Raw genomic sequence first — 72,089 nt, 5'->3', positions numbered from 1 at the left:
ACACCTGTCGGATCTTAGGGCTAGTTATGCGTAACTGATTCTTTGAATCAGTCGCATAGTTAGGACGGCCGTAACACAGAGATACGACGGCGTATCAGGAGATACGCCGTCGTATCTCTTTTGTGAATCTGGCCCATTATCCCATATTAAAAAGAGAATGCATATGGATTGATTTACTAAAGATGAATAGGATGCTTATTTTGCAAGGGCATTTTCCCCTAGCTTAGCAAATGAGGTAAAGCTCTATTGACTTTCATCACCCATTTATTTGCAAGCAAAAAAAAATGTTTCTTTCTTGCATGTGATTGGGTATTCTTTGCAAAGTGACCTTTCACCATATTCACCAAGGTAAGAGAACATTCCCTTACAAATTGAAATTTCCTCACCAAGCGATTAGTATGGTCTTCAGTAGAGTTGAGCGGACACCTGGATGTTCGGGTTCGGACCCAAACCCGGACTTTAAAAGAAAAGTTTGGGTTCGGGACCGAACCCGAACGCGGACTTTGACCCGAACCCGAACCCCATTGAAGTCAATGGGGACCTGGACTTTTGACTACAAAAATGTCTCTAAAAAACTAAGGGAAAGGGCTGGAGGGCTGCAAATGGCAGCAAAATGTTGGGAAGAGCATGGCAAGTACTCTGAAGATAAATGTGGATAGGGAAATAACTCAAAATGGCATAAAAAAAAAAAAATTGCAAAATGTCGGGAAGAGCATGGCAAGTACTCTGAAAATAAATGTGGATAGGGAAATAACTCAAAATAACATAAAATAACATAAAAAAAATAAAAATAAAAAATAAAATCATTTTGACCTAGGAGGACGAGGTCCATATGTATTAGGAGGTTGAGGTGGCGGTGTAGGTGGAAGTGGCGGTGGAGGAGGAGGAGGAGGTAGCCAACACAGCAGGTTTTGGTTTTTAATATATGTATTTTTTTAAATTAGGGTAAACCCCAAAAGAGTGAGAAAGATCTAGGGTTGCTACCTCATCCCTTTAAACCAGAACACAGAGTAATTACACAGGTTCTGGGGCTAATTTACTGTCGATAAGGCACCAAGTGAGTTTAATTAGCAGCAACTTAATCAGCCAGAGAACCTGTGTAATTAATATGTTGTTGCTTTTAAAGGGATGAGATGGCGATCCTAGAAATATCCGGAAAAAAACAATGGCTGGGTAAGGCCGGCCCGGTGTCTATTCTGCACAAGGTACGGACAAGTCCTGTGGGATCCATGCCTGGTTCATTTTTATGAACGTGAGCTTGTCCACATTGGCTCTGGACAGGCGGCTGCGCTTGTCTGTGATAACGCCCCCTGCCGTGCTAAATACATGTTCAGACAATACACTGGCCGCAGGGCAGGCCAGCACCTCCAAGGCGTAAAGGGCAAGCTCAGGCCATGTGCCCAATTTGGAGACCCAGAAGTTTAAGGGGGCATAGCCGTCATTCAGTACGTGTAGACATGTGCACACATACTGCTCCACCATGTTGCTGAAATGCTGCCTCCTGCTAAAACGTTCCATATCAGCTGGTGGTGCTGTTTGCTGTGGCGTGCTGACAAAGCTTTTCCACATTTCGGCCATGCTAACCCTGCCTTCTGAGGTGCTGGCGGTGCCCCTGCTGCGTTGGCGACCTCTTCCTCCTCCTCTGCCTTCGCCTTCTGCTTCCACTGTGCCCCTGCTGCCAGGTGGGAATTACACCAGCAGCGCGTCTACCAGCGTGCGCTTGTACTCGCGCATCTTGTGTTCACGCTACAGTGAGGGGATTAAGGACGGTACTGTCACGGAAGCATGAATCAGACGTACAACAACAGATAAATGAAATAGGAAGGCTTTATTGAAAACCAAACAGCAAGGTTAAAGTCCAAACGGATGATCGAACAGTGCAGAGTCCTCCACCGGAGCCAGGGATCAGGAGCCAGAAGGATAGTCCGAACAAAGCCAGGGATCAGGAGCCAGAAGGGTAGTCCGAATGAAGCCAGGAATCAGGAGCCAGAAGGATAGTCCGTGGAAGCCGGGTCGGTAACCAAAAGCAGCAGCACAATCTCAGGAGCATGTGAATACAAGAAGACCAAGCAGGGAAATGAAGCAACAGACCTCCTATATATATGCAAGGCATCCAGCTCCTCCCAGTGGGAGGGAGGAGCCGCAGGGTGTGGTAAGTTATAAGAAGCCCAGGAACCAATATGGCCGCCAGCACATGTCAGATGAAAGAAGCCTGCAGAGAGGTAAGACCATGACAGTACCTCCCCCTCAAGGGCCCCTCCTCCGCGGCGCAAAAAACAGTTTCTGAGGGAAGCGCACGTGGAAGGCTCGGAGCAAGGCAGGAGCATGTATATCTGTGGAGGGAACCCAGGAACGTTCCTCTGGACCATAACCACGCCAGTGGACCAAAAACTGCACCCGACCGCGGACCAAGCGTGAGTCCAGGATATCGCTCACCTCATATTCTTCATGATCGCCCACCTGGACCGGACGAGGCCGAGGAACCGAGGAGGTGAAGCGATTGCACACCAGTGGTTTCAACAGGGAGACGTGAAACACATTGGAGACCCACATACCAGGTGGGAGCGCAAGGGCATAGGCAACCGGGTTTACCCTGCGAAGCACTCGGAAGGGACCAACAAAGCGAGGAGCCAGCTTGGGAGTGGGCACTCAAAGGTTGAGGTTGCGAGTGGACAACCATACGCGGTCTCCGACCTGGTAGGAAGGAGCAGGCGCCCGTCTGCGATCAGCCTGGAGTTTCTGGCACTGCGCAGAGACCTCAAGGGACCTTTGGATCTGTACCCAAGAAGCACGTAGAGCGGAAAGGTGATCCTCCACAGCCGGAATATCCTGGGGAGAGAATGACTCCGGTAACACGGCAGGTTGGAACCCATAATTGGCCATGAAGGGAGACGTCCCAGAGGAAGAGTTCACCGCCGTGTTCCTGGCAAACTCAGCCCATGGCAGAAGGTCAACCCAATTGTCCTGATGATCGGAGACATAGCAACGAAGGAATTGCTCCAGGGCCTGATTGGACCGTTCTGCGGCCCCATTGGACTGAGGGTGGTAGGCCGAGGAGAAGGAGAGTTGAATCCCCAACTGGGAGCAAAAGGCGCGCCAGAACCTGGACACAAACTGACTTCCACGATCCGACACTATCACCTTCGGCTAACCGTGCAACCGGAAGACCTCCCTGGCGAAAACCTTGGCCAACTCTTGTGCAGAGGGTAATTTCTTGAGAGGAACACAGTGGCACATTTTGGAAAACCGATCCACAATCATGAGAATGACCGTATGGCCTCGGGATGCAGGAAGGTCCACAATGAAGTCCATCCCAAGGTGTGACCATGGGCTCTCCCCAGTGGCGATGGGTTGCAGAAGGCCCAACGGAAGGTGCCGAGGGGACTTACTCTGGGCACAAACAGAGCATGCCGCTACATATGCAGCAATGTCAGAACGTAGAGAAGGCCACCAGAACAAACGTGAAACAGCCCAGGACAGCTGATTCTTTCCAGGATACCCCGCGGTCTTGGAGTTAGGTTCGCAACAACCGAGTGCGCAACTCCTCAGGCACAAAACATCTGCCATTGGGTCTCCCAGAGGGAGCACCAGATTGAGCCACCAAAATCTGCTCTCCAAGGGGAGAGGTCAGGCTGGTGCGAATGGCGGCCAGGATCTGATTAGGAGGTATGACCAAAGTCGGTATCGATTCCTCCCTGGTCAGCTCGGAGTATTGACGTGATAAGGCATCCGCCCTGACGTTCTTGGAACCGGGTAGGTAGGAGACCACATAATTAAAACGTGACAGGAACAGAGCCCATCTGGCCTGACGGGGAGTCAATCTCTTGGCCTCAGAAAGGTAAGTCAGATTCTTGTGGTCCGTCAGGATGAGAACCGGAACCACCGAACCCTCGAGCAAATGCCTCCACACTTTGAGAGCCTGCACGATGGCCAACAACTCTCTGTCACCAATCTGGTAGTTGCATTCCGCGGGAGACAGTTTCCGGGAGTAAAACCCACAGGGAAGCAGAGGGCCCTCTGGTGTCCGACGCTGAGACAGAAGGGCGCCTACTCCCATCTCAGACGCGTCCACCTCGAGAACAAAGGGCAACCCATGGTTGGGATGAGACAGTATTGGAGCCGACACAAAGGCAGATTTTAGAGCCTCAAAAGCCCGGATGGCCTCGGCCGGCCAGACCTGGGAATTACAACCCTTCCTGGTCAGATCCGTGAGAGGCTTGGCCAGCATGGAGAAGTCCCTGATGAACTTCCGATAATAATTGGCGAAGCCCAAAAAGCGCTGCAGGGAACAAAGACCACTGGGCTGGGGCCACTGTAAGACAGCCGAAACCTTCTCAGGGTCCATGGAGAACCCCTCCGCGGAAATGATGTAACCTAAGAAGGTTACCTGGGACCGGTGAAATTCGCATTTCTCAAGCTTACCGAACAGCTTATTCTCTCGTAACCGTTGCAACACTCGCTTGACATCCAGAATGTGGGCCTCCATGGATTCAGAATATACCAAGATGTCATCCAAATAGACCACCACACACTGCTGCAACAGGTCACGGAAAACATCGTTGATGAATTCCTGAAAGACTGCGGGCGCCTTGCACAACCCAAAGGGCATAACCAAGGATTCATAATGACCAGTCCTGGTGTTGAACGCGGTCTTCCACTCGTCACCAGCCTTGATCCTTACCAGGTTATATGCCGCCCTCAGGTCGAGTTTGGTTAAGACCGTGGCCCCTTTCAGGCGATCAAACAACTCGGAAATCAAGGGTATCGGGTATGCGTTCTTGATCGTGATGCGATTAAGGCCCCTATAGTCGATGCAAGGCCTCAACTCTCCGCCCTTCTTTTTCACAAAGAAAAATCCAGCCCCTGCCGGGGACGAGGATTTGCGAATGTGACCACGGGAAAGCGTCTCCTTCACGTACTCCTCCATGGCCTCATTCTCCGCAACCGACAGTGGATAGACCCTGCCACGAGGAGGAACGGCACCAGGTTGTAAATCTATGGCACAATCGTAAGGGCGATGCGGGGTAGGAACCCAGCGCGCACCTTATCGAATACATCCCGGTACCCCTCGTATTCAGGAGGCAACACAGAGTCTGAGGAGGTACACAACAACTTGACAGGCCCATGGATGCAACTAGCCCCACACTGTGGTGACCACGAGAGGATCTCGGCCGATCTCCAATCGAAAGTCGGATTATGCTTCTGGAGCCAGCGGTACCCCAAGACCACCGAGTAGTGTGGAGACGAAATGACCTGAAGGCAGGCCGACTCCCTGTGAACGGCCCCAATGGCTATCCCCACTGGAAGGGTCTCATGAGTCACGTGCGACGGCTGGAGGGGTCTGCCGTCTATCGCCTCAAGAACCAGCGGGGAAACTTGAGCCTGCAGAGGAATGGAGTTGGCGGCAGCGTACTTACTATCAGTAAAAAATCTACCAGCACCAGAGTCCACCAACGCCTGGGTCGTCACCGAGCCCCCGACCCAGGAGAGAACAACGGTGATCAGTGGTTTATCAGCACGGGAAACCGGGGATGAAGAGACTCCACCCAAGATCTGCCCCCGACAGGATCTCAGGTGCGGGCGTTTCCCGGACGGTTCGGACATGCCAACCGAAAATGCCCACCGAGACCACAGTACATGCATCGGCCCTCGCGTCTCCGGAATGCCCTCTCCCCCTCGGATAGGCGAGCAAACCCCAGCTGCATGGGTTCACCCCCAGGCAAGTCAACTCCAGGAGGCGTGGGAGGAGAGGGAGGCACGGGTGGGACAGCAAACGTAGGCGCCAATCTGTTAGGAGACCTCCGCAGGCTCTCCTTAAAGGAAGGTCTCTCCCTGAGTCTGGTGTCAATCAAGATCAGGAAAGAAATAAGAGCCTCGAGCTCCACTGGTAGGTCCTTAGCCGCAACCTCATCCTTCAAGGCATCCGAGAGACCATGGGAAAAAGCAGCGACCAGAGCCTCATTATTCCAGCCCACCTCTGCTGCCAGGGTACGAAACTCAATGGCGTATTCGGCTACCGATCGTGAACCCTGTCTGACGGACATAAGGAGCTTCGCAGCAGAGGCAGAGCGAGCCGGTACATCGAATACCTTCCGAAGAGAAGCAACAAAACCGGAAAACTCGGCAACCACCGGATTGTTGTTCTCCCATAAGGGGTTTGCCCAGGCCAAGGCCCTGTCCGAGAGCAGCGAGATCAAGAAGCCCACCTTTGATCTCTCAGTGGGAAAGGCATGTGGCAGCAACTCGAAATAAATGCCCACTTGGTTAAGGAAACCTCGGCACTGAGTTGGCTCTCCCCCAAAGCGCTGCGGAAGGGGGGCAGAACCGGTCATACCCCGAGACACCACAGGCGCAACAACAGGTGTCGGGGTAGACTCTGGCGCAACAACCGGAGCGGCAGTAGAAGCGGACCCAGGAGCGACAACCGGCCTATCGGCAATGGGAGCGAGATGAGCCGTGCGTGCAAGCAGGGTTTGCAACGCCTGAGCGAACTGACCCAGCAGGTGATCCTGCTGATCCAGTCTGGCAACCAGCATGGGTAGCGAAGGTGGCCCTGTACCGTCAGAATTCATGGCTTGGTCCTAATGTCACGGAAGCATGAATCAGACGTACAACAACAGATAAATGAAATAGGAAGGCTTTATTGAAAACCAAACAGCAAGGTTAAAGTCCAAACGGATGATCGAACAGTGCAGAGTCCTCCACCGGAGCCAGGGATCAGGAGCCAGAAGGATAGTCTGAACAAAGCCAGGGATCAGGAGCCAGAAGGGTAGTCCGAACGAAGCCAGGGATCGGGAGCCAGAAGGATAGTCCGTGGAAGCCGGGTCGGTAACCAAAAGCAGCAGCACAATCTCAGGAGCATGTGAATACAAGAGGACCAAGCAGGGAAATTAAGCAACAGACCTCCTATATATATGCAAGGCATCCAGCTCCTCCCAGTGGGAAGGAGGAGCCGCAGGGTGTGGTAAGTTATAAGAAGCCCAGGAACCAATATGGCCGCCAGCACATGTCAGATGAAAGAAGCCTGCAGAGAGGTAAGACCATGACAGGTACATTGTCCTTGTAACGGGGATCCAGCAGCGTGGCCACCCAGTAATCAGCACCTGTTATAATGTGCGAAACACGCCGGTCGTTGCGGAGACACTGCAGCATGTAATTGTTCATGTGTATCATCTGTGTCCTCTGTATCCCCCCAGCCACGCACCAGTAATGGCCATGAGCTGGTCTGGATGCCATCCTGCTGTGAACATGGTTCCTCCTCCTCATCCTCCACCGCGTCATCCTGCAGAACTGTGCCCTTGCTGAACAATTGTGTACCTGGCCTTTGTTGGTGCACGAACCCACCCTCGGAGCCACTTGTGAATGACTGCCCTGAAAGCCTTGGAAATGATCCCGATTCCTCCTCCTCCTCCTGTGCCACATCCTCTTCCATCATCGCCCATAGCCCATTTCAAGGAGGCATAGAACTGGGATAGTCACGCTGAGAGCGGCGTCATCGGCACTGGCCATGTTGGTGGAGTACTCAAAACAGCGCAACAAGGCACACAGGTCTCGCAGGGAGGCCCAGTTATTGGTGGTAAAGTGGTTCTGTTCCGCAGAGCGACTCACGCGTGTGTGCTGCAGCTGAAACTCCACTATGACCTGCTGCTGCTCGCACAGTCTGGCCAGCATGTGCAAGGTGGAGTTCCACCTTGTGGGCACATCACATATGAGGCGGTGAGCGGGAAGTCCGAAGTTACGCTGCAGCGCTGCCAGGCGAGCAGCAGAAGGGTGAGAACGCCGAAAGTGCGCACAGACGGCCCGCACTTTCTGCAGCAGCTGTGGCATATCAGGGTAAGTTTTCAGGAAACTATGCACCACCAAATTCAGCACATGCGCCAGGCAAGGGATGTGCGTCAAACCGGCTAGGCCCAGAGCTGCTACGAGATTTCGCCCGTTATCGCACACCACCAGGCCCGGCTTGAGGCTCACTGACGCCAACCACTCATCGGTCTGTTGTTCCATGTCCCTCCACAACTCCTGCGCGGTGTGTGGTTTTTCCCCCAAACAGGAAAGTTTTAAAACTGCCTGCTGGCTTTTACCCATGGCTGTGCTGAAGTTGGTGGTGAATTTGTTACGCTGACTGGATGAGGAGGCGGTAGAGGATGAGGAAGCGGAGTAGAAGGAGTTAGGAACAGGAGGCAAACTGAAGCGCCCTGCAATCCTCGGTGGTGGAAGGACATGCGCCAAACTGCTATCCGCCTCAGGCCCAGCAGCCACTACATTTACCCAGTGCGCTGTTAGGGAGATATAACGTCCCTGACCGTGCTTACTGGTCCACGTATCTGTAGTTAGGTGGACCTTGGCACAGATGGCGTTGCGCAGTGCACACCTGATTTTGTCCCCCACTTGGTTGTGCAGGGAAGGGATGGCTCGCCCGGAAAAGTAGTGGCGGCTGGACACGACGTACTGTGGGACAGCCAATGCCATCAGGCTTTTAAAACTCTGCGTCTCCACCAGACGGAATGACAGCATTTCAAAGGCCAGTAATTTTGAAATGCTGGCATTCAGGGCCAGGGATCGCGGGTGGGTAGAGGGGTACTTCCTCTTATGCTCCAGTGTTTGGGAGATGGAGAGCTGAATGCTTCCATGGGACATTGTGGAGATGTTTGGTGACCCAGGTGGTAGTGTTGCTTGCCGGTCCTCTAATTAAGGGGTGGCAGGTGGCACTGTCACTACAGAGGTGGATGAAGAGGCAGAGAGGCCCGAGACTGATGCAGAAGAGGAAGCAGGAGGAGCCAGAGACCTTTCTTGGTTTTTGAGGTGTCTACTCCACTGCAGCTCGTGCTTTGCACTTAGATGCCTGGTCATGCAGGTTGTGCTCAGGTTGAGAACGTTTATGCCTCGCTTCAGGCTCTGATTGCACAACGTGCAAACCACGCGTGTCTTGTCATCAGCACATTGTGTGAAGAACTGCCACGCTAGGGAACTCCTTGGACCTGGCTTTGGTGTGCTCGGTCCCTTGCTGCGTTGGGCAGTAGCAGGCGTACTGTCTAGGGAACGAACGCTCTGCTTTGGCACCCTGCTCACTCTTCTGCTGTGCTGGTGGCTCTGTGCGACCACCGCCTCTTCCTCCGAACTACACCGGTCACCTGCATGAGGTTGATTCCATGTCGAGTCGAGGACCTCATCGTCCTCCACATCATCTTCCACCCAGTCTTCACCACTGCCCTCCTTGTCGGTCTGCACAATTGCAAAAGCACCAGCAGTTGGCAACTGTGTTTCATAATCATCCAAGACGTGCTGTGATAGTCCCCCCATGTACTCATCTTGAAATATAAGTGGTTGGACATCCGTGCACTCAATCTCTTCCCCTTCTGGGGCTGGGCTAGGTGGATGGCCCTGGGAACACATGCTAACAGACTCATCAAAAAGAAGAAGAGACTGCTGCATGCTTTGGGGCTCAGACTGCTTGGCTGATTTGCAAGGGGGTGAGGTGAAAGACTGATGGTGGACATCGGCTGCAGGCGCCAACTCTGAACTTTCAGCACAAGACTGGTTGGAAAACAATGTGAAGGAACTGGAGGCACTGTCAACAACCCAAATCTACTACCGCCTGTTCTGCTCCTGGCCTCAACATTCGTAGAGCTGGATTAGGCCCGACCAAATACCGATGCAGGCTCTGTCGGCTACTCACACCTGAGAAAGGTGTTTCACTTGTGCGTGTAGCTGGCACAGATCGACCACGTCCTCTCCCTGTAACAGCAGCACCACGACTGCGGCCACGTCCCTTATTTGACGTTTTCCTCATATTTCTCAAATTTAGGGTCTTGCCCTAATTTTGAGAAATTGTAAATACAAAAATAGTGTAATATGGTGAAATAGGCAGAGATTCACCTATATATTTCTCTACCTATAGCAAGAAGCAGGAACATACCCCTAAAAAATGTACTGCACAGACAGTATATCACAGGGGACAGGTGGAGTGCTGGTGAAATAGGCAGAGATTCACCTATATATTTCTCTACCTATAGCAAGAAGCAGGAACCTACCTCTAAACAATGTACTGCACAGACAGTATATCACAGGGGACAGGTAGAGTGCTGGTGAAATAGGCAGAGGTTCACCTATATATTTCTCTACCTATAGCAAGAAGCAGGAGCCCAGCCCTAAACAATGTACTGCACAGACAGTATATCACAGGGGACAGGTAGAGTGCTGGTGAAATAGGCAGATATTCACCTATATATTTCTCTACCTATAGCAAGAAGCAGGAACCTACCTCTAAACAATGTACTGCACAGACAGTATATCACAGGGGACAGGTGCAGTGCAGTTGAAATATACAGAGTCACCTATATATTGCTGTCCCTATAGGAACATTTCTGGAACCTGTCCCTGAACTATGTACTGGACACACACAGTATATCACAGGTGCACAGGTGGTGGCAGGTGCAGTGCTGTTGAAATATACAGAGTCACCTATAGATTGCTGTCCCTATAGGAAATATCTGGAACCTGTCCCTGAACTATGTACTGGACACACACACAGTATATCACAGGTGCTCAGGTGGCGACAGGTGCAGTGCTGTTGAAATATACAGAGTCACCTATATATTGATGTCCCTATAGGAAATTTTCTGGAACCTGTCCCTGAACTATGTACTGGACACACACAGTATATCACAGGTGCACAGGTGGTGGCAGGTGCAGTTGAAATATACAGAGCCACCTATAGATTGCTGTCCCTATAGGAACATTTCTGGAACCTGTCCCTGAACTATGTACTGGACACACACAGTATATCACAGGTGCACAGGTGGTGGCAGGTGCAGTGCTGTTGAAATATACAGAGTCACCTATAGATTGCTGTCCCTATAGCTGAACAAAATTCCTAAACTATATGAAGCACAGCAGATGTCACAAGAATAATGAGTGCTTGTTTAGATTTCTGAAGCGGGATACACCTCTCTGACACTGTCCCTCAATCAACAACAGCAGCCTGTCCCTACCATCGCTACAACATAGTGACGAGCCATAAACCATAAGATGATGCAGATCTCAAAGAAAAAAAAAGTGTGCTTGTTGAGATTTCTGAAGCAGGATACACCTCTCTGACACTGTCCCTAAGCAGCAGCAGCAGCCTCTCCCTATCATAACTAAAGCACAGTGACGAGCCAGAAACCATAAGATGATGCAGATATCAAAGAAATAAAGTGTGCTTGTTGAGATTTCTGAAGCAGGATACACCTCTCTGACACTGTCCCTAAGCAGCAGCAGCCTCTCCCTATCATAACTAAAGCAGAGTGACGATCTGTGCTGTGTGCCTCGATCTAATATAGAGGCTGGTCACATGCTGGGTCACATGCTGCACTGGCCAATCACAGCCATGCCATAAGTAGGCATGGCTGTGATCAGTTCCCAGTCACAGTAGTAAAACAAATGGTGACTGGCTGCCGTGCAGCGCGCCAAAACATACCCGAACTCCGAACCCAAACTTTTTCCAATTATTCGGGTTCGGGAGCAAAAAAAAAAAAAAAATCCGTACCGAACCCGAACTTTACAGGGTTCGCTCCACCCTAGTCTTCAGTAAATCCACCCCATCATGTTTTGATATCTCTTCTATTTGAACTCCTATCTTGGAACATATAGCAATCAATAAATAGGGAGCAGGTATGCCTTGGAAGTATTTCATATCTCCTTAATAGTGGAGGCACATCCAAGAAACCCAACTTTTCTCAACACCCAAATGTGTCTCTGCATAAGTATACTGCAATTATTACTCCACCTAATGCTTAGCATTTTAGGAGCTATTCTTAAAATGCAAGCACTGGTTTGGGGGCCTTAGCGAGAATGCAGTGATTTGAGCAGAGGCTGGTCAAATGAACTTGACAGGTCACTTTATAGTGTCCTCACCTTCTCAACTTTTTCTTTCATTAATTGAAACAATTGATGTTTTGCTTGTTGAGTCCCAAATCACATGGAGAATAGTAGGGTTCCTCCAGAGCCAGCTACATAAACTCAATGCTCTGTGTAATTCTCTTTAGCAGTCTGTAAGGGTGGTATTCTTTCCGATTGTAAGAGACATTATTCCCACTGACCACCGATGAACTGTTTTTTGCAAGAGTTCCTGAGACCTGGAAATTATTCCAATGGTTCCTTTATTGCTGTGTCTCATTGGAGATATGTCTTTTCACTTTCTGCCCCAAAACAACAGACAGTTCATGGAAGTATCTCGAAAGTGAGGAAGATTCTCTCTTAGGCAGTTGTCCCAGGAAACAAATATATAGAAGTTGAATTTTCCCAAGAGGGACACGGACAGTAATAATAAAAAAAAAAGTTTAAGCCTATGGGCTGGTCTTCACTTGTCAGGGGAACAGTAAAAACAGATGGTGCAGCCACATTTTTAACCGCCCCCTAACTGCCTCCACCGTGACCACTTCCCACCCAACTGTCAGAAACCATGAATCAGACCAAGACAGAAGTTCAGTTAAATCACACTTGTTAAATAATAATAAAAAGATAAACAGAGTAAGCATAGTCAAAACGTAGCAAGAGCTCAGGAACTGGATCGGATAGTCAGCCAAGCCAAATGTCATAGAGCCAGAGAAGAACATAGTAAAACAGCAAGCAGGATCAGGAGCCAGAAGAGATGTCAGCCAAGCATATCTTCAACAGGAACACAGGAGATAGTCTCTGATGTTGACCAAGGTGAAGGCAGAGAGGCAACTGAACTGGAAGGCTTAAGTAGGCAGGACTGATGAGCAGAATCATCAACAGGTGAGTCACTGTGGAGAGATAGGAGCTGGCAATTAGCCGACAGCTGAGTAGTTAGCTCTGAGAAGGAAGGGCTGAGCCCAGCCCTGACACCAGCCTATTGTCATATTATGGCTGGGTAGGACCTTCATTATTCCAGGAGGACATCATATGACATCCTCCCAGGATGCTCTGAGGCTAGATCTGTCACTGGCTGTCACTGGACACAGCCAATGACAAATCACTGTACTAGGCTGCTGCTGCAGCAGATCACATGACAATTGTGAATAATGGATGGCTTCCTTTCATGCTATTGTGTCCAATTGTGTTGCTAGCTGTGATTGGTCAAAGTGATCACATGGTACAGACAGTGCCAATCACAGCCCATTTGTACCATGTGATTAGCTGTGGTCAATCAAAGCTAATTACAAAAATACACACTAAGTTAACCACTTGCCGACCAGCCACTGCATATATACACGGCAGCAGGTCGGCTCGATAAAATCCCCTTACGGTGGTCCATACATGTGAAACTGTGGGTGCACGCGGTACACAGAGGCGGAATGGGGATCTGCCTATGTAAATGAGTGAGAAACTTATATAGCGCAACACATGCAAACTAAATCGCCTCTTGGCGCTTAGATAGGGCGATCATGGAGATCTGCTGTTTCCAGTGATCGGAAACAGCAAACTATGTGGTGTTCCAGTGAGCCCAGCCCCCACACAGTTAAAACACACCCAGGGAACACAGTTAACCCCTTAATCATCCCCTAGTGTTAACCGATTCCCTGCCAGTGTCATTTATACATTGATTAGTGCATTTTTTTAGCATTGCTCACTGTAATAATGTCACTATTCCCCAAAGTGTCACTTAGGGTCAGATTTGTCCGCCACAATGTCACAGTCCCGCTAAAAATCGCAGATCGCTGCCATTACCAGTAAAAACATAAAAATATTAAAGTCCATAAATCTTTCCCATAGTTTGTAGAAGCGATAACTTTTGCACAAACCAATCAATATATGCTTTTTGCAATTTTACCCGTTTACATACATACCACCATCATATATGATGCCACACTAGTTATATGATGATGCTGTACTGCACTGGTGACAGTATTTAAAAAATACAACTTCAAAAACCTGCCATGTATACTAGATACCTTGGACTCTCTACTTTACAAAAAGGGGTCATTTGGAGGATATTTGTACCGTCCTGGTGTGTTGCGGGCCTCAAGAAATGAGATAGGCCATTCAGGATTGATCCAATGTTCATATTTTATATACACATGTATATATATATATATATATATATATATATATATATATAAACACTGATCTGCATTTGGCCTAAAATTATGAAGAGCGATTATGTATTTGCAAAATTGTATATAGGTCTTTTTTGTTTATTTAGAAAAAAAATGAAAAACTCAGTGGTGATTAAATACCACCCAAAAAAATCTCTATTTGTGTGAAAAAAAAATGATAAAAATATCATATGGGTACGGTGTCACATGACCGCACAATCGTCATTCAAAATGTGTTGGCGCTCAAAGCTGAAAATTGGCCTGGACAGGAAGGGGGTGAAAGCGTTCAATCTTGAACTGGTTAAGTGGCAAAAGGCAGCTAGACATGCTGTATAGATACAGCACTTTGCTTCATGCCGCTGCACAAATTCTCCCCCCAGTTGCGTTCAGCGGGCAGAACTTTAGACAAACATGACCAATTTAAGAGAATGGGACCATGCATCATCCACTGTGCTGAGTGGTGGTGTGGCATTCACAGGGTTAAAAATGTGGTGAGGAGGCAAAATATCGCCTCTTTGCCACCAAGAGGTTCAAGGTTCACTGCTCACGGGGGCGACAAGCAATGATGAGAACTTTGACTTGAATATAAAGAAGCAACTCTAATGCTACACAGAGTTGAGGATGAACTGTCCAAATTCAATGCAGTCCCTGGGGTGGATTCAGGTAGGGGCGCGCACTACTACGGAGGTGCAGTGTACCGTTTTTACGCTGCGCCTCCGTAAATTACCTGCGCTACGCTTCATTCACGAAGCAGTAGCTCCGTAATTTGCGTGGGCGCTCCGTAAAAATGGCCGGCGTAAGCGCGCGTAATTTAAACGATCCCGTAGGGGCGTGGATCATTTAAATTAGGCGCGTTCCCGCGCCGAACGTAGTGCACATGCTCCGTCGGGAAACTTTCCCGACGTGCATTGCGGAAAATGACGTCGCAAGGACGTCATTTGCTTTAACGTGAATGTAAATGGCGTCCAGCGCCATTCACGATTCACTTACGCAAACGACGTAATTTTCAAACATCGCGACGCGGGAACGACGGGTATACTTAGCATTGGCTGCCCCTGCTAATAGCAGGAGCAGCCTTACGTGGAACCCGACGAACGCAAACAACGTAAAATGCGTACGCAGGGCGCGCGTACGGTTGTGAATCGGTGTGAGTATGCAATTTGCATACTCTACGCTGACCACTACGGGAACGCCACCTAGCAGCCATCGTAAGAATGCAGCCTACGATACGACGGCATAAGAGCCTTATGCCAGTCATATCTTAGGCTGCAGTCGGCGTAACAAGCTTTCTGAATAAAGAAAAGTCGTTACGCCGGCGCAACTAAGCAATTGCGCTGCGTAACTATGGATACGCAGATGCAATTGCTTACTGAATCCACCCCCCTGGCTTCAAGCCTTTTTATACCCAACAGCATAGCACAGGATAAGTAATAGTTGTGCGGGCAATTCAACAGATACGTGCATTGGCCCTTTAATCTGGCTTGTTATGCTGAGCTGTTGTTGCTAGATCATAAAAAACAACTGTAGAAGGTTGTAAAACCTCCCCAACATCATACAAGGTATTCAAACCAGGGTTAGATAAAGGACACAAGTTTAAAACACAGGTCCATAGAATACAAAGTAAAAAATATTAATAAAGTACTCGCAGCTTCTACAACAGTACAGGCTCCGTGTGGCATGGTTGTAAACAGATCCGTCATAGGCCGTGTAACACCATACATGATAGCTCACATCATACCAAATGGCCGATGAGGGACACTTGAGACTACTGTAAGCAAACACAGATTTTCTTTTGTTGCAGCAGATGCTAGGACATTGCTTTTATAAAACAGAAAGCAAGCTGATCTGTCAATGCTGTTGTAATCCTGTAACAAACCTAACCAAGCACAATTTGTATCTGTAATGAATGTACCATGCAGCATGCAAGATCCTTGTCTCCTTCTGCTCTTCATCTGCCGCCTTCTGGAACTAGTGCATGCAAGGCTTGTGGACCTGAACTCAAAAAGTGAAGATTTGTTATATTTTAGGAACATTTAGAATTGTTAATCATGCTCAAGCATTAACCTCAGTGGCGGCTGGTGCTCAACATTTTTGGGGGGGCGCAAAGGAAAAAATAAAAAAGAAAGAAATTGCAGCCTCACTGTGCCCATATAAATGCAGTCACTGTGTCATCAATTGTCACCACTGTGCCATGCCATCAAACGCAGCCACTGTGCCATGCCATCAAACACAGCCACTGTGCCATCAATTGTCACCACTGTGCCATGCCATCAATTCGCACCACTGTGCCATGCCATCAAATGTAGTCACTGTGCCATGCCATCAAATGCAGTCACTGTGCCATGCCATCAAACGCAGCCACTGTGCCATGCCATCAAACGCAGCCACTGTGCCATGCCATCAAACACAGCCACTGTGCCATCAATTGTCACCACTGTGCCATGCCATCAAACGCAGCCACTGTGCCCCTCAATTGTCGCCACTGTGCCAATTGTCACCACTGTGCCCTTTTATTGTCGCCACTGTGCCCATTGTTGCCACTGTGCATGTCACTGTGCCCTTTAATTGTTGCCACTGTGCCCATTGTCACCACTGTGCCCTTTGTCACCACTGTGCCCTTTGTCGCCACTGTGCCCATTGATGCCACTGTGCCCATTGATGCCACTGTGCCCTTTGTCACCACTGTGCCCATTGATGCCACTGTGCCCTTTGTCACCGCTGTGCCCTGTAAAATGCACTTACCTTACTCCTTCTACGTCCCTCGATGTCTTCTCCCGCCTTGGTGACGCTTCAGCCAATCAGGTTACCGATATCCAGAATCGGGGAACCTGATTGGCTGAGACGGCCGTCAGTCTTATCCAAGGAATGCACCCCCCGTACATTCCGAGGATGAGACATCCGGGAGCTGAGGGCTGTACTCGGAAAAAGCCTATCAGAGCCACTGGCTCTGATAGGCACTTCCGCACAGCCAACCAGCTGCCGTTATTCAGGTGGCCGGCGCTCAAGTTCCGACCATCTCTGAATAGACCAGCGGCAGCTGGCAACAATAAAATACATTCATGCAATGCATGAATGTATGTTATTAGACTCAGTGGCGGGCGAGAGCCAGAGGGGGCGGCGCTCCAGCGCCCTCTATGGATGAACCGCTTTTTTCTTTTATTCCTCTAGAAAGATAGAAGTGCACTCCAGCCTCATAGCTGTATATCTGCACTGTAAGATCTAAAGCAGTGTTGCCTCTGACTGCTAGTCTCAGGAGATTTGTACTGAGATTTGGTGATGTCACTTCTGTGTTAACAGTTCTTCTTGCTGGAGGCTCCGACATGAGGAAGCAAAGCCTTGCTTCCACCAAGATGGCCACCTCCAAGTAGAGACAGTGAAGAACAAGGCATAGTAATTCAGTAGTAGGGAAAAAACAGACACAAGGGAGACCAGGCCACATATTTGTGACTAGTCCTTTTTTTTTTTTTTTTAGGCAAAGCTTCCACAATACAGTCACTTTGTAAAAGGGATGAGCTTGTGTTTGGTCTATTCCGGGATGTCAGCTGTCATTCCTGGGCCAATGAGCTGCAGCAGGGAAGGAGGTGGGATTCCCTGAAATGTAGTCATATTCACTAAACTAGATATGTTCAGCTCATCTCTACTGTTTAGCTACTGCTATCGGATATGAACATGTAGCTCTCACCCCCGGGGGGGTCGCTGAGACTATGCCCAGGTCTATAAATGATATTGGGTCTGAGATCAAAAGTAAAATTTCTGTCTTTGCAGATGACACCAAGCTATGCAGTGGAATAACGTCCTTGCAGGATGTCGCCAATTTACAAGCCGACCTCAATGCTCTGTCTAATTGGGCGACTAAGTGGCAGATGAGGTTTAATGTAGATAAATGTAAAGTTATGCACTTGGGAGCTAAGAATATGCATGCATCATACATACTAGGGGGAGTACAACTGGGGGGATCTGTAGTGGAGAAGGATCTGGGGGTTTTAGTTGATCATAAGCTCAATAATGGCATGCAATGCCAAGCTGCGGTTTCCAAAGCGAGCAAAGTCCTTTCTTGTATTAAGAGAGGTATGGACTTCAGAGACAGAGATATAATTTTGCCCCTGTGCAAATCATTAGTAAGACCTCATCTGGAATATGCAGTTCAGTTTTGGGCACCAGTTCTCAAAAAGGACATCGGAGAACTGGAGAAAGTGCAGAGAAGGGCAACCAAACTGATAAGAGGCATGGAGGAGCTCAGCTATGAGGAAAGATTAGAAGAACTACATTCTTGAGAAGAGGAGAATAAGGGGGGATATGATCAACATGTACAAATATATAAGAGGTCCATACAGTGAACTTGGTGTTGAGTTATTCACTTTACGGTCAACACTGAGGACAAGGGGGCACTCTTTACGTCTAGAGGAAAAGAGATTTCACCTCCAAATACGGAAAGGTTTTTTCACAGTAAGAGCTGTGAAAATGTGGAACAGACTCCCTCCAGAGGTGGTTCGGGCCAGCTCAGTAGATTGCTTTAAGAAAGGCCTGGATTCTTTCCTAAATGTACAGAATATAACTGAGTACTAAGATTTGTAGGTAAAGTTGATCCAGGGTAAATCCGATTGCCTCTCGGGGGATCAGGAAGGAATTTTTTCCCCTGCTGTAGCAAATTGGATCATGCTCTGCTGGGGTTTTTTGCCTTCCTCTGGATCAACTGTGGGTATGGAGTTGGGTGTATAGGATTTTACTGTGTTTTTTTTTTGTGGTTGAACTGGATGGACTTGTGTCTTTTTTCAACCTGACTAACTATGTAACTATGTCTCTCTTGCTCATACAAAGGTTTCCAGTCAAAAGCACGGCTCCATGTACACCAACAGTACAGACTCAATCTAGGTGATATAATTTTAGAATTTATTGCTTGAAATGGTAGAGGGGTTCAGGGAGGCAAAGTTTTAGCACAAACCCTTACAGCTGCAGATGCACAAAGTTGACTGTCACCCACCTTCCACAAGTAGATCCTCAGTGAGGGGGAAAACGACCAGGACCAGTACCTTCAGGACAGTGCCCTCCGACAAAGATCCTTCAGTAATTTTTTTCCAGTCCCTTCACTCAGCACTTACCAAGGCCAAAACTGCAATCCCGGACTCAATATTTCTGCCTCCCAGGGGCAAGAGCACCAGGAGAACTGGAACCCTCCCTGAAGGTAATAGAACACTCTGGAAATGCCTCACAAACATTTATCACCTCTCAGCCATCTTCTGGATGCCTCCTTCCAGGAATTTGCCAGGGCATGTTAAATATTCATACTGGCGATTTGACTCTCTTTGCCCTATATTCTGGCCATTTGACTCTCCTCGCCCTATATTCTGGAAAGGTCTCTCAGAAGCAGGTAGGAGAAATCAAATACCCAGCTAGTAAGCCCCGACCAGAACAAACAAAAGATCACTGCTCCACTGACTGCAGTGAGACCAAAAACTAAATTTAGCTTAATAACCTAAACAGAAGAAGGTGCTACCTACACATGAAAAGATCTAAGTTTCGTGTCATTCTAAAGTCACGTATAAATTATATCAAGAATACCGGTCTATAGACCACTAGACACAATGGCCCAGATTCAAGAAGCACTTGCGCCCGCGCAACCATAGGTTGCGCGGCGCAAGGGCTTACTTGCTCCGGTGTAACGAGTGCTCCTGATTCAGGAACCTCGTTACACCGACTGCAGCCTAGGATGTGACAGATATAAGCCTCCTTATGCCTTCACATTCCAGGCTGCATTCTTGCGTTGGCCGCTAGGGGGCGCGGCCTTTGTGATCGGCGTATAGTATGCAAATTGCATACTACCACCGATTCACAAAAGTTGCGCGGGCCCTGCGCACGCAAGGTACGGAGTTTCCGTATGGCCACTTTAGCATAAGGCTGCTCCTGCTAATAGCAGGCGCAACCAATGCTAAAGTATAGCTGCGCTTCCCGCTCGCGACGTTCAAATTTTACGTCGTTTACGTAAGTGAACCGTGAATGGCGCTGGACGCCATTCACGTTCACTTAGAAGCAAATGACGTCCTTGTGACGTCATTTGCCGCAATGCACGTCGGGAAAGTTTCCCGACGGAGCATGCGCTGTTCGCTCGGCGCGGGAGCGCGCCTAATTTAAATGATTCCCGCCCCCGGCGGGATCATTTACATTAGGCGCCCTTACGCAGGGCTATTTAGCATATCGCCCGCGCAATTTACGGAGCAACTGCTCCGTGAATCGCGGGCAAAGCGCAATATTTGTGTGGGCGCAGAGAAAAATTTTTGCTCTTTGCCCACGCAAATATTGCGCGATTCTACCTGAATCTGGGCCAATGACTGTTCAGCCAGGTGCTGGGCTACAGCAATATGGAAATAAGACAATGCCTTTTATTCTTCTCTCCCTCTACTGAGATACTGATTTTATTCTGCACCTAATTCCTCTGGCCAACAGGGGGAGTGCTAAAGCCAAACAAGTCCATAAACATATTTGAAGAGTGCTGAGAGTCCTGGGAGTTGTAGTTTAAGACAGCAGCTATATAAATCGGGTCAATTTACTCCTTACAATACAGATCCCAATAGGAAATGTGCTGTAGGAAGAGTGAGAGATTAAAAATATATTTTTTAACTGCTCTGGAATGTTCTCTTGGCACCAAGGAATTTAGAGAGAGAGAGAGAGCACCTCTGAATATTCACCTGTCAGTGGGAGACCATTCAATGGGAGATCCAAGCCTGAGACTGGGAGTGAGGACACCCAATGGGCAGCACAGAACCTGCACAGTTTCCGCAAGGAGACTGAAGCATCCACTCCCCTTCTGCTTCCCATCATTGATCACTGAAGGCCTTCGAGGAGAGTCCAAGGCCCCCCTCCATCTACAGCAAAAGGTCACCACAGCATCCCAGGGATTGGTGAGAGGGTTATTTGCCCATTGCTGATAATACTAGCTGGGACTGAACCACTATGAGCAGGACACCAAGTGTACCCAATACATACTGCACTCTATACCGCATTTATTTCAAACCTAGACTGCACCTATTCCAAACCTTTACCACATCTAAATCAGATATAAACTTGCACATGAGCCGAGATTATACCATGCCTCCACTGTACCTATACTACATGCAAGTTAACTGGGAGACTGTTAAGTGCACCAATGCTCTTAAAAGGGCCCCAATGATAGCAGGCAGAAGAAAATCTCAACAGGACTGCCCCATCAGTAATATAATATTAATTTGCAAGTTCTTTTTGTTTCCCTGCTCCCCCCCCCCCCCCCCTTTTAACATAAATGCACTCTGGCAGTATAGTTCCAGCACTCGATAGATTGAACTATTATACTGCTCACTACTGTACTTGAGGTGGAATTGCTACTGTTTATGCTGATAAGTGAATATATGTGAATGGATACAAGAATGAATAATGTTATAGTCCAGTAAACTAAACACTATATTGTTGCGTGAAGCAAAGAAGTGTCATAAAAACCGAAAAAAAATCTAGTAAAAACACCAGTGAAGATGTTATGAAAATATTGTGGTAAACCCAATGGTTGAAACATCCAATTGAAGACAGTCTCTTCCAAAAACTGTGTAGTGTTGAGCAGAATATGCCATATTCGATTTTGCGATATATCTCGAATATATAGTCGAATATTCAAGATATATTCGCTAAATTCGAATATTCGTGATATTTTATCTAAATGAAATGATTGCGAATTTTCGCTATTGCGAATGCGAAAATAATTGCGAATTTTCGATAACTGCGGTAGGAGCACTCTGATTGGCTCAGAATATTCTTGATATTTTTTCGAAATTTCGCAAAATGCGAATGCGATATTTATTGCGCAATTTCGACAAATGCTGTAGGAGCACTCTGATTGGCTCAGAATATTTGTGATATTTTATCGAAATTTCGCAATATTGCGATTGCGATATTTATTGCGGAATTTCGCCAACTGTTTTAGGAGCGCTCTGATTGGCTCATTCTGAAATTGAATATTCAAGATATTTTATCGAAATTTCACAAATTGCGAATGAGAAATTGATTGCGGAATTTCGAGAACTGCTGTAGGAGCACTCTGAAATCGAATATTTGTGTTATTTTAGCGAAAAAACAATATTGCGATTGCGAAATTCTCGATCGCGCATGCGCAATCGCGCGAACAACACGCGACCAACACGCGATCACTCCCTGGATCCTTGCCAGTTTACTTTCGCATAGCAATTTTGTGCTGCCCAGCTTGGAAGTGAAAATGGTCGGGAGCAATTTTACACTCAGTGAGGAAAAGATGCTGATTAGTGTAAGTATTTTCACCACTGTTATTTCATTATCTTTAAAGCGGGGGTTCACCCTTAGAGGGCACTTTTTCCCCTTAGATTCCTGCTCGTTTTCTCTAGGGGAATCGGCTATTTGTTTTAAAATATGTGCAGTACTTACCCGTTTACGAGATGCATCCTCTCCGTCGCTTCCGGGTATGGGCTGCGGGAATGGGCGTTCCTTCTTGATTGACAGTCTTCCGAGAGGCTTCCGACGGTCGCATCCATCGCGTCACGATTTTCCGAAAGAAGCCGAACGTCGGTGCGCAGGCGCAGTATAGAGCCGCACCGACGTTCGGCTTCTTTCGGCTACGAGTGACATCGCGTCCGTCGGAAGCCTCTCGGAAGACTGTCAATCAAGAAGGAACGCCCGCTCCCGAAGACCCATACCCGGAAGCGACGGAAGAAGATGCATCTCGAAAACGGGTAAGTACTGCTCATATTTTAATACAAATAGCCGATTCCCCTAGACCGAACGAGCAGGAATCTAAGGGGAGAAATTTTTTTTTTTATAAATGGGTGAACTCCTGCTTTAACTGCATTTTAGACTAGTTTAAAAGTTAGTATATAAGATCAGATATTAGTATTTCCCAAACAATTTGTCTCCTGCTGTTACAAAACTACAACTCCCAGCATGCCTGGACAGCTGCAGACACCCTGGTTGGTAAATGTGTATTTAGGCACTTTCCTTGCTATTTAGCATAATGAATTTAACATGTTGTGGACATAGGACGTATGTGAACGTCCTGACTTCAGGGTCCTTAACCTCTTTTTACCACCGGGCTAATTTTTCAGATTCGGTGTTTACGAGACTAAAACAGTTTTTTTTGCTAGAAAATTACTTAAAACCCCCAAACATTATATATATATTTTTTCTAACACCCTAGAGAATAAAATGGTAGTCATTGCAAGACTTTTTGTCACACCGTATTTGCGCAGCGGTCTTACAAGCGCACTTTTTTTGGAAAAAAATCACTTTTTAGAATTAGAAAATAAGACAACAATAAATTTTGCCCAATTTGTTTATATATTGTGAAAGATAATGTTACGCCGAGTAAAATGATACCCAACATGTCACGCTTAATAATGCGAGAATGCTCCCAATTGTTGAATACCATAGATTTCGTCATATATCCATAAGGCTTTAAACAAAAGTATTATAATATACTTTGTTCTTCATCTTGCAGAAGTTCCTGGAAACAGGCTATGACGAGCTGCGGAGACAAGCTGAAAAAAAGGCCGTGGTCAGCTCCATAATTGAGGAATTACGCGACCAACTCGGCGGCCCACCTGATCGTATGGCGATCCTCAAAAAATGGTCAGACCTGAAGAGGCGCCATATGGACCGGGTCAGGCGTATCCGGGATAAATATCATCCAGGTAAGTTATTGGTGACAGTTATGTTTTTTTTTTCTAAAGTGTATTTTGTGTGTGTACTCGAGAGACTGGGAATGCTTATTAAAGCATTCCCACTAAGTATCACACAGGCAGGATTTACAAGCAGTAGTGGTAATAGTACTAGATAGCATCAAAACACTTGGGGAAAACTTTACAGCATCAGTAGTGGCCATAGTAGTCAATAGTGTAAAAAAAATTGTGACATAGGTGTCTTGACTGAGCAGCAATAGTAGTAGTAGACATTGACAATACAGTGTCAAATCACTTGGGCAAGAGGTGCCATGATGAACAGCAGCAGCAGCAGCAGTAGTGGTAATAGTAGTATAGAGTGGCAAATAACTAGTGACATAGGTGTCTTGATTGAGCAGCAGCAGCAGTAGTAATAGTAGTAGACATTGACAATACAGTGTCAAATCACTTGGGCAGGAGGTGCCATGATGAACAGCAGTGGTAATAGGAGTATAGAGTGGCAAATAACTTCTGACATAGGTGTCTTGACTGAGCAGCAGCAGTAGTAGTAGTAGTAGTAGATACAGAGTCATATCACTTGGGCAGGAGGTGCCATGATGAACAGCAGTGGTAATAGGAGTATAGCGTGGCAAATAACTTCTGACATAGGTGTCTTGACTGAGCAGCAGTAGTAGTAGTAGTAGATACAGAGTCATATCACTTGGCCAGGAGGTGCCATGATGAACAGCAGTGGTAATAGTAGTATATAGAGTGGGAAATGACTTCTGACATACATGTCTTGACTGAGCAGCAGCAGTAGTAGTAGTAGTAGATACAGAGTCATATCACTTGGCCAGGAGGTGCCATGATGAACAGCAGTGGTAATAGGAGTATAGAGTGGCAAATAACTTCTGACATAGGTGTCTTGACTGAGCAGTAGTAGTAGTAGTAGTAGTAGATACAGAGTCATATCACTTGGGCAGGAGGTGCCATGATGAACAGCAGTGGTAATAGTAGTATATAGAGTGGGAAATTACTTCTGACATAGTTGTCTTGACTGATCCAGAGGAGTCATAGGAGAAAGTCATGTGGTCAGATGAGACCATAATATAACTTTTTGGTCATAATTCCACTAACCGTGTTCGGAGGAAGAAGAATGATGAGTACCATGCCAAGAACGCCATCCCTACTGTGAAGCATGGGGGTGGTAGCATCATGCTTTGGGGGTGTTTTTCTGCACATGGGACAGGGTGACTGCACTGTATTAAGGAGAGGATGACCGGGGCCATGTATTGCGAGATTTTGGGCAACAACCTCCTTCCCTGAGTTAGAGCTTTGAAGATGGGTCGAGGCTGGGTCTTCCAACATGACAATGACCCAAAGCACACAGCCAGGATAACCAAGGAGTGGCTCTGTAAGGAGCATATCAAGGTTCTGGCGTGGCCTAGCCAGTCTCCAGACCTAAACCCAATAGAGAATCTTTGGAGGGAGCTCAAACTCCGTGTTTCTCAGCGAGAGCCCAGAAACCTGACTGATGTAGAGAAGATCTGTGTGGAGGAGTGGGCCAAAATCCCTCCTCCAGTGTGTGCAAAGCTGGTGAAAAACTACAAGAAAGGTTTGACCGCTGTAATTGCAAACAAAGCCTACTGTACCAAATATTAACATTGAATTTCTCAGGTGTTCAAATAGTTATATTCAGCACTGTAAATACATCAGGTCCGGGGCTCCATCAGGGAATGCATGACAAGGGACCCTTCAGCGCCCTGAACCGACGGCGGGTGCCAGAAAGTCACCACCGATCCAGGACTCATTCATCTTTATGAATGTGAGTCTGTCCACGGAGTCTGTGGACAGACGGGTCCTCTTGTCCGTGACCACCCCACCTGCCGCACTGAATGTCCGCTCAGATAGTACGCTGGAGGGGGGGCAAGACAATAACTCCAGCGCATACTGAGCGAGCTCGCGGCAGGTGTCCAATCTGGCAACCCAGTACTCCATGGGGTCGTCGGTGATCATACTCTCAGAAGCACCGACGGACGCCATGTAATTTGCCACCATGTGGGCCAGCCGCTGGTGGTGACTGCTGCTGCTGGTACTGGGTCGCTCCGATTGGAAGAACATCCTCATCTCATCCATTAGGTCCCCTGCTCAGCTGCTGCTGGGTGCAGCCACCTGCTGGGTGAGATGAGGGGGGACAACTGGAGGCCGGGGAGTTGCCTGCTCCAACCAGCTGACAATGCCTGCCTGCAGTTCCTCCATCCGGTACTGCCTCCGGCTGGCTGGGATGAACTGCTCCAGTTTCCCCTTGCACCTGGGATCCAAAAGGGTGGCCATCCAAAAATCATCCCTCTCCTTGATGGTCTTAATCCGGGGGTCCCTCCTGAGGCATCTCAGCATGTGGGCAGCCATGGGGAAGAGCACAGCCCGCTGTGACTCCTCACTGCTGCCCAGGTGAATGAGGTCAGACTCTTCATCCCTGAGGCGCTGCTGCTCACGCTCAGAGATGCCCAACCCCCGGACTATCGGTGCCCCCAACACCGGCTCTCCCTCCTGACCAGGCCCTGACTCCAGGACGACACCAGCAACCTCCTCATCATCATCATCCTCCTCCTCCTCGTCCTGGCCCTGGTCTCGGTGGAGCATTGCTGCCTCCTCCTCCTGCTCCACCAAGGCACTCTCCCCAGCTTTGAGCAGGCGATCTAGTGTCCTCTCCAGCACGAACACTATAGGGAGCACGTCATTGAGGCCGACATGCTCCCTGCTCACCATCTTGGTCGCCTGCTCGAAGGAGGACAACACATGGCAGACCTGGTGTATCTGCCCCCACTCCGCACAGGTGATGAAAGGGAGTTTTAGTGAAGTCCTCTCAGTGCCTAGCTCCAGCAGGTACTCCCTCACCGCCCTTCACTGCTCCCACAACCTCTTCAGCATGTGGAGGGTGGAGTTCCACCGCGTCACACTGTCCACAATCAGCCTGTGAAGGGGCAGCCTGTTGACCCGCTGCAAATTGGACAGGGACGCGGTAGCGGTTGGGGAGCGCCTGAAGTGGCTGGCAATCCTATGCACCCTTAGCACAATGTCACTCAACCCGGGATAGGTGCGCAGGAACTTCTGCACCACAAGGTTGAGGACATGTGCCAGACAGGGCACGTGGGTCAGACTGCCAGCATTGAGGGCGGCGAGTAGGTTGCTGCCGTTATCACAGACAACCATACCTGCCTGGAGCCTTCGGGGTGTCAGCCACTTCTGGACCTGAGCCTGAAGTGCGGTCAGCACTTCAGTGCCAGTGTGTCTCCGGTCCCCTAAACTAACAAGCTGGAGCACGGCCTGACAGCGCACGTGCCCCACACTTGAGTAGCTACGGGGGCGCTTGCTCGGAGGCTCAGCAGCTGCGGAGACAGTGGCTTGAGGGAGACCAGCAGTTCTCCCCTGGACACCCCGGGGCGGCACCACAAAATCGGTTGCCGCCGATCCCTCCCCGGCGCCTCGGAGGGAAACCCAATGGGCCGTGAAACTTATGTAGCGCCCCTGCCCATGCCTGCTGGTCCAGCCATCCATTGTCAGATGAACCCTGTCGCTGACAGCGTGATCCAGCGACAGGGTTACATTCTGCACAATGTGCTGGTGTAGGGCAGGGACACCAGTCCTGGCAAAGAAATGGCGGCTGGGGACACGCCATTGGGGTTGGGCCTGCTCCAACATCTGCCTGAAGGGGTTGCTGTCAACTATGTTGAAGGGCAGCAGATGTTGGGCAATAACCCTTGCCAGGAGCCCATTGAGGGAACGCACACGTCGGTCTCCAGGGGGGAAGGGAGTGGTGCGTTCAAAGGCGTCTGAAATCGGCGCCTGGCGCCGGACGGCAGTGCAGGACACAGACGCGGAGGGTGCTGTGAAAGTAGAGGTCTGGATGCCGGTACCAGTAGCTCTACTAGAGGGAGCGGGGGGGGCATGACCTGCTGGGAAGAGATGAAGCTGTGGCAGGGGCTGCTGTACCCTGCTCACTTGTGGTGGTGGCGCTGCTACCACCACCACGCTTCATCTCGTCATACACCCGCCAGTGGTCGATTCGCAGGTGCTGGTTCAGGGCTGTGGTACCCACCCGAGCCAAACACTTCCCTCTCTTCACCCTGACTTTACAGATCTGCCAGATGGCCACGGTAGGGTTGTCTGCTACCAGGGTGAAGTAGTCCCAGACAGGTGACTTCAGCACCGCCCTCCTGTCAGATGGGGTGACGATGACTTGCACCTGCTGGGACTCGGTGCGCACAGGTGGAGCTGCCTGCTGCTGCTGCTGCTGCTGACACCTCCTGCTGCCATCACCAGTGGAGACCCTGACGCTGGTCTCCCTGGTGGTGACCTGGCGCACCGTTTCCCCAGGGTGCCTACCTTCCCCGTCGTCACTGACGCAGTGAGCCGACGAGTCAGATGGCACCCATGATGGGTCACCCTCCTCTTCGCCCCCAGAGATGTCAGACCAAGGGCTGAGATGTTGTGGTCTGAGGGAACCAGCTGACATGGAGCCTCTAGCCTGGCTCCGCTGTCCCCTCACCCACGCCTGGGTCTGACTAGGTGCTGTTGTTGCCTGCACCAAAACAGCAGCACCACTTTGAAGGGATGTCTTTGGGATACTGCCAGCAGGTATCCCATCCTCCTCATCCATCCCTTCAAAAAGGTCCTGACCATCAGGACAGAGCTGGAGGTCTGCCTGATGCATGGCCTCCCCCAAGAGATCCCTCTCACTGTCGCTGTCGAACAGTAAGATGCTGGACTCTTGGGGGCTGGGGGGGGTACTGAAGGCACTGGTGTAGTGGTGGTACTACTGAGAGTCGGGACAGATGACTCAGTGGCACTGCTGCGCCCCATATAGTCCACCACTACTGGAGCCTGAGATGGCAATATCGGGCGGCTGCCCGATGGAAAGAACTCCCGGATCAGTCGGACTCCCCTTCCACCCGATCCTGTAGCACTAGTAGGGGAGCGAGAGGTACCCCGTGCTGGCAGTGACCCAGCACTGGGAGTAACTCCCCTACCCCTGCTGCCACGGCCACGGCCACGGATGCCGCTCATAATTGCTGATGTGGGGGGGGGGGGGTAAACTTTATTGGGGCGGGATATGTGAGGAAGGTTTTTTTTTGTATTTTTAACAGACAGGCACGCAGACAAAGACGTAGACAGACGGCTACTAAACTATAATAAAACTAGTACACCAAAGACAAGGACTACAAAAAAAAAAAAAAAAAAGTACTAAACAAACACTAACTGCTTACACAAACTTAAAGACTATAAACTAAAGCTATTTTTTTTTTTTTTTTTTACACTAACTGACAAGGACTACAACTATAAAAAAAATGCACTAAACAAACACTAAATAATAAAACATTTTTTTTTTTTTTTTTTTGACAAGACAGACACTAAACACACACTAAACTAAGCTAGCTGAAAGAAATGTACACTAACAGTATGTACACTCACTACACAGAAATCTATCTAACACTAAGCTAAACTACCTGAACAACACAACACAAAACATAGCTTTTAAAAAAGCTCTTGGGTCTTTTGCTTTGAAAAAAGCAGTTTATAATCAGTAGAATATGCACTGAAATCACTAGCAAAGTAGCAATGAAGCACAATGCTGATGCTGCAAGATCAATCAGGAACACAGACACAGGAACACAGAAACAGTCCACACTCTCTAGCCACCTTCTGAATCTGCAATGAAATGGTGCTGGGAGTGACCTTATATAATGGCCGTGGCACAAAAACGAAAAGAACTCTGGACAGCCGCACTCCAAAATGACTTAAAATAAAGTTGGTCTTTTAATATAAAAAGTACATACAGGCACTGCAAACAACGGATACAGAATGGCCGACGCGTTTCACGCTGCAATTCAGCGCTTAGTCATGGCCGTGCAGGCAGGTTCCTATTGGTTGCAAACCTATGACAACTGTGGTAGGAGAACTCTGATTGGCTCTGATGCAAAAGAAGGGCGGAGAAAATAATCGCGCAATATTCCTATTGCCGAATATTCGCATTGCGAATATTCGGCAATATAAAAAGATCGCTTCAGCTACTCGGCCCAAGGTCTCTAATCATACCAGCGATGCTTTTAGACGTCGATGGAGATCTCTAGGATGTGATCTGTTCTAAAAATAAAATTGGAAAATTTGAATATTCGGAATTGCGAATATTCACCGCGAAATTCGAAATATATCGCGAATACTCGAATATGCTATATTCGAGACGAATATTCGCAATACGAATATTCGTGAGCAACACTAAAACTGTGATTGCTTTACAGACAAAATGGTTAAACAAAATCCACCACGAGAGAAGTGCCTGCTTACCGGATCTCTGTGACCCCTTGTTACAGAGGGTCAAAGACAGCTTTAAAACAGTTGCGGCTTGCTCTACTCCAACCAAATCCGAATGATAATAAATCAATCCAAATCACCCACAGACTCGATGGACTCCAATGGCAGGGATCATACCAAAAAAACAACAAAAACAGCTCCCATAGTGTAAAACCGTATAGGATTTATTGAGAAAAGGATAAAAATACACACTTACATCAGATCAAGTGTAAGGCCCCGTACACACGGACGGATAATCCGTTGAAAACGGTCCGCCGGACCGTTTTAAGCGGACATGTCCCCCCGGAGATTTCTGTCTGATGGTTGTACACACCATCAGACAGAAATCCGAGCGTAAACCAAATGCGGGGCGTGGCCGCGCCATCGCCGCGACGATGACGCGGCGACAAGGGCGGCCTTGCAGTTCAAAGCTTCCACGCATGCGTCGAATCAGTACGACGCATGCGAGGGATGGCGGTCGGACGGACGTTTCCGGTGAGTCTGTACAGACGACCGAACATGTCCGACGGACAGGTTTCCAGCGGATAGATTTCTTAGCATGCTAAGAAATTTTGATCCGCTGGAAACTGGCCGATCCGCCGGACAAATGTCCGGTCGGGCCTACACACGACCGGATCTATCCGCTGAAACTGGTCCGTCAGACTAGTTTCAGCGGATCGATCCGGTCGCGTGTACGGGGCCTCAAACAGCCTTAAACCTGCGGTGCCGGCCGGTCGCCTGCAGGTAAACCTGTTCCTGTTAGTAGATGAATGGGGAGTGATGTTTCCGCGCCGTTCCACCCTACGCCGTTTCGCAATAACTTGCGTCTTCCAGGGGCATGGGCGGCGCATCATGTCACACCCTTTATACATACACAAATAAAATTACCCCAACCTCAAACACGCGTGCGCGCATGAGCATCAGTGCACACCTCTGCGTGCATGGCGGTGTGCGTTCCAAGCCTCCCGCACACACCATAGGCAAAGGAACACACGCGTGCACACAGCGCCGCTAACCAAGCCTCATTTTCAACCACTCCATAGGGACCAGCATACAGGCAAGCTGATACCATGAGCCAAGTCTCACTTTGAATTGCTGTCCCCAGAGTGGGAAACCCTTAAAAAAGGGTACCAACTACAACATATAGCCTAAAAAATCGCCACAAGGGCTGTAATAATTAATATAAAAATTATGTTAATAAAAACAATAAAATATTGAAATGTTAAAATACTAAAAATATTCCAAATCCAGTTAATTTTAGAAAAATGAATTAAAACTGGATTTCAATTCTAGTCATGGAAGCGAATAAATTATAATGTCGTGAGCAGAGACTCAAAGTGACAATTATTGGCCCATGATAACAGATAATTTCAATAAAATAAAACATTTCTGAGACTGAGTGCTTATCAAAACCTCTCCTAATATTGCCCACATGTTCGTTTAAACGAACCCGAAGTGCCCTTTTAGTCCTCCCAATATATTGCAATCCACAAGGACATTGGATCAAATAAATGACACCCTCAGTCGAGCACTTAATAAACGGCTCCACCTCATAAGACCGCGACGTGCTTGTGGATTTAAACTCACAGATTTTCCTGTCTTTACATTAAAAGAGCATATTTGACAGTTTTTACATCTGTGATAACCAGTGGAGCAAACTTCAAACCCTTGTCAAGCAGTTTTTTCTCTGAATCGGTCAAAATGTGTTTGCTCAAATTAAAACCCCCCACTCCTATATCCTTTTTCTCTTTGGCCGACTGGGCTGGCCTCCCCCTCTAGTTCCTCTTTTTGTTCTCTGGGGCCGCTGAATCCCTGGCTGTCCCTGTGTCATGGACAACCTTCCAGTGTCAGGAGAATCCGTTCCCGGCGCGTGCGCGTTGGTGCGCGTTTGCCCGCGAATGCGCGCGTCAGTACGCGCTTCCGCGCATGCGCGTGCGTCAGTGGGGCGCATACGGGTGCGCACGCACGTTGACAGTGTTTGGCGCCAAGACTCCCTATATAAACAGTCTGATCCCTCACCAGCTTGCTGTCCTGTCTACAGTGTTTCCCTGGAGAACCTGCATCTGTGTACTTATTGTTTCCTGATTACCTGACCCGGCTTCCTCTGACCTCTCTTGTTTGCAACCCGCCTCTGACCCCGGCTACGTCTGACCTCCGCACCTGCTTGACCCTTGGCTCTGTCTTTGCCCGCCTGTTATACCGACCCGGCCTGAACCTTGACTACCCCTTTGGAATTTGCTCTGGCTCTAATCTGCTCATCTGTGTTTGACCCGGCTTGCCTGACCTGCTTAATTCCTGCTCCACAAGTGCCACTCCGTTGCTCCAGTCTGCTGCCAGCATCCTGCCAGGACCTCAGTGCTTCATCCTGCTCCTGCTTCCAGTGACTACCCAGTCAACTACTAGGCACTTGTGCCCCTCTGTACACTTGACCCCCTGTCTGCTCTACCAGGGGCTCCTGAGTCAGAGGCTTACGAGAGGCCGCTCCCTGCACATCGGGCTCCCATCACCAGGTACGTGACAGTACAGGACAGCCATGTCCGAGCCCACGCAGGGAGCGTCTCCCATGGAGGACTTATGTCGTCACCTGGACGGCCTCACAACCGCTGTAAGAACTCTGCAAGAAGGATATGCCCGTCTGGAAGGGCGCATTCAGACTTTGTCCGCAGCAGCCCCATCCGCATCTGGAACCTCCTCGGGCCCCTCAGTCGTGATGCTACAGCCTGAGCCCAGAGTCCCCACTCCAGAAAGATTTTCTGGGGACCGAACCAAGTACAGAGCTTTCCGTAACGCTTGCGAGCTCTTTTTTGCCCTGCAACCCAGGACCTTTTCACTCGAGTCCACAAAAGTAGGATTCGTTATCGCACTGTTGTCAGGTGAACCTCAGACTTGGGCTCATCGCCTCTTGGAACGTAAGGAGGATTGCCTCGAGTCACTGATTATCTTCTTCCAAGCAATGGACCTCATCTATGAAGACACCCAGCTGGCGGCAACCGCAGAAGCAGCATTGAGTACACTACAACAGGGACGCAGGGCAGTAGAAGACTACGTGGCAGAGTTCCGACAGTGGAGCTCCGATACCAATTGGAATGATGCTGCCCTGCGTCACCAGTTCCGTATGGGCCTATCGGAACCTTTAAAGGACGAACTAGCCCGAGTTGGCATCCCTGCCACGCTTGAAGCTCTCATCCTGTTGTCCGTACAGATTGACAGGCGATTGAGGGAACGCCGAGCTGAACGCACGACCAACACGCATCCCAGCGCATCGGCACGCCCAGTTTGGATGATGCCACGGGTACCCCGTTCTCCTTACTCAGCTCCTCCCAACCCTGTGCCAGCCTCCACCGATACTTCGGAACCAATGCAGCTAGGCCTGCTCCGCCCATCTCTGACCCCGGAAGAGCGCCAGCGGCGGCGAATTAACAACCTGTGTCTGTATTGCGGAGAATCAGGCCACTATGTGAGGACTTGTCCGGCCAAGATTCGTAAGTGCTCAACCCTCTCATCTGCTTTTTCCCCCACAGTACGTAACATTGACACTATTTCTATTTGGCACTATTGGCTATTTCCATCTCTTTACAGCTCCCAGGAAGGAACATTCAGGCTCCCGCAATTATTGACTCTGGTGCCTGTAGCGGCTTCATGGACGCTTCTTTGGCCTCCCAACATGGCATTCCACTGCGACCCAGACGCCAGAAACTTTCCGTCCATTTAGCCGATGGATCTACCATCAGATCCGGCCCTGTTACACAAGAAACCATGCCTCTCTACGCTCTCATCTCCAATAACCACTGGGAATTACTTTGCCTAGATATCATCGAGTCCCCAATGTTCCCTATCATTCTGAGCATGCCCTGGCTGAGGGCTCATAACCCACAGATTGATTGGGATTCTGGGAAGGTCCATTTCCCTTCTTCTTATTGCCGCCAGCATTGCCTTTAAGACCCGGCTGTCAACTCGTTCCCCCTGTTATGTCTGGAAAACGAAGCCGAAAACCGTCTATTAGTCCCAGAGGCCTACCACAGTTTTTTGGACGTTTTCAGTAAAAAGGGCGCTGAGACCCTACCACCACATAGGTCTTACGACTGTCCAATTGAGCTCCTTCCTGGGGCAGAGATCCCTTTCGGTAGGATCTTCCCTCTGACCGAATTGGAACTGGTGGCTTTAAAGTCTTACATAGACGAAAATTTAGAAAGAGGTTTCATACGTCCTTCCACATCCCCTGCTGGAGCTGGAATATTCTTTGTAGAGAAAAAGGACCATTCTCTACGCCCCTGCGTAGACTACCGGAATTTCAATCAAGAATAGATACCCTCTCCCGCTGGTCCCCGAATTATTTCAGAGACTTGGAGCTGCGACCATCTTCACTAAACTTGATCTCCGCGGAGCCTATAACCTAGTTCGCATAAGAGATGGCGACGAATGGAAGACCGCGTTCCGCACCCGATTCGGGCATTTTGAATACCTTGTTATGCCCTTCGGCCTGTGTAATGCCCCCGCAACCTTTCAACATTTTGTAAATGACATTTTCAGAGAGTACCTTGACCTGTTTGTCATAATTTATCTGGATGACATCTTGATCTTCTCCTCTTCCCTGTCAGACCATCAAGAACACGTTCGAAAAGTACTTGCCCGGCTCCGTCAACATAATTTATATGCCAAATCCGAGAAGTGCGAATTTGAGCGAGAAAGCATCCAATTCCTGGGTCTAATCATCTCGGCAGAAGGTATTAAAATGGATCCACAGAAGGTCACCGCTATTATGGACTGGCCCGCTCCCACCGACAAGAAAGCGATCCAGCGCTTCGTGGGATTCGCAAACTTCTACCGAAAATGTATTAAAGGTTTCTCCTCCATCATCACCCCCATTACAAATTTAACCAGGCAAGGCACTCGGTTCCAGTGGTCTCCCGAAGCCCAGACTGCCTTTTCTACTCTAAAGGGACTGTTCACTTCGGCCTCCATCTTAAAACATCCTGATCCAATCTTACCCTACATCATGGAAGTCGACGCATCGGAAGTGGCAATCGGAGCAGTGCTTTCCCAGAGACAGGGGCCCAAGGCCCTGCTACAACCAGTCGCATTCTTCTCCCGCAAGTTATCGGAAGCGGAGAGAAATTATGACGTCGGAGACAGGGAACTCCTGGCGATTAAAGCCACCCTCGAGGAGTGGCGCTACCTTCTGGAGGGTGCAGCACACCCCATCCTGATCTTTACCGATCACAGGAACTTGGAGTACCTGAAGAGTGCAAAGAGGCTGAAGCCACGCCAGGCCAGGTGGGCACTTTTTTTTACCCGATTTCTTTTCCACATTACCTACAGGCCCGGGTCAAAGAACACCAAACCTGATGCACTCTCCCGGATGTTTAATGGGCCGGAGGCTCCTTCTTCCCCTGACACCATTCTAACCACCGGAAACTTCCTTGTGCTACAAGGGGACCTCCTGTCCCAAATCAAGCAGGCTTCCTCAGAGATCTCTACACCATCAGTTCCAACCCTACAGTTAAGAGACAATCTATTATGGAACAAGGATAAGATCTTTGTACCCCAGCAACTATGGGTAGCAGTCCTCAAGTCTTGTCATGATCATGAATTAGCCGGCCATTTCAGAGTCCACAAGACATCTGAGCTTCTCCAGCGTACCTTCTGGTGGCCACAGGTATCCCGGGACTGCAGAAGCTACGTGGAATCCTGCACTACCTGCATCCAAAACAAGGGCAACAGAGCCAGAGCTTGGGGATTGCTAAAACCACTACCTGTCCCGGAAAAACCATGGAGGATGATATCCATGGACTTTATTGTTGAGCTCCCTCCATCAGAAGGTTATACCACCATCTTCGTGGTGGTGGATAGGCTCTCTAAAATGGCCCACTTCTTGCCTATGGTCGGAACACCTTCTGCCCCTGAAACAGCGAAGATCTTTGTCAAGGAGATAGTGAGGCTCCATGGCATACCCGCCAATATTGTATCTGACCGGGGGGTACAATTCACGTCAAGATTCTGGAAATCACTGTGTGGAGCTCTGAAAATTGACCTTTCTTTTTCATCTGCATACCACCCGCAGACCAACGGTCAGACTGAGCGTACCAACCAGACGCTCGAGCAGTATCTGCGCTGCTTTGCAAGTTTTTCTCAGGATGATTGGTCCTCTTTGTTGCCCCTTGCAGAATTTGCCTACAATAACTCTATCCATTCCGCTACCAAGCAGTCTCCATTTTTTGCCAATTACGGTTTTCACCCATTGTTTCTTTCCAACAACATTCCGGAATGTTCAGTACCAGCGGCCCAAGAAACCCTGGATTTCTTCACCACCAACAATAAGTTGCTCCAGGAAACAATGGAGAAAACCCAGGAATACAATAAAGAGGTGTTTGACAGGAGGAGGAGAGGAGAACTTGATCTATCGCCTGGGGACCAAGTCTGGCTGTCTACCTTGAACCTAAAAATGGCCTGCCCATCTAGGAAGTTAGGTCCCAAGTTTGTGGGTCCTTACCAGATCCTCAGGAAAATTAATGAAGTAGCCTATGAGTTAAAATGACCTGCCTCCTTCCGGATCCATCCAGTCTTTCACGTGGCTTTACTCAAACCTACAGTCCCGGACCCTTTCACCAACCGTAATGCCGGTCCTCCAAAACCAGTACTTGTCGATGGCGAAGAGGAATATGAGATGGAGTCCATCCTGGACTGCAGGAAGAGGCGCAACCAGATTCAATATTTGGTGAAGTGGAAGGGCTATGGCCCGGATGAGAATTCCTGGGAACCAGAGACTAACATCCATGCCAAGAGACTGATTCTGGCCTTTAAGAGGGCACACCCGACTAGGCTGGCCCAGTTGGGCATCCGGAGGCTGCCCGTAGAGGGGGGGCAATGTCATGGACGACCTTCCAGTGTCAGGAGAATCCGTTCCCGGCGCGTGCGTCAGTGGCGCGCGTACGGGTGTGCACGCATGTTGACAGTGTTTGGCGCCAAGACTCCCTATATAAACAGTCTGATCCCTCACCAGCTTGCTGTCCTGTCTACAGCGTTTCCCTGGAGAACCTGCATCTGTGTACTTAATGTTTCCTGATTACCTGACCCGGCTTCCTCTGACTTCTCTTGTTTGCAACCCGCCTCTGACCCCGGCTACGTCTGACCTCCGCACCTGCTTGACCCTTGGCTCTGTCTTTGCCCGCCTGTTATACCGACCCAGCCTGAACCTTGACTACCCCTTTGGACTTTGCTCTGGCTCTAATCTGCTCATCTGTGTTTGACCCGGCTTGCCTGACCTGCTTAATTCCTGCTCCACAAGTGCCACTCCGTTGCTCCAGTCTGCTGCCAGAATCCTGCCAGGACCTCAGTGCTTCATCCTGCTCCTGCTTCCAGTGACTACCCAGTCAACTACTAGGCACTTGTGCCCCTCTGTACACTTGACCCCCTGTCTGCTCTACCAGGGGCTCCTGAGTCAGAGGCTTACGAGAGGCCGCTCCCTGCACATCGGGCTCCCATCACCAGGTACGTGACACCCTGTGAAAATCCCAATTCTGGTGACCCCAGTCACCTTGAGGGCCAGCAAATTGGTCTGGCCCAAAATGGCTTGAGCCATGTTGGTAATTGCTTGATTGCCAATTCTGGGGATTACTCCCATAGTTTCCGTGGCCAAATCTACCACCATGTGGTTCATAACCCATATTTGTTCCAGAGTCAGATAAAGAATCAGACTTGCCCCCTGGGACGTCCTATAGTCAGTGGGATCGACTACATTACGTCCCGGGTGGGCAAGTACATTGACCACTTTCTGCAACCTCTTGTCCAGCAAGTTCCATCCTACATTAAGGACAAGAAGCAGGTGATTAATATGTTGGCCTACATTACCCCTAAAAAGGATTTGTGGATGGTTACTGCAGATGTAGCATCACTCTACACCATAATCCCACATCATTTAGGGCTTGAGGCAGTGAAACTTTACCTCTCAAGAGGATCGGGTTTAATGTCATCACAAATTGACTTTATTATGGAGCTTTTGTGTTATGCTGCAGAACACAATTATTTCTGGTTCAACCAGCAGTTTTATCGCCAGGACAGGGGTGTGGCAATGGGGGCTAAATATGCCCCCAGTCTTGCCAACCTGTTCATGGCTAAGTGGGAGGAGGACGTTGTCGATGCCCACGCTAGACCACATGTGGTCTTGTGGGCTAGATACATCGATGACGTCCTACTCCTTTGGGATGGAAATTAATCAGAGCTGCAGGAGTTTATGTCGTTTCTCAACACTAATGATATAGTCATCAGACTCAATTTTGAGGCAAGTTTAGAGGAAATCAACTTTCTCGACTTGAAGATTGCCATACAAGAGAACAGATTCATTACTTCCACTTACTTCAAATCAACAGATAGGAATTCATATATTCCATTAGACAGCTGCCATTATGACTCTTGGCCAAAAACAGTTCCCCAAGGGCAGTATACACGCCTTAGGAGGAACTGCACGGAATTGTCAGTTTTTGACAGCCAGGCAGCCGTGTTCTCAGAGAGATACATTAAGAAGGGTTATGATCGGACAGTTTTGTCCACACTTGTCAACTCAGTTCGGGAAACTGACACTTTTGTGTGACAGGGTTAATAACACTAGTAACAAAATGTCATTACCTTTCATAACCACGTTCTCGATTCAACATCAGAGTATAAAACAACTTATTCAAAAACATTGGCATGTCTTGGAAAGTGACCGCCTTCTGGCAACGGTTTTGCCATCCAGACTTATTTTAAGGGGGCAGTGTCTTTGTCCAATAAGATCGTACTCAGTGTGCAAGACCCACCAAAATAGAACAGGTGTTTTTTTCAAAATCTCACCGGTTATCACAGATGTAAAAACTGTCAAATATGCTCTTTAAATAAATGTAAAGACAGGAAAATCTGTGAGTTTAAATCCACAAGCACGTCGCGGTCTTATGAGGTGGAGCCGTTTATTACGTCCTCGACCGAGGGTGTCATTTATTTGATCTAATGTCCTTGTGGATTGCAATATATTGGGAGGACTAAAATGGCACTCCGGGTTCGTTTAAATGAACATGTGGGCAATATTAGGAGAGGTTTTGATAAGCACTCAGTCTCCAGACATTATGACCAAGTACATAAGAGAGATCCCCCCAACACTCTATTCATAAGGATTGACAAATATAGGCCACATTGGAGAGGCAGTTCCTTGGTCAAGGAGATTTCCAAACAGGAAATGTCCTGGATTTATCGTCTTAAGACTTATGCCCCTTTTGGCCTTAACGTCGATATGGATGCATTTAGTGCATTTATTAACATTATTAGCATTTATTGCATTTATTTAATGTATTTATTAACAATTCGTAGGAAGAGGTGGCCAATACCCGATATCAACAATTGTATTGTTTATGGGCATTATATGCATAATTTTATTTCAATATTTAGGATATGTAATATGTGTTCATAATATGTATTTATTGTTTGTTGTATTTTGAGGGCCAGAAATGTTTTATATTATTGGAATTATCTGTTATCATGGGCTAATAACTGTCACTTTGAGTCTCTGCTCACAACATTATAATTTATTCGCTTCCATGCGAAACGGCGTAGGGTGGAACAGCGCGGAAACGTCACTCCCCATTCATCTACTAACAGGAACGGGTTTACCTGCAGGCGACTGGCCGGCACCGCAGGTTTAAGGCTGTTTAACACTTGATCTGATGTAAGTGTGTTTTTTCTTATCCTTTTCTCAATAAATCCTATACGGTTTTACACAATGGGAGCTGTTTTTTTTTTTTTTTTGGTATGATCCCTGCCATTGGAGTCCATCGAGTCTGTGGGTGATTTGGATTGATTTATCATCATTCGGATTTGGTTGGAGTAAAGCAAGTCGCATCTGTTTTAAAGCTGTCTTTGACCCTCTGTAACAAGGGGTCACAGAGATCCGGTAAGCAGGCACTCTCGGTGGTGGATTTTGTTTGTTCAACAATTTTGTCTGTAAAGCAATCACAGTATTTGGAAGAGACTGTCTTCAATTGTTTTTTAACCATTGAGTTTACCACAATATTTTCATAACATCTTCACTGGTGTTTTTACTGGACTTTTTTTCGGTTTTTATAACACTTAGAGCCGATTCACACGGGGGCGACTTAGAAAAAGGTTCTTGTATGACTTTGGGGGCGACTCGGGGCGACTTGCATTGACTTCTATACAGAAGTCATTTTACAAGTCGCCTCTGTAGTTGTCTTCAGGACGCCTTGCCGAGTCGCCCCCGAAGTCGTGCCGCCCCAGTGTGAACCGGCTCTTATTTGCTTCACGTAACAATATAGTGTTTAGTTTACTGGACTATAACATTATTCATTTTTGTATCCATTCACATATATTCACTTATCTGTTTGTATCGAGTGATAATTATTCATCATTGTTTATATTTGATGCAGACTGATTATAGTTAGCGCAACCTATATTTTTCCATTTTGTACACTGTGGGCCAGATCCACATAGAAATGGATCGGCGCAGCGTATCAGAGATACGCTACGCCGCCGTACCTTACCTGGCGTAATTTCGAATCCTCAACGATTTTGCGCCTTAAGTTACGGCGGCGTAGTGTATTTCTGGTGGCGGAATTCAAATCGGCGATTAGGGGGCGGGTTACATTTAAATGAAGCGCGTCCCCACGCCGAATGAACTGCGCATGCTCCGTTTCGAAATTTCCCACTGTGCATTGCGCTAAATGGCGTCGCTAGGACGTAATTTTTTTTAACTTAGACGGGACTTATGTACATTCCGATTCACGGACGAGTTACGCAAAAAGAATTCAAATTTCGACGCGGGAACGACGGCCATACTTAACATGGCAAATCTAACTATACGCCGCAAAATACCAGCTTTAACTATACGCCGGAAAAAGCCGACTAGAGACGACGTAAGAGAATGCGACGGCCGCGCGTACGTTCGTGGATCGCTCGAAAATAGCTAATTAGCTATGGAAATAGCTAATTTGCATACCCGACGCGGAAAACGACGAGAACTCCACCCAGCGGACGCCGAAGTATTGCATCTACGATCCGAAGGCGTACACCTGTCGGATCGAACCCAGATGCCGTTGTATCTTGGTTTGAGGATTCAAACTAAAGATACGACGCGGGTAATTTGAAAGTACGCCGGCGTATCTACTGATCGCTCTGAAGATCTGTTTATCAGCAGGTTTGCAGCTTTTTTATCTTCACAGAGTTATTGAAAATGATATGTGATCTCAAGGTGTTAAGTGAATAAATATTTTTTAGCACGGTTTATGCTGATCTGGACACAAAATGTTATATTATGCCTAGTCCTTACTGTTAATCACTTTGTATGCTAAATTGTCGTATTACCATTTTAATCCATTTTACGCTTCCCTAGTTACCAACCATATTGGGTGACCATATATTAAGTTTGCCTTTTCTGCCTGGTTTGGTGTGTTTTTTTTTTGATACAGAGCTGCTATTGGGAACTAAATACTACCGTATTTTCCGGCGTATAAGACGACCTTTTGGGCTTAAAAACTTGCCTCTGGGATCCATTATTCAAAAGTCGCTCCTCCTCCTTGTGGTGTTCCTTGATAGGAGGAACACTTGGTTTCCCAGCAGAGCCTCTGTTCGGTGTTCCGCCTATCACGGATGTCTTCTCATCCTCAAATTCGGACGAGAGGACCTCTGTGATAGGCGGAACACAGGCGCCTATCACGGAACAGCACAAGGGGGCGGCGCGGCTTTTGAATAATGGATGCCCGCAGTACAGGAATAAGGTATGGCACAGTGAGGCATGGGATGGCACAGTGAGGCATTGGATGGCACAGTGAGGCATGCTGATGGCACAATGAGGTATGTTGATGGCACAATGAGGTATGTTGATGGCACAGTGAGGTATGTTGATGGCACAGTGAGGTATGTTGATGGCACAGTGAGGCATGTTATGGGCACAGTGAGGCATGTAATGGCACAGTGAGGCATGTAATGGGCACAGTGAGATTTGAAAAAGCTGATCAAAGCCTGTTCCTGTCAGCGTTTTTTCCTGTCAGCGGTTGTTCCGGCTACCGCTCAGCTTCCAGACAGACTAGTGGGAAGGGGTTGTCTTATACAGTGAGTATATCCCCCAAAAAAATGTGGATGGAAAATTAGGGGGTCGTCTTATACGCCCAGTCATCTTATACGCCAGCAAATACAGTACCTTTAGTGATTTCTGGTGATATTGCATGTGTGTACACTCAGCTTGGTGTGTTAGAGGGGCTGAGTTTTTTTTGGAAAAGGTCAAGGCAAAGAACAGAGGATCTATCCTAATCAGCGGCTCCTATGGGGGTAGCGCTATACTGTAAACATTTTTGAAACTATAATCATTATTATTTACTGGGTTGTTAATCAGTCTAGAAGATAACAATTCCTCTGTCACACAGCTCAATTTCCTACCTAATTGTATTCTGATGTTTCTTCGCTGGCTTTGCCTGAGAAACAGATGTTTTGCCAATATTCTCGAGATTAGGTATAAAAATAACTGGCATGTGTCTGGACAGCCAAACTTCCCAGGAACTCCCCATATTAATTTTGAATGGCTGTTGATGGGGAGAAAATAAATAATGTTTTACACAGAACCTAATTATGCAATAGATCCATTTGGTCCAAATTGAACGGGCTATTTAGATATAATTTTAGTTTATGTATTTTGTATTTATCTTTGCCACTCTGTTCAAAAATCTCCTCTGTAGCACCCTCCTAGTATAGGATGGTAGCTAAAATAGTTGTTTTGGCTCCTCTGTAGTCATTGGAGTGGGTATTGATTTGTTTGGGCTTTTCTAGATTTCACAGGCTACAGGTTTGATTGCTTCCTCTTGCATTCGGGAGCTTTCCAGAGCATAGAGAATTGGGAAAGTAAAATGGGCAGCTTGCATATTTATGGTACTGCAGCCAATCCCTGGGGAGGTGTGCCCAGTAGGTGGCTGAGGAGAAACAAATAGTCTGGGATCTGGAGCAGTCCTGTTCTCGTTTTGCTGGAGAAGTTCCCAGCCTCAGGGGCTGCTACTCCTTTGAGGCAGTTATGAGTTCGAGCTATTGTACAGCTGCGGGTCCTATTCTTAATTACCTTCGGAACAAACTAAGCAGTTTCCCCTGAGAATTTAATCTGGAGAACTCACTGAAGAAGCTCAGGTCCGTACTTACGATGTCCCAGGGCAACTACACACCTTCCAGCCTCCACCAGGCAGGTGGAGGCTGGAAGGTGTGTAGTTGCCCTGGGACATCGTGAGTACGGACCTGAGCTCAGGACTATGAGTGAATGACTATGAGTGAATGAGGTGTTATTGAACCCTATACCTCAATAACACCTCATTCACTCAGAGTTGGGGTGTATGAGCCTCCCAGTTCTGGGTCATTAGCACACTTGTTTTGTATTATTGAAGTGTTGTCACAGTCATATATGATACACGATTTTGGGCTGACGCCCACACGTTTGGTTTTTCACATGAATCAAATAATTTTGGTTTAGCCCAATTATCCCTTCTTTTTTTCTCACATGTTTTGTTTATTTACACTTTAATTGCTGCTTATTAATCCAATCTCTGCATCTCTCTTAGCGCAGTTGTTCCCATATTTTTCTCGTCACCGCTGAAGTGGCCTGACGGCCTGATGTGCGTACACACCATCAGTTCAAAAACCGATCGGGTCAGAACGCGGTGATGTAAAACACACGACGTGCTGAAAAAAGTTCAATGCTTCCAAGCATGCGTCGACTTGATTCTGAGCATGCGCTGGTTTTGAACCAATGCTTTTGTGTACTAACCATCGGTTTGGACCGTTTGGGCAGCGGTCCATCGGTTCGGTTTTGAAGCATGTTTTTCCTTCGGTCTTTGGACCGAAGGAAAACAGACTGATGGGCTATACACACGGTCAGTTTGGACCGATGAAACTGAACCTCGGTCCATTCTCATTGGTTTGGTCCGACCGTGTGTACTGTGCCTTAGAAGAGATTGCTCTTGCCATACTAGCGAGGGAGCGGGGGGGGGGGGGTAGCTGGGGTCAAGCCATGCTGTCTGTGTCAATAGACACCGGCAGTGTGGCTTCCTATGGTGGCACACTGTGAGCCAGGATTGCCAGTGGGGGACCTGAGAAATGGGGGATTTGGAGCCATTCTGTGTAATTACATTGTACAATGCAGGTAAGTAATGTGTGTAATTAAAAAAAAAATCGTATAAATCACTTTAAGGGGAAATATGATCACCATGTATAAATACATAAGTGGTTCATATACTAGTGGTGCAGAGTCCTTCACCTAATAGTTATGGACAAAGGACAAGGGGCACCATCATCACCATTAACAACATTCATTGTCTACCATCTTTCTCAAAAAGGTAAAAATTTCACAATGTCCCACTATTTGTAAGACTATATAAATCATGGCTCATCTCTTAGTTACAATAGAGGCGATAAAAACTGTATATTTATGAAGTTTTTCATACGATTTTTAAAATAAGCGCTTCAAATATGTGATCGAGATCACAACAAAGGATAATACCAGTAATGAGTGCACAAACACAATATGTGACTGGACTGTGATTGGTGAAATGAATACCAACTGGAAATAAATCCCAAAAATAGCACAATGAATGTGGACCTGGAGTGGTGCAAATATAGACCTCTGTGCAATTACAAATGTCCTACAACAATAAATGCAAATAGTGAAAGTTCAAAAAATGAATGGATGGATGATTAAAAGTTCAAAATGTGACAGACAGTCTATAAACAAGGTGAATCAGATAAAATGAACTTCTAGATCTCTGCTCTCTTCCCTCAAAAGGCTGGTGGACTATCCTCATAAGTAATATAGTGCCCTTACCTGCAGGGTACTATATATGGGCATATAGTGTTGTCTCCACAGCGTGATGGTCTTGCCTCTCCAAATGTGGGTTACTCCTACTGTTCCAGCTGCTGGGTATCTCCAGGCTCCGTGATCCAGAGTGAGCCTGGAGATACCCAGCAGCTGGAACAGTAGGAGTAACCCACATTTGGAGAGGCAAGACCATCACGCTGTGGAGACAACACTATATGCCCATATATAGTACCCTGCAGGTAAGGGCACTATATTACTTATGAGGATAGTCCACCAGCCTTTTGAGGGAAGAGAGCAGAGATCTAGAAGTTCATTTTATCTGATTCACCTTGTTTATAGACTGTCTGTCACATTTTGAACTTTTAATCATCCATCCATTCATTTTTTGAACTTTCACTATTTGCATTTATTGTTGTAGGACATTTGTAATTGCACAGAGGTCTATATTTGCACCACTCCAGGTCCACATTCCTTGTGCTATTTTTGGGATTTATTTCCAGTTGGTATTCATTTCACCAATCACAGTCCAGTCACATATTGTGTTTGTGCACTCATTACTGGTATTATCCTTTGTTGTGATCTCGATCACATATTTGAAGCACTTATCACTTGTTTATTTATATTTGATTTTTGTGTTATGTGAACACCCCTAGATATAGCTGCCTCAGATATATTTTGTACACTTTATTATCACCGCTTTATTATCATAACTGTATACTCACAGTAGCGCATTGAATTTTTTCACTCATCATATTAGATATGAAATAACTCTCATTGTAAATCTATCCTTATCCTGTGTATTTGTATCTATGTGCAAAGGGACACCTATGTTGTGCTGAAGCAGTAGATGCATACAGTAGGATTGGATATTCTTTAATGTTTAGGATTTAGACTTTTTAATTAAAAGTTTGAGGAGTTTTTATGGCCCCTGAAACATGTTCGATTTTGCATTCAGTATACGTTTGAAATAAAGTCCTACTTTTTGGTCTTAAATTGTAGCATGGTGTTTGATTTTTAGATGCAAACACAGCAGTCAGATCCCAAGGCTCATCCTTGGGATGGAAGCAGACAACATATCACTTTTGCAAACATACAGTACACATGACAAAAATGTAAGGGCATAAAGTCCACTCCTGCAAACAAGTGTGTAAAAAAAAATAAAAAAAAATAGGATGAAATGACTCAAAGTGAAAAATATATGATTCAGTTCATAAAAAGGTGTATAAAAAAAATGTGCATAAAAAAATGTCCAACTGGCAAACCCTTATACAAAAAGGAACTAAGTGAACCAAGTATGTGAAAAACGTCTGTGCTCTTCAAAGGAATTGGGTGAACCAAATGTAACACCTGGTTACTTCTAAGAACCGGTACCAATTTAAATTTAGAGGGGGTCAGAGAGTTAGTTAGCTCTGACCAGGCTGATTTGTTTGAATTTGGGTCTCTGTCTCAGCTCGGCTTGGGAGTCCACCTGAGGAGAGCCAAGAGAGGCTGGTGATCCAATAGGGTCCCGACAATCCACCGGGGATCAAGGTAACCGGACACTGAAAGGCTGGACGTTGGTCACCTATCAGTCGGTAACCTAACTGCAAATTACCTGAAGGAGATCCAGGCACAAAGTCTATCAAGGAGGATTATCTCCACTATCTCAATTCTAAGGAGGGTCTGTGGCAGAGACTTTTTCCCTTAAAGTTCCGAGTGATACTCTGGCTGCCAGGTCAGTGAGAAAGGCCTGTCCAGGTACACTCTACCCACTCTGGCTGGAGTGGCGAAGAAAACAAAGTGTTGTCGGAAGCAGGACTGTTTCCTTATTGTTACGCCTGTCTTCTCCTACTACATCTTACTCTTCACCACAAGTTTTATTGTTTTTACCCGGCTGGGTAATAAAGAGCACAGAAAAATACACCTGTCCGTTACTGCTGCTTTCACCATACACCCTTAGCCACGAGGTAACATGCCACCCAAAACAAACCAGCAGCTCCTTCAGGGGTAGTGCTACACAAATAAGGTAACCTCAGTGCTCTTCAAAACACAAAGGGGGTAATTTACTAAAACTAAAGAGTAAACATTTGGTACAGCTATGCAGAGAAACCAATTAGCTTCCAGGTTGTATTGTATTTAAAAGGTAATAATATCCTTGAGCTGCCAGATTTGATTTCAGCTTTTCCAAAGATACCAAGATTCTTGTGTCCATTGATAACCGGGTCCACTTTTACAGCTTAAGGTGTTGGAGCCTGATGGGATTATTGTCCAGTGTCTGATACTGCTGTTATCTGGAATTTGGTTACAGCTGAGTCTGTTGGAGCATGGTGGGATTATTATTCAATGCTTGAAACTACTGCTATCTGGTCAGAAGTGAATCTATGTGGTGATGGCATATTAAAGTTTTTGTGTTTTGAATAGCACTGAAGTTGCCTTATATTTGGTTCACCCAATTCCCTTGAAGAGCACAGAAGTTTAGGAGATATTTTCACTAACTGAAGGTAAGCCTCATTATAGGCTTACCTATAGGCAAATGTAAGCAGAGGAAGTTTACTTCCTCTTTAACCACTTCAAAACTGCACGCCGTCATATGACGTCCATATGGCGTCGGAGGCCCGGGCGCAATGTAATGACGTCACGCCCGGGTACCCGTAAGTAAACAAACCGCAATTGCAGCCTGGAGGAGAGATGTGGGGTCTTATTGACCCCGCATCTCTCCTTAAAGAGGACATGTCACTCACTATTCATATTACAAGGGATGTTTACATTCCTTTTAATAGGAATAAAAGCGATCGAAAAAAAAAAAGTAAAAAAAAAAAAAAAAAAGTGTAAAAAATAAATGAATAAGTAAAATAAAAAACAAATTAAAAAACACCCCTGTCCCCAGTAGCTCGTGCTCAGAAGCGAACGCACACGTAAGTCCCGCCCACGTATGTAAACGTCATTCAAACCACACATATGAGGTGTCACCGTGTGCGTTAGAGCGGGTGCAACAATTCTAGCACTAGGCCTCCTCTGTAACTCTAAACTGGTAACCTGTAAATATTTTAAAGCGTCACCTATGGAGATTTTTAAGTAACAAAGTTTGGCGCCATTCCATGAGTGTGCACAATTTTAAAGCATGACATGTTAGGTATCTATTTACTCGGCGTAACATCATCTTTTAATATTTTACAAAAAAATTGGGCTAACTTTACTGTTTTGTTATTTTTTAATTCATGAAACCATTTTTTTTTTTAAAAAAAGGCGTTTGAAAAATTATTGCGCAAATACCATGCAAGATAAAAAGTTGCAATGACCGCCATTTTATTCCATAGGGTGTCTGCTAAAAAAACATATATAATGTTTGGGGGTTCAGAGTAATTTTCTAGCAAAAGAATGATTTGTACATGTAGGAGAGAAGTGCCAGAATAGGCCCAGTATGGAGGTGGGTATTAAAGCCCTGTATTGAAGTGGTTAAATACAGTAGCTGGACAGAGCTCTTTAGGACAAGCAGACGCACAGCTGACATTACCCAGGCACCAGAGGGGTAGCTAGAGCACTAGAGAGAGAGAGAGAGAGAGAGAGAGACTTGTAAAGCGCAACACATGCGAACGGAATCGCCTCTGGGCGCTGTATCCATTTCATGGGTAAGGAACCCCTTGACCTCAGAAGAGATGGGTTTTAATCTTTCTCCTGAAGGCCAAGTGGTCCGACTCCAGTCGGATGGTGGTTGGTAGTGCATTCCACAGGCGAGGTCCCTGGACTGCAAATCTTCGATCTCCTTTGGACTTGTATCTGGCCTTGGGTATCTGGAGGAGGTTTTGATTGGTGGATCGCAGAATGCGATTGGGGTTATAGGCTTTTATTTTTTCGCATAGATATTGGGGGGCTTTGCCTTGAATACACTTATGTATTAGACAGAGTGCCTTGAAAGTGATTCTGTCTTTTACTGGCAACCAATGAAGGGATCTCAGTGAAGGTAAGATTGATTCCCACTAGGTCAAGAAGATCCAGCAATGTCTGTACTCACAAGGCCCAAGGACAGATGGATGCCTCCTAATCTTCCAAGCGTCCTCTAGTGACACCAGACAGATCTGTGGCAGACAGCTCCCCTCACAGTCAGCTTCATTTGAGCACCTGGGTTCTGCATTCTCCGCTCAAGTCGCCCACCTGAGGCTCCCCCAAGGCTTGACTCCTCCATGCTGGAACAAGACCAAGAGCATTGTGTGCTCTAAGAATAAATACAGTCTCCCAGCCCGCCTTTAGAGCCTTCATCTCTGCGATAGGCTGGGGCTGTATTAATATCCATGCTGCTATCTGCATAGCTCCCCACCTATTATCCAGAAACTTCTCAAGTTGTCTGGATACAGACAGAGCTATCCAGCAACTAGCAGCAACGGAGCACACAGATCAGGCCTGATCAAATGATTGCAGTTTACTGAGTACACTGAGCTAAACTAAGCTTTTGCCTCAACCAGTGTGGCAACTAAATTTACCTGTCAAAAACAGACACATTTACTTAACTATCCTAGCAGCTACATAGGAGGGTGCTACGCGTTTTATAGAACCATGAATGGTAGTTTGGAAATGTGGTCACCCTAGTTGAAGGGCGACTACGAATATGGCCTAAATATGCTCCTCCAGGCATTCCCGGCCAGGACAAGTACTGTCAGTGAGTAAAGCAGTGATGTGGCGGCCTTTTTTGGGGGCATCAGATTGGCCCGGGGTTGGCTGTGTCAGTTTCATTCTGGAACACTGTATTATCTCATTCCGGGACTTAGTAGAGTCTAGATCTGTCAGTCTCTTCCTATGCACATCTCCGGGACAGACCTGCAAAATGCGGGACTGTCCCCAGGCTATCCAGGACACGTGGTCACCCTACCTTCAACAGACTCAGCCTGGAACCAATGTAATGAGGCTAAAGACAACGCTATTCCATAGTAGTCATGTAAACTCAGTGTCAAAGGCAATCTGGTGGAGAATGTGATCCAGAATACAAAGAAAGTTTAAAATTCCCCTAGGTAAAAGGTTACCATGCAGGCCTCCCTGGTGAGGGACCTGGCTCATTAACCACCCTCGGGGACCACAACAAAACTTTTGTATATTTTGTTTTTCTTTTTTGGTTCACATTGCCCAGAATTGCATTTTGTTAACACAGGATGTTCCATTTTTAATGTTTGACGCAAATGAGTGCTGGAGAAAGGAACACATTTGAAGAGTGTTTACACAGCGTATCAAATCTATTCTTATTTCTCTCCGACCCTGAGGGGCCTGTCAGATTTCTAACAAAAAGGGCAATATAAACCCATTGCAAAAACGAATAAATGCAATCAATCAAACATCAGAAGAGAAATGCAGTTGTGTTTACGATTTATCATAGGTGTTTGATGACTGCCAGATAAATACCAGAGTATGTGTACCTGGAATCTTATTGTCAGTCACCTCCTCTTCCCGATTAGTCCTATACACCCCTACCATCATCTGGGAATTCAAACTCAATACAGCACAAATTACATTTTGCCCTCCTCGTTTTGACATATCCTATTATAGTTTATGTGTGGAGAAAGCTTTGTGAACTTAGCACCATGGAGCGGTAGAGCGAGAGAAAGAACAACTTACTAAAATCTCCAGTTGTGAAATTATATTTTTTTCTTAGACGAGGCACAGTGTAGTCTTCAGTTTTACCAAAAACCAAACAAAATAACAGGAATCAAACCAATGTCATCACTGATTCTGGCAGCTAGAGAATTGGACTTCAACTCTTCGGCTGCCAGAGCCATTTTGCACACATTTAAAATAAAAAAATAAGGCCTAAAGATTAGTTAAAACCCCAACCATTTAAAAAATGTTTTATGTTGCACAGATTTTCAGTAAACTATACAAAAATGTATTTAATGGCACCCAAAACGAAACATAATACATTTTTTAATATAAGAGACAAGGTGCGTTGACATCACAGTTTTGTATAATTTGTTTTATTATTATTTTCTTGAATTTAACTTCATGATTAAATAGATAATAGTAGTGTTAAAATTATCTATTTAGATTGTCAAATGCTCTAGGAAACCAAAGTTCAAAATGTTCTCATTTATGTGTAGCACCTTCTACCTTAGGTAGGTAGGTGCTAGGTGTAGGTTTTTGTGTAAGCTGTCAGCGCAGGTAAATTTAGGCTATGCTGTGAGCTAGGCCTGTTGGTTTTGATCTGGGGGCAGGAGAGTGGTTTAGAATAGCAGTAGGTCACCGACATGTGCCTCAGCTTTTTGGTGCCTCTTCCATTTCCAGGGAGAAGGTTCTGGAAAAGGGGCAGGGCAGAGAGTTGGAGTGACATGGGGTATACGTAGGGGCTCTGACCAATCCCCAACTAGGATTGGCAGGGGGCAGGCCTCCTACATATACCCATGGTCAGTCTGCTATGGGGGGGGGGGGTGGTCGGGTGGATGAACTGAATGATATGGAGTGTTAGCCTGTCGTGGTCTGAGGGAACCCCCGTTCTAGGAAGGGGGTACCTCAGGCCGGGAGCTCGGGAGCTGGGACAGAGTCTCTCCATACACAGTCATAGAGAGGTGTCCTGAAACAGGAGCAGGAAGATGACAGTTGGGAGCACGTCTGGAGATAGTCATTCAGGAGGGATCCATGCCGGGATCGGTGAGTGAAAAGCATAGTGGAAAGCTCTGTAGGAGACATGGCAAGAGTTGGATGTGGAGCCAGAGGGTAAGACTGTGGAGTTGTTGTATAGTCAAGTCCTGCAGCCAAGAGGGCTGTCAGGATTTGCACCGGACGTGATGGGATCAGTAGTCCATCAAGTCTCATCTAAAATGGCTTCTATCAAAAACGCTGCCTGTAATGGGCTATCAGGAAAATGCTTGGCATGTGACAGGAATCTAGATTTGGACAGTGAAGTGAAGCAAGTGATCTCAAGTAGTGAGCTGGAGGAGATGTGCATAGGAAGAGACTGAAAGATCTAGACTCTGCCAAGAAGCATAGACGCAACTACTTTTATTCTACCAAGAAGTATTCATTATCTGGGCATTCCATGTCCCTTTTCCCCATCCAAGTTTAATTCCCTAATAAAAAATGACAAAAACAAAACAAGAGACTATTCATTGTCTGGGAAAGTGTGCCAACATGGATGTCTGACCAGCAGGGTGGAATGTGTGGATGTTGATAGACGCAGCGACCCCACGGGGCCATCGCTACATATGATTATATCTACAATTTAGTACGATTATATCCACAACTTACTGATCATACTAAGATATCACAATTTATAGCAGGGGTTCCCCAAGACCTGGTTATGATTTCAAGAGTTCTTCCAGAAAAAGAAATTGCCGAAGGCCTTGTTAGCCACGTTCTCCAAAGTGCTGTGCGTCACAGTGTATTTTATCACAGTTCCAATTAGAAGCTCAGGTCTCTCTTATGTGCTACTGGCCCCTCCCCTCGTGTTGAGTGCCCCCACAGCAAGCAGCTTGCCATGGGGGCACCCGAGCTGAGTCAAAAGCTGCTTGTATTCAGACAGATCCGTGACCCGGCCCCGCACACTTTATCGTGTGATTGGCTGAATGTTTTTGATTGACAGCAGTGGGAGCCAATCGGGCCGCGCAGCTTAGACACTCCTGCAGCTGGATAAGGACGGGCTCAGGTAAGTATTAGGGGAGCTGAAGGTGGCTGCTGCATTAAGATACAAAAGCCTTCTGCCTTTAGAATCCCTTTAAAAGCGGTATTAAACCCAAGAGCAAGCATTTATTATATTGCAGCTTACCAATTCTTAAATGTGGTGTCTGCATTAGTTTTCTTTTTTAGGCTTTCTTTCCTTTATTTTCACCTGGTGATCTGGCCAGTAAGTCTATTTTTTTTAACAGTGTAGCACCCACTACCTTTTGGTAGGTGCTAGAATGAGGTTTTCAAGGTATCAATACAGGTAGATTTAGGCAGGCCTGTGCTCCAGGCCTGTTTGTTTTGGTTTGGGGCTGGGAGTGTTTAGAGCAGCTGTGGGTGACTGTGACCACTTGTGCTCAGGCTCAGAGACGCCTCCCGTGCTTTCAGAGGAATTGTTCTGAAACAGAGGTTGGACTTGAGGTTCCGAGTGACAGGCAGCTCATGTGAGGAGCTCTGCCAATCCCCATTCGGGATTGGCAGGGGGCAGGCCTCCCATATAAGCCGAGGTCACATGCTGCGGGGCAGGAGTTGTTACAGAAGGAAGATGGAGCACTAGCTAGTTGCTGCAAGGCGGTCCCCAGCCTGGGACCTGCCATGTGCTGAGAGGGGAGTCGCGGGGAAGTCTGCAGAAGAGAGAAAAGAGTTAGAGGAACCGCTGGACTGTGCAGCTGAACTGTGTTTTCCTTCCTCCATGGACCGGGGCATGGAGAAGGTCAGTGCAAGTAATGCATACCTCCCAACATTTAGAAAATCAAATGCAGGACATCTTGTTGAGCCGGGGGGTGGGGGTGGTGCCAGGAATCAAAGTTGTTGAGCGGGGGGGCCAGAATCCAAGTTGTTGAGCGGGGGGGGGTTCTCCTATCTGTGCGCACATATTCCATATTCCTCTGTCCCGACACCCCGCCTGCGCCATTCGACTGTAGCCCGCTCCGTATTTCCCGTCGCCTGCTCCACGCCGCACATGACCCCCATACGGCCAATCACAGGGAACCGGACACCAAACATGGCGGTGGAACGCAAACATGGAGGTGGAACGCAAACATGGAGGCACGGATATTTGCGCCGGGGCCCTGTTTTCCGGGGATCCTAGTCTAGTACGCGGGACCCCGGGACAGACTTTGAATTGCGGGAGGATCCCGCGGATTCCGAGACAGTTGGAAGGTATGAGTAATGGAACCAGAGGAAGTTACTGAGGATAGTGTAGACTGTTGTGGCCGGGGAACCCAGCAGTTCAGGAAATGACTAAGCATAGTGCGGATTGCTGTGACCGGGGCACTCAGTATATGCAAGATTGGACTATCTGGGCCTAGGAGTCCACCGGTCTCCATGTGCTGCTAAAGTACTGGGCCGTCAGGGGGAGGTATGGCATCACCTCTGGCTCAGTGCCAACATTTGAGCGACTTTGAGCAAGCTGAGGAGTTATTCATAGTGACAGTGAAATATAAAATGGGTTTGCAGCAAAGGATTTACACAGGAGAAGTGATACTCTGCAGGAGTCAGTGCAGAAGAGAAGGAGCAATAGTCTGCAGTGAAGGAAAACAGAGAAATAGACTGTGAATGTTAGTTGTGCCTCATTATCAGGACTGAATCTTTCAATTAAAGTTCTACCAATGTGCTAAGTGCTATGGGCATCTCACATCATCCCTATCCTATCCAAGTTGTGCCCCGCAAATAAAATACAGCAAAGCAACGCAAATGACTGTTCATTGTCTCAAGATGGAGGTCAGGCAGCAGGTGATGTGTGAATCTTTTAAAACTCGCAGCAGTGAACCGCTACAACAGAACAAGCTGTCCTGCAGCTGTAGCAGTTATATAGTTGAGGCAAACCATATACCACTGCTGGTAGGGATTAGACATGTGCAATTCGTTTAGTTTCTAATTCGTTTTTTAACGAAAATTCGGAAATTCGTTAATTTCGAATTTTCGTTTTTACAAATTTTTTATTTCCGAATTTTCGGACTTCCGAATTTCCGACTTTTCGGATTTCCGAAAAATCGAATTTCCGAATTTTCGTATTTCCGAATTTTTCAATTTCCAAATTTCGAGTTTTCTGAATTTTTTAATTCCCGAATTTCGGAATTTTTAATTTCCGAATTTTCGTATTTCCGAATTTTCGTATTTCCGAATTTTTACATTTCCGAATTTTCGTATTTCCGAATTTCGGAAATTCGGATTTTCGGAAATACGAAGAATTTTTTTTTTTTTAATTTTAAAAATCCCGAAATTTTGAATTTTTCTTTTTTTATTTTCGATTTTTTCAATTTTAGAAATTTCTAATTTTTCTTTTTTTTTTTAATTTTCGAATTTTTCATTTTCGATTTTCAAAATTTCGAATTTTCGAATTTTGAATTTTCCAATTTCAAATTTTTCGAATTTTCAAAATTTTCAATTTCGTATTTCCGAGTTTTTACATTTCCGAATTTTCAATTTCGAATTTTCGTTTTTTTTTAAATTTTCGAAATTCCGAATTTTCGAAATTTCCAATTTTTAATTTTTTATTTTCGAATCTTTCAATTTTAGAAATTTCTAATTTTTAATTTTTTTTTAATTTTCGAATTTTTCATTTTCGATTTTTCAAATTTCGAATTTTAAAATTTTCGAATTTTCGAAATTTCTATTTTTTTATTTTTCGAATTTACGAATTTTTAATTTTCGAAATTTCGAATTTATGAATTTTCGAATTTTCTAATTTTCGAAATTCCGAATTTTCTAATTTTCGAAATTTTTCATTTTCGAATTTTTCATTTTCGAATTTTCGAAATTTTTCATTTTCGAATTTTTCATTTTCGAAATTTCGATTTTTGGAATTTTTCATTTTCGAAATTTCGATTTTTGAAAAATTCGAAAATTTGAAAAATAAAAAAAATTAAAATTCGAAAATTAAAAAAATCAGAATTTTCGAAATTGTGGAGTTTCCGAAATTGTGGAATTTTCGTTTTGTTTTTTTTTTCGAATTTTAGAAATTTTGAATTAAAAAATGTTCGTACTTCCGAATTTTTTTATTTCCAAAATATCCAAATTTTTTGAATTTCCGAAAATATTTTTTTTAATTTTCGTTTCATTCGTTTTTTTCGGAAATTTAGTTTTTTCGTTTTATTCGTTTTTTGCTTTTTCGGAAATCTGAAAATTCGGAATTCCGAATTTACAAATTCCGAATTTAGGAATTTACGAAAAAAGCAAAAAAACATAAAACGGAAAAAAAATGTTTTCGATTTTCCAAATTTCCAAAAAAAAAAAAAAATGAAACAAAAACGAAAAATTTTTTTTTGATTCTCCCGAAATTTCCGAATTTCAGAAAAAATAAAAAAAACGAAAATAACAAACGAAAAAAAGATTTTTTTGGCAGTGCACATGTCTAGTAGGGATGAGCTTCGAGTTCGAGTCAAACTCATGTTCGACTCGAACATTGCCTGAACAGCGAACAATTTGGGGTGTTCGCGGCAAGTTCCTGTGAACTTTAGAACCCCGTTAAAGTCTATGGGACTCAAACGTTTGAAATCTAAAGTGCTATTTTTAAAGGCTAATATGCAAGTTTTTATCATAAAAAGTGTTTGGGGACCTGGGTCTTGCCCCAGGGAACATGTATCAATGCAAAAAAACGTTTTTAAAAACTGCTGTTTTTCGGGGGCAGTGATTTTAATAATGCTTAAAGTGAAACAATAAAAAATAAATATTCCTTTACATTTCATACCTGGGGGAGGTGTATAGTATGCCTGTAAAGTGCTTAGAACTGTCCCTGCACAAAGTGTAATTTCTGAAGGAAAAAAAGTCACTTAAAATCCCTTGCGGCTATAATAATTTGTTGGCTCCCGGCAATACAGAGAAAAGTCATTCATTAAAAAAAAAAATGCGTGGGGTCACCCCAAATTCAATTACCAGGCCCTTCAGGTCTGGTATGGATAATAAGAGGAACCCCGCGTCAAATAAAAAAAAAATGATGTGGGGGTTCCCCCCAAATATCCATTCCAGATCCTTCAGGTCTGGTATGGATTTTAAGGGGATCTCCACCCCAAATTTAAAAAAAAAATGGCGTGGAGTTCCCCCCAAAAATCCACACCAGACCCTTTATCCATGCACGCAACCTGGCAGGCCGCAGAAAAAGAGGGGGGGACGAGAGAGCGCCCTCCCCTCCTGAACTGTACCTTGCCACATGCCCTCAACATTGGGAGGATGCTTTGGGGGTCTGTGACCCCTCAAAGCACCATGTCCCTATGTTGATGGGGACAAGGGCCTCAACCCCACAACCCTTGCCCGGTGGTTGTGGGGGTCTGTGGGCAGGGGGCTAATCGGAATCTGGAAGACCCCTTTAACAAAGGGGACCCCCAGATCCCAGCCCCCCTATGTGAATTGGTAATGGGGTACATTGTACCTCTACCATTTCACAATAAGATTGTAAAAAAAAAAAAAAAAACACAGACACCGTTGGGAATGTCCTTTATTAAAAAAAATAAATAAAAATATATATATATACAGTGATGAAAATAAGTATTTGAACACCCTGCTATTTTGCAAGTTCTCCCACTTGGAAATCATGGAGGGGTCTGAAATTGTTATCGTAGGTGCATGTCCACTGTGAGAGACATAATCAAAAAAAAAAATCCAGAAATCACAATGTATGATTTTTTAACTATTTATTTGTATGATACAGCTGCAAATAAGTATTTGAACACCTGAGAAAATCAATGTTAATATTTGGTACAGTAGCCTTTGTTTGCAATTACAGAGGTCAAACGTTTCTTGTAGTTTTTCACCAGGTTTGCACACACTGGAGGAGGGATTTTGGCCCACTCCTCCACACAGATCTTCTCTAGATCAGTCAGGTTTCTGGGCTGTCGCTGAGAAACACGGAGTTTGAGCTCCCTCCAAAGATTCTCTATTGGGTTTAGGTCTGGAGACTGGCTAGGCCACGCCAGAACCTTGATATGCTTCTTACAGAGCCACTCCTTGGTTATCCTGGCTGTGTGCTTCGGGTCATTGTCATGTTGGAAGACCCAGCCTCGACCCATCTTCAAAGCTCTAACTGAGGGAAGGAGGTTGTTGCCCAAAATCTCGCAATACATGGCCCCGGTCATCCTCTCCTTAATACAGTGCAGTCGCCCTGTCCCATGTGCAGAAAAACACCCCCAAAGCATGATGCTACCACCCCCATGCTTCACGGTAGGGATGGTGTTCTTGGGATGGTACTCATCATTCTTCTTCCTCCAAACACGGTTAGTGGAATTATGACCAAAAAGTTCTATTTTGGTCTCATCTGACCACATGACTTTCTCCCATGACTCCTCTGGATCATCCAAATGGCCATTGGCAAACTTAAGACGGGCCTTGACATGTGCTGGTTTAAGCAGGGGAACCTTCCGTGCCATGCATGATTTCAAACCATGACGTCTTAGTGTATTACCAACAGTAACCTTGGAAACGGTGGTCCCAGCTCTTTTCAGGTCATTGACCAGCTCCTCCCGTGTAGTACTGGGCTGATTTCTCACCTTTCTTAGGATCATTGAGACCCCACGAGGTGAGATTTTGCATGGAGCCCAAGTCCGAGGGAGATTGACAGTCATGTTTAGCTTCTTCCATTTTCTAATGATTGCTCCAACAGTGGACCTTTTTTCACAAAGCTGCTTGGCAATTTCCCCGTAGCCCTTTCCAGCCTTGTGGAGGTGTACAATTTTGTCTCTAGTGTCTTTGGACAGCTCTTTGGTCTTGGCCATGTTAGTAGTTGGATTCTTACTGATTGTATGGGGTGGACAGGTGTCTTTATGCAGCTAATGACCTCAAACAGGTGCATCTAATTTATGATAATAAATGGAGTGGAGGTGGACATTTTAAAGGCAGACTAACAGGTCTTTGAGGGTCAGAATTCTAGCTGATAGACAGGTGTTCAAATACTTATTTGCAGCTGCATCATACAAATAAATAGTTAAAAAATCATAAATTGTGATTTCTGGATTTTTTTTTTTTGATTATGTCTCTCACAGTGGACATGCACCTACGATGACAATTTCAGACCCCTCCATGATTTCCAAGTGGGAGAACTTGCAAAATAGCAGGGTGTTCAAATACTTATTTTCCTCACTGTATATATATATATATATATATATATATATATATATATATATATATATATATATATTCCAGCGGTGGTAATCCACTCTCGGTCTCCGCTCCAACGCTGTCGGTATCCTGCAATGGGTGATCTCCTCTCCGGGGTCCAGTGATGAGAAGATCTCCTCTTCATCCAGGTCCAGTGTCCATTGATGAGATGTCCACCTAGTGCACGCATCACCTGTCTCCCCCGGAGACAGCCTGGGAATGACGCGGCTTCAGCCAGTGACAGCTCTTATGTTAGGGCGGGGCCACCTGTCACGTGACCCCGTCCCCCTCTGATGCAAGGAAAAGCCCAGGCTTTCCTATTTATGTGCGAGTGACCCCACCTCCCTCTGATGCAACGTAGGTACATAAGAGCTGTCACTGGCTGAAGTCACGTCATTCCTCGGCTGTCTCCGGTGGAGACAGGTGATGCGCTGCGCTGAATGGACATCTCATCGCTGGATCCTGGACCTGGATGAAGAGAAGATCTTCTCATCGCTGGACCCCGGAGAGGAGATCGCCCATCGCAGGATATCGACAGCGTTGGAGCGGAGACCGAGAGTGGAATCTTTTTTTTTTAACAATTGTTTCACTTTCTTTGCTAAATGGTAGAGGTACAGTGTACCCAATTACCAATTCACATGGGGGGGCGGGATCTGGGGGTCCCCTTTGTTAAAGGGGTCTTCCAGATTCCTATAAGCCCCCCGCCCGCAGACCCCCACAACCACCGGGAAAGGGTTGTGGGCAGGGGTCAAGTCCTGGGAAAAAAAGTGTGGGAACTCCCACCCAAGATCCACTCCCCCACCAAAAAAAAATAATTATACGCTCATATGCATAATTACTAAACCGCATGTTTTTTCTAAAGCAAGTTCTTTCTAAATTCGAAAAATTGCAGTTAATTTACTAAAACTGGAGGTGCTGTACATGGTAGCCAATCAGCTTTTAACTTCAGCTTTTTCAATTAACCACTTCAGCTCCGAAAGATTTTCCCCCTTCATGACCAGGCCATTTTTTGCGATACTGCACTGCACTGTGTTACCTTAACTGACAATTGTGCCGTCGTGTACCCAAATAGAATGCATGTCCTTTATCCCACAAATAGCCCTTTCTTTTGGCGGTATTTGATCACCTCTGCGGTTTTTAAATTTTGCGCTATAAACTAAAAAAGAGCGACAATTTTGAAAAAAAATCCCCAATAATTTCTACTTTCTGCTATAAAACATATCCAATAAAAAAATAAAAATAAATAATTATATTTCTTTATCAATTTAGGCCAATATATATTCTTCTACATGTTTTTGGTAAAAAAAAATCGCAAAAACTGGCCAGGTCCTTTACCTGCATAATGGTCCGGGTCTTAAGTGGTTAACACAAATGCCCCGTACACACGATAGCACTGCAATTGAGAAGCATAGCCTGGTTGTGTAATCGGTAAACATGTGTCCTATGTAAATAGATTATACACAGAACATGTTTTTGACACATTAACACACACACACTAATAATGTTCTGTACATAATGATCTCTTGTATACAAGAATAAAACAATTTAACAATTTTCCATAAAAAAAAAGTAAAAAATGTGATTGGCACCCAATGAATATTCATCTCCGCAGATTTAATACCTAAAAGATGGAGATTGATCGAATGACTCAGTCATTGCTATTTTTCTTTATATTTTCCCGCTGCCACAGATCGCAAATTAGAAAATAAAAGGCTGCAGGAGCATTTGTGACATTCAGTGAAACATGCCCAAGGAACGGACATCTTCAGTCTAATAAACAAGTAAAAGTCTGAGTCCGTGCCATCACTTTAATTGATGGCACGATACCACCTGAATTATGCCAGTCTCCTTCCTAAACTGCATACAAATCAGACCATCACGTCTGTCTGTGCGCTCCAGCCATCAATATTCCGTTTTAGATTTGTACAGTCAATTTATAATACCTGTTTAATTCCCCTTCTCCCAATAAATGGTGTCAAGCTCCTTGGTAATGTATTTACTTCATTGTTAATATTCTCCATTTATCTCAGCGGAGACTGGCGGTCCTCCCCCACAAGCTGTATAGGCGTTCAATGTTTAGAAATCTTATTTTCTTCTTTGTGTCTGTGGATCTTTTTTGCTGCCGGGAGGGGCAGCAGCCGCTTTTCCTCTTCTCTCGCTTTTTTTCTTTGACGTTCACGCAAGGGTGTTCAGAAGAAAATCTACCGGCCCTATTGGGTTAACCACTTCATTGCACGTGTTGACAAGACATAAATCAAGACTGTTGCAATGAGATGGGCTCTGCAGTTTCAAAACCTCCAGTATGGGTAAGTCCATTAAATGATACAAGCAGTGTCGGTAAGGTTTGCCAACCTCTTATCTCCCAGAGGATTATGGGAGTCATCAGAGAGATAACTTAGGAGCTGGCAGCTAGCTGGTCTCCCTTGATAGCAAATCAGACCTAAAATGCAAGCTGGTTGAAAAGGCACTTTAAAACATCTATACTCAACTTATTTTTATGAGTTTATTCATTTTCTCCATGATGCATTCCAATTTGGTCCCATGTCAGCAAGGATAATAGAATAATATAAAATAATAGGCCCAGTGGAAAATAAAATTGAAGGCAAGAAACATTGTTCTAAATAAAAAGTTTGTATGATGGGCATAATGAAACTCTTCTAGAGTTGATGTTCATGTAAAAGCTACGCAACTAGGTAAAGGACAGATTTATACTTTATGTACCCATCTTGCCCTAGTTGACTGGCTACTCTATTACCCCAACAAAAATCAGACGTAATAGCCATGCACAGAACATTGAGGGATATTCAATAAAGCAGCTACAACGTTTTTTTGCTGTTAGGAGGCCTGCTCCTAATTTGGGAAAACCTTGTGGCAGTTTTGCTAATGATTTCGACAGGTACACTAAATTCAAGTCGTTCTTATTAATAACACTTTTAGAATCTGACACGATAGCTGGAACAGATTCTAAAAGAATTAGGAGCAAATTCACATAAGTAATTAAAGCGGGAGTTCACCCGAAATTTTTTTTTTAACATCAGATTGATGCTAATTTTGTCAAGGGGAATCGGGTAGTTTTTTTAAAATCGAAGCAGTACTTACCGTTTTAGAGAGTGATCTTCTCCGCCGCTTCCGGGTATGGTCTTCGGGACTGGGCGTACCTACAGGTATGCTTCCGACGGTCGCATACCTGTACATCGCGTCACGAGTAGCCGAAAGAAGCCGAACATCGGTGCGGCTCTATACGGTGCCTGCGCACCGACGTTCGGCTACTTTCGGAAAATCGTGACGAGATGGAAGCCTGTCGGAAGCCTGTCAATCAAATACCATACCTGGAAGCGGCGTAGAAGATCGCTCTCTAAAACGGTAAGTACTGCTTCGATTTAAAAAAAAAAAAAAAACCCGATTCCCCTTGACAAAATGAGCATCAATCTAATGTTAAAAATTAACTTTTCGGGTGAACCTCCACTTTAAGACCAAACCTGAGTTTGTGTACAAAGAGATGCCAGTGCTCAGTAGGGCATTTTGTGCTTAGAAGCTGTAATGAACGTGACAGCTTCCTGTAAAGGGCTTCCTGGTTGCTATGAACCCTGCAGCTGCCAGCATCATAGCTACCAGTGATTTATCCCTGACACCATTCAGCAGCAGACAGCTAGAAGTAAACAAAATGGAAGATTGCTGGTAATGTTACCCAGAAATGGCATTGGCAATATTTGGACAATAATTTCAAAGGGCTCACTGGTTGCTATGAACCCTGCAGCCGCCAGCATCATAGCAGCCAATGACTCACCCATGACCCCATTCAGCAGCAGACAGCTAGAAGTAAACAAAATGGAATATTGCTGGTAATGTTACCCAGAAATGGCATTGGCAATATTTGGACAACAATTTCAAAGCGCTTCCTGGTTTCTTTGAACCCTGCAGCCGCCAGTATCATAGCTACCAATTGGAAAAAAAGGAAAGAATCACGCCAATGACTAATAAACAAAATGCATAAAAATTACATTATGTGTATAAACATGAATATATGTGGATACAAGGATATATCCTCATACACGAAAAACAACCCTCGATTCTCCAAACAGAGAGGGCTAGTGCAGAAAAAAAAATATCAAACAGAAATTAAATGTCCAAAAAATAAATAATAAAACACAGGAGGGAGAAAAAGGAAAGTTCACATCCTCCTCCAACCAGGTGTAGAAAGTCCTAATTATTGTGAACTTGTGCAAAACAATGTGACGTGTGTTGACGAGTGATAATCCAAGGATGACCTCCACCAAAGGCATACAGATCTGCTTACCAGAACGAGTGGGTCCCTTAATTACAGGGGACTAGTGTTGCTCACGAATATTCGCATTGCGAATATTCGACTCGAATATAGCATATTCGAGAAATCGCGCTATATTTCGAATTTCGCGGTGAATATTCGCAATTCCGAATATTCGCATTTTTTCAATTTGATTTTTAAAACAGATCACATCCTATCGACGTCTAAAAGCATTGCTGGTATGATTAGAGACCCTGGGCCGAGTAGCTAAGCTGAGGCGATCCTTTTATGTTGCCAAATTGAAAAAAAAAAAATTGCGATTTTTCGCTATTGCGAATGCGAAAATGATTGCGAATTTTCGATAACTGTGGTAGGAGAACTCTGATTGTCTCTGATGCAAAAGGGGGGGGCTTTGTGTATGTTTCTGTTATGAATATTTGTATGTTTGATATTATTTTTTTTTGTAAGAAGGAAAAAATTGCGCATACCTTAAAAAAGGGGAGAATACAGCAGCAACTCAAAAATGTTATACAACATAAATTAATACAAGACAGAAAATGGAGTCGCTCTACAAGAATAAAAAATATGTCTAGTGACAAGACATGTGGGCAAATTATAAAATAAGCAAGCGCAAATAACTTGTGAAATACACAGTGAAACAAATATATAAAGAAATATAGTCCCAATAATAGAAAAATAATCTTTCATAAAAATGTCTTTGATATGTGAAGTGAAAAAAAGTCCAAAGCATGCAGCATGAACGTGTTCAATCTTCAAGGTGTTTGATTGACAAACGGCTGTGACAGATGGATAGAGTAAAGAATCACCACCAATGCAAAACACTTTTTATTTTGTATTGTAAAATATCACGAATATTCTGAGCCAATCAGAGTGCTCCTTCCGCATTTGCCGAATATTCGCAATTATTTTGTATTGTAAAATATCAAGAATATTCTGAGCCAATCAGAGTGCTCCTTCCGCATTTGCCGAATATTCGCAATTATTTTGTATTGTAAAATATCACAAATATTCTGAGCCAATCAGAGTGCTCCTACAGCATTTGTCGAAATTGCGCAATAAATATCGCATTCGCATGTTGCGATATTTCGATAAAATATCACGAATATTCTGAGCCAATCAGAGCGCTCCTCCAGCATTTCTCGAAATTGCGCAATAAATATCGCATTCGCATGTTGCGATATTTCGATAAAATATCACGAATATTCTGAGCCAATCAGAGTGCTCCTACCGCAGTTATCAAAAAATCGCAATTATTTTCGCATTCGCAATAGCGAAAAATCGCAATAATTTAATTTCGATAAAATATCACGAATATTCGAATTTAGCGAATATATCTCGAATATTCGAATATATATTCGAGATATATCGCGAAATCGAATATGGCATATTCTGCTCAACACTACAGGGGACCACAAATCGCATATGGTAGATAGCAAGCTGCTTGGCTCATTGGAAAGTGGACAGCCTGACATGGATCATCTCCTAATCAGTAGCTCCAATGATGGTGTTCACATAAAACATGAAAAGAGACAACGATAGTGTAAAAACTTCTTTAAAATGTATTATTCACAAATTCATATGGGTTAAAAACTCACAATTTGCAGTAGAAAAACAGCCTTAAATCTGCAGCACCGGCCGGTCGCATGCAGATAAACCTGTCATGGAAATATATATATATATATATATATTTTTTTTTTTTTTTTTTTTGAACAGGCGCTTTTGGTGCTGAAACATATACTACGGACATTGATGCTGTAATATAACATCTATTCTATGCATTGATCATATGTTCTGCATTTTCAGAAAATGATTGCTGTCCATTTGTTTTATCCATGATTGTTTTATCCATGGTTTACAATTTCGAAACGCGTTGGCTCTCACAACCCATCATCTCCAGGAATTGTCTCTACAACATTCTTGGGGTCTGATGCCGTCGCTATGTATTTATGTCTAATGTTCATGTATTTTATGTAATTTCAACTTTAATCTTGTGGTTCCACATGGTGGAGCACTTATGTTTTGTATGGTATTTTGTGTAATACATTTGTATATTTTTTCTATATTTCTATATTTTTCATTGCCCTTAAAATCCCAATTATTGAGGTAAATGTATTTTGTTTCATGAGGGATGATGGCAATTACATGCCTGTCCATGGGAGTCTAATTATTTTCATGCCTCTTACAGATATCTGAAAAGATCATTGTGTCAGTGGTTACTTACATGAAAGACAAAAAATGACCATTGCTTAAGGGACCCTTAACAACATCTAGAGGAACCCAAGTTTTCCATGGAACCCTGGTTAAGAAAGATTCAGCTAAATGTTTCCACAAGCATCCCAGGCCTCTGGAGGAACCCAGGTTGAGAAATGCTTGTCTAGATGTTTCCACAAGCAACCTGGATGCCTCAACCCCCAGATTTCTGAAGGAACCCAAAGCTTACACGGAACCTTGGTTGAGAAAGGTTGATATAGAAGTTTTCACAAGGACCCTGGATGCCCCTTCCCCCCCAAAAATGGGAATCCTTACTAGCTATTAAGCCAGTTTAAGCAGGCCTAGACTGAGACAGAAAATAGGCCCAGGCATTTTAGACTGAGGCACAGAGAACATGAGAGGGGGTGTGAAAACATGGAGCCAAGAGCACTAGGCGGGGCGAAGAGCACAGGGGGGGCTGGAGAGAACTGGGGGCGGGAGAGCACAAGTGGGGGCAGATAAAAACGGAAAGCATGGGGGCTGGAGAACACTGGGGAGGCCCCATGATCACCGGGAGGGGCTGGAGAGCACTGGGGGGCAATGAGCACGGGGGCTCGCTTGAGAGCATGGGGGATTGGAGTTTACAGGGGGACCAATGAGCACAGGGGGGCCTGAGAACACTGGGAGGGGCTTAAGAGCATGGGGGGAGTTGGAGGTCACAGGGAGACCAGGAGAGCACTAGGGGGGAGCTTGAGGCACAGGGCTGGGCACCCGAGACCATGGTAGGAGCCTGAGAGCAGAGGGCAGCCTGAGAGCACTAGGGGGCAGTAAAAAGAAGCTGAATAGGAGGAGCAGCTGCATACACAGTAGAAGAATCCATCTCTTTATTTTTCTCCTACAGCCTCTGAACGTCCACGGGAGGGAGAGAATGAGAAGCAGACATTCAGAGGGTGTGGGAGAAAAATAAAGAGATGGATTCTTCTAGGCACATGCATAGGGAGCCAAACTTACTTCCCCTCCTGTCCGGCGTCTCTTGTAGATCCCCCTCCCTCTTCATGGTCACAGGTAACCTGACCTGTAGTCTCCGTCCACTGGCCTGATGGCTGAACTGAAATGGTGGCCAACGGCCAAGAGGCCAGGTGAGCAGCAGGGGGCTCAAGGACCACCCTTAGCTGCCTTGGCCCCACAAAAACATGCGGCCCAGCAGCCCCGGCCCACCGGGCAAGCACCCTATGGCCAGTCTGGGCCTGCTAGTAACTGATAATATATGAATAGGCGAGGCTCCCAGGGCCCTGAAGGAAACAACAAAGTGATTCTAGGTACCAACAGTTGCCTATATTTTGGTGTACTTTTAAAATGAACTCCCTGGCACTCCATTCAGGTATAACATATTTCCTCTTATCAGCAGATTGCTTTGGCTTACTGCTAGCAGCTCCAGGTGTTTTAATTAGTACATCATCCTCTTGTGTGACCTACGCGATAGTCAGTCGAAGAAGAAATGTGTGTTTTCCATTGAAGATAATATGGTGGTGTTGATTACCCATGTTTGTGTTTCTGCCTAATTCGTAAGGTCATTTGTCAAGAATAAAGGTGAATAAAGAAATGTTCTGTTAATTAATGTTACACACTAGCATCCCTCTCATCATTGTGACTAATTTCCCTGTAGACTATTTAATAATCGGATGTATGTTTAATTTGTCTAGTAACTTGATTTTTATTTCATGTTAATGGTTTTCATTCTGAATTTTAATTATGTTTATGTGGACTTCATGCTGTTGATCACATTTCTATTACGATTGTTTAATGGTCAGGATCTGTACTCTGAAAGACCATTCTATTATTGTGACTTAGGGGAGCAGATTTTAAAAAGCCTACTCCACCAATGATCCAAATTAGTGAAGTTATCTTTTTTTCAAATTTACATAGGTCCGGCTTGTCAAAAAAAACATATTACCCAATTTTTGGTAAAATATAAAAGATGAGGTTGCGCCGAGTAGAAGATACCCAACATGTCAAGCTTTAAAATTGTGTGTACCTGTAAAATGACAATTTTGGTACCGTAATTTTTCCATTGGGGACACTCTAAAAAACCCTACTGTTAGAAACTGGCCCCAAAATTATTGACATCGGTCTGAAGTGTTTGGCATTTTGTAACATGTCCATCATAAGCAACATATATGGTAGGTCCATTTACATGTGTATGTAATGCCGCGTACACACGGTCGTTTTTTGTGATGAAAAAAAACAACATTTTTAAAAACATCATTTAAAATGACCGTGTGTGGGGAAAACGTTGTTTTATGTCTTCTGAAAAACTACCAAAAAAAAATTCGAGCATGCTTCAATTTTTTATGTTGTTTTTCAAAACGTTGTTTTTTGTGTCATAAAAAATCACTGTGTGTAGCTAAAACGACATTTAAAACAACGCTTTTAAACCCGCGCATGCTCAGAAGCGAGTTATGAAGCGAGCTTGAATGGAACAGAGTGCTGCCGTACGTGCTGAACGTAACCGCGCTTTGCTAGAACATTTTGAAAAAATTATGGTGTGCAGGAAACGTCGTTTTTTAAAATGAAGTTTGAAAAACGTCGTTTTTTTTCATGAAAAAAATTACGGGTTTTTTCATCACAAAAAACGACCGTGTGTACGCGGCATAAGAGTAGAGCGGGCTCAACTCTTGGGGGGGGGGGGGGTTAAAGGCTTGGGTGTAAGTATTTTTTGTATGCATTCTTACTAAAACTTTATTTATAAAATCACAAAGAAATTATACCACATAGGGGACTTTTGATGTCCTCAATGTGACAGTCTCCCTCCTGGAGCATATTGCTCCATTATGCTTTAATGGAGGGCAGATGAGGCCTCTGGTGTCTTATCAAGCACTTGACCTCTGGAAGAATTACCCCCCTTCATGACCAGACCATTTTTTGCGATGCGGCCAATTGCGTGCCTGTGTGAAACTGTACCCAAATAAAAATTGATATCCTTTTCCCCCCCACAAATAGAGCTTTCTTTTGGTGATATTTGATCACCTCTGCTGTTTTTATTTTTGCTCTATAAACAAAAAAAGAACGACAATTTTAAAAAACAAAACCAATACCAAAAAGAAAAAACTATATATTTTTTACTTTCTGCTATAAAACACATCCAATATAAAAATGTAAAAAAATAGGGCTGCGGAAATTAACGATTAATTGTTCGATTAATCGTTAATTTCTTTGATCGACTAAAATTATTTTGATCGACGAACCGCGGAGTGAGCTCCGCAGTCTCGCCGATATGAAAGGCCGCGGCTTCGGCCTAGCTCCGGAGCCATCTTGGTCCACCCGGCGGCAACCAAGTAGCGGCGCGCTGACGTCATCATCACCCGCCCGCCCTGCTTGTATTATGTTCCCGCGCACACGTGTCCATCAGCCTCTCTGCCGACGGGTCTGCCTGATGTAGGTAAGAGAGGACAACAAACCATTCTTTATATTAAAGCATGGGGGCATATGTGTTTATGTAAAGCATGGGGGCAGATGTGTATAAGACTATAAGCATGGGGGCAGATGTGTATAAGCATGGGGCAGATGTGTATAAGCATGGGGCAGATGTGTGTGTATAAAAGCATGGGGGCAGATGTGTGTGTATAAAAGCATGGGGGCAGATGTGTGTATATAAAAGCATGGGGGCAGATGTGTGTGTATATAAAAGCATGGGGGCAGATGTGTGTATATAAAAGCATGGGGGCAGATGTGTGTATATAAAAGCATGGGGGCAGATGTGTGTATATAAAAGCATGGGGGCAGATGTGTGTATATAAAAGCATGGGGGCAGATGTGCGTATATAAAAGCATCGGGGCAGATGTGTGTATATAAAAGCATGGGGGCAGATGCTGTAATATACACATCTGCCCCCATACTGCAAGAATATACACATCTGCCCCCATACTGCAAGAATATACACATCTGCCCCCATACTGCAAGAATATACACATCTGCCCCCATACTGCAAGAATATACACATCTGCCCCCATACTGCAAGAATATACACATCTGCCCCCATACTGTAAGAATATACACATCTGCCCCCATGCTGTAATGTACACATGGGGGCAGATGTGTATATTCTTGCAGTATGGGAGGCAGATGTGTATATTACAGCATGGGGGCAGATGTGTATATTACAGTATGGGGGGCAGATGTGTATATTACAGTATGGGGGGCAGATGTGTATATTACAGTATGGGGGGCAGATGTGTATATTCTTGCAGTATGGGGGGGATATATGGATATTACAGTATGGGGGGGGGGAGATGTGGATATTACGGTTTTGGGGCAGATGTGGATATTACGGTATGGGGGGGAAGTCATTGATTGTGGAAACTAACTAGTGTCGAGTGATTGTATATAGTGTATACCACATTTACCACTGACTAATGCAGAGTTGCAATGCAAGTAGATCAGCTAAAAGTAGTTGTATCTGTATGTGCGTTAATTAATCGAAATTAGTCGATTAATCGATTAAAAAAAAAAACGATTAATCGAACACAAAAATTTTAATCAGTAGCAGCCCTATAAAAAAATAAATAAATCGAATTTCTTCATCAATTTAGGCCAATATATATTCTGCTACCTATTTTTGGTAAACAAAATCCCAATAAGCGTATATTGATTGGTTTGCGCAAAAGTTGTCTACAAACTATTGGATATTTTTATTAATTAATTTTTTATAGCAGGACTACGATATTGCGTCAGACAAATCTGATACTATTACAGTGATCAGTGCTAAAACACATGCATTAGGTATCATTCACAGCTGACGAAAGGATACGAGCTCGGCGCTCGTGGTTTGCTGCATTTTTGACACAGCACTAAACGTGAGTTTGTTTCTTATTGTTATTGTCTAAATAAGTCGTTTTTTTTACCATATGGGATTACGCTATGGGCACCTTTCTTTCCTAATTTTATACATCGAACCTATCTGAGGGACTTTGGACTTAAGACAGCACCAGGACCATTTACAGAGGCTTACGAACTCGGCATTCGTGGATAGATGCCCATGTTTTATATTTAAAGAGATTAATGCCGCGTACACACCATCACTTTATGTGATGAAAAAAAACGACACTTTCTGTGAAGTAAAAAATGACGTTTTTGAAACTTCAATTTTCAAAGACGAAGTTGCCTACACACTATCGTTTTCTCACAATGATCTTGCAAAGTGAGGTTACGTTCCACCACGTTTTTCCATTGAAGCTCGCTTCATAAGTAGCTTCTGGGCATGCGTGGATGAAAAAACGTCTTAGAAAACGACGTTTTTTGCTACACACGGTCAATTTCTGTGAAGTAAAAAGTGCACTTTTGAAAAACGACACATAAAATTGAAGCATGCTTGAATTTTTTTTGGTCGTTTTTTTACAAGACATAAAACAACGTTTTCCCCCACACACAGTCAATTAAAGTGACGTTTTTAAAAACGTCATTTTTTTTCATCACATAAAGTGATGGTGTGTACGCGTTTTTTCATCCACGCATGCCCAGAAGTTACTTATGAAGCAAGCTTCAATGGTAAAACGTGGTGGAACGTAACCTCGCTTTGCTAGAACATTGTGAGAAAACGATGGTGTGTATGCAACTTCGTCTTTGAAAATTGAAGTTTCAAAAACGTCATTTTTTACTTCACAGAAAATGTCATTTTTTTTCATCACATAAAGTGATGGTGTGTACGCGGCATAAGAGTAGGACAACCAGGCGGAAATTACTATATCAGGCACCTGTGACTAATTTATGCTGTATACCTTACGGCAGTAAGGTCAGCGGCCTGCGGATACACTGGTGTGACCACTGAAGATTTATGCTCTCTAAGCACCTACCTTTTCAATATTTTCTGGATGATGGGATTCATTTTATATTACTTGAGCACAGACTTTTGTTGGATTTCTGTCACAAATTTAATTGCATTATTTTTTTTTTACTCACAGATTTTTGTTGGATAATTGTCACATATTTTGACATAGACTTTTCTACTAGATCAATGTAATTAAATTTTCTTCAGTCACGGATTTTTGTTAGATAATTGTCACATATTGCATTGTGAAACAGACTTTTCTACTGGATCAATTTTTATTTTGATTTTTATTGCTTCCATCCAGTATTTTGTATTCATCACAATCTTTGATGTAGTTCATGTATGTTCCTATTTATCTGCTACCACCTATTACTATATTCCCCTAGCATACTCTCTTTGTTATACACAGCGCTAATAGCCTGCGGATACACTGGTGTGACCACTGTAGATTTATGCTCTCTTAAGCACCTTATCAATATTTTCTGGTGATGGGATCCATTTTATATATGTAGCGCCTGTGTACTTTATGGTACCGATGCTAGTTAAATTTAGAGGTAGATCAGAGTGTAGTTAAACTCTGATCCAGATTGTTAAGTGCAAAACAGGGTCTCTGTCTCAGCTGGGCTGTGCTGTGAGCTATTCTGTTGCATTGGGGTGTTCTTCGAACCCCAGTGCTGCAGGTGGCAGCAGTGGAGTCAAGGGTGCTCTTTCCCAACAGCCAATCATAAGGGTTTGACCTCGCTGTGCATGCTAGGGAGGGGTATTTATGAGGCAGACGCCATTGGTTCTGGGTCTTCTTCTTCGAGTGTGGCACCCACCTTTAGGGTGACCACATCACGGCGCCCCCGCGTTATGGCCTACCTGGACCATGTTGGCCCGGAGCATCTGAACAGCGATGGGGACCCAGTGAGCGACTGGGTTCCCACCTTTGAAGATCCCAAGCTGTACTGCTGTTCGGTGGGGAGTCCGTCTGAGAAGCGCCATTGAGAGGCTGGCGGTCCAAAAGGGCTTCGGCAAACCACCGGGGATCAAGGTAGCCAGACACTGAAGGATTGATCACCTGTCAGTCGGTACCTGGGCGACAACTTGAAGGCGATCCAGGCTTAATTCATCTAAGTAGGGATATCTCCAAGAATTCAATCCAAAGAGGGCCTTTGGCAGAGGTATCTTTCTGAGGCTCACCAAGGAGGGTCTGTGGCAGAGACTTTTCCTCAAGTTCAA

This window comes from Rana temporaria, chromosome 13 (assembly GCF_905171775.1).
Source record: "Rana temporaria chromosome 13, aRanTem1.1, whole genome shotgun sequence".
NCBI classification, from domain to species: domain Eukaryota; kingdom Metazoa; phylum Chordata; class Amphibia; order Anura; family Ranidae; genus Rana; species Rana temporaria.
The sequence above is the reverse complement of the archived record's forward strand: the minus strand, read 5'-3'. Positions refer to the sequence as shown.